This window comes from Paramisgurnus dabryanus, chromosome 8, assembly GCF_030506205.2.
Source record: "Paramisgurnus dabryanus chromosome 8, PD_genome_1.1, whole genome shotgun sequence".
Classification (NCBI taxonomy): Eukaryota; Metazoa; Chordata; class Actinopteri; order Cypriniformes; family Cobitidae; genus Paramisgurnus; species Paramisgurnus dabryanus.
Window position 1 is genome coordinate 13,693,833 of NC_133344.1, and position 55,277 is coordinate 13,749,109.

At 38.8% G+C, this 55,277-nt stretch overlaps 2 protein-coding genes and 1 pseudogene across 2 annotated transcripts; all 3 read right to left on the bottom strand.

Moving 5' to 3' along the window:
- Positions 1-23,961: 23,961 nt before the first annotated feature.
- On the bottom strand, positions 23,962-31,423 carry LOC135770777 (sialoadhesin-like). Its single transcript, XM_065280572.2, has 9 exons — positions 31,245-31,423; positions 29,972-30,358; positions 29,578-29,865; positions 29,186-29,482; positions 29,057-29,092; positions 28,429-28,549; positions 28,247-28,288; positions 24,669-24,687; positions 23,962-24,540 (listed from the first exon to the last, which is right to left on the bottom strand). The coding sequence occupies exons 1-9, from the start codon at positions 31,273-31,275 to the stop codon at positions 24,478-24,480; spliced, it is 1,284 nt and encodes a 427-aa protein (XP_065136644.1). The 5' UTR covers positions 31,276-31,423; the 3' UTR covers positions 23,962-24,477.
- Positions 31,424-47,992: 16,569 nt separating this feature from the next.
- On the bottom strand, positions 47,993-49,441 carry LOC135771896 (sialoadhesin-like). Its single transcript, XM_073815554.1, has 4 exons — positions 48,970-49,441; positions 48,577-48,864; positions 48,099-48,395; positions 47,993-48,036 (listed from the first exon to the last, which is right to left on the bottom strand). The coding sequence occupies exons 1-4, from the start codon at positions 49,439-49,441 to the stop codon at positions 47,993-47,995; spliced, it is 1,101 nt and encodes a 366-aa protein (XP_073671655.1).
- A 2,464-nt stretch (positions 49,442-51,905) lies between these two features.
- On the bottom strand, positions 51,906-54,139 carry LOC135771897 (uncharacterized; annotated as a pseudogene).
- Between the last annotated feature and the right edge of the window lie 1,138 nt (positions 54,140-55,277).

Consider the following 55,277-nt stretch of genomic DNA (forward strand, 5'->3'; position numbering starts at 1 on the left):
AGAAACGTGGCTTAAACCTCAGTTAAATTTTTTGATTAATGGATATGAGTCAATTAGGAAAGATAGGAATAAAGGAAATGGGGGTGGAGTAGCAACTTTTATTAAACAAGGTATAGGGTTTAGGAAAGTGGAAGAAAATAATGAGTATGAGGCTGTGGTAGTGGAGGTATGGGAAGGAAATCAGAGTATTAGGTTAATAAATTTTTATAATCCATGTGGTAAGCTAACTAAGGATATGATGGTTAATATTGGAGGAGTTGGGAATTTTAAAATGGTGTGGTGTGGTGATTTTAATGCACACAGTACTTTGTGGGGGAGTTCTAGTACTGATAATAATGGATTGATTATAGAAGATATGCTTGATTGGGGAGAGCTTGTATGCATTAATGATGGAAGCTACACAAGAGTAAATTTGTCTCTATGCAAATATTCTGTATTAGATTTGACATTAGTATCAGAAAATTTAGCTCGAAGATGTGATTGGAAGGTATTGAATGAAAGTACTATTGGTAGCGATCATTTTCCTGTGTGTAGTACAGTTGGAGTAGACTTAATAAAAACAGTAATGGAAAGAATCCCTAGATGGAATTTTAAATCCGAGAATTGGGAGTTGTATAGTGAGATATGCCAAAATAAAATGGCTGATATTAATGTGGATGTCTTGGAAGATATTGATGTTTTAAATACAAAAATCAGTGAGGTTCTTAGGAGCACAGCAGAAGAAGTGTTTGGCAGAAAGAAGGCTTGTAGTAGGAGGAAAATTGTTCCATGGTGGAATGAGGAATGTAGTGTGGCAATAAAAGTAAGAAACAAATCACTTAAAATAGTAAGAAGATCTTTTAGCTATGATGATTTTATTGTTTATAAAAAAGCTCAGGCAGTTGTAAGGAGGGTTATCAGGACAGCAAAGAGGAATTATTGGAGAGAGTTCTGCAATAATATTGGGGGAAATATTGAAATCAATGAGGTTTGGAATATGATCAGAAAGATGGGAGGAAAACAAAGGAAAAATTGTATTCCAACGATAATGCATAATAAGGAAGTAGTTGTGGCTGATAGTAGGAAGGCAGAGATACTAGCACAAACATTTGTGAAAGTACATAGTAATGAAAATTTATCAAATGATATGTTGAGGATAAGGGAACAGAGTGTGAGGAAAAACCTACATATATTGGAAGTTAAGGAATCAACTGGAGATCCATTGGATTATGAATTAACTTTGTTTGAGTTAAAAAGAGCAATTGCTGGCACCAAACAAACGTCTCCGGGTAGGGATGAGATATGTTATGAAATGATTAAGCATTTATCGGATCCCTCATTATTTGTCATTTTAAATATGTATAATAAGGTATGGAATTCAGGAAAGCTTCCAATGGAATGGAAACATGGAGTAATTATCCCAGTAGCAAAACCAGGAAAAGATCATACGCAACCCAGTAGTTATAGGCCTATAGCTCTAACTTCAAATTTATGCAAAATTATGGAACGTATGGTAATGAGCAGGCTGGTTTATGTTATTGAGAGGAGGGATATTTTCTCCCCTTTTCAAAGTGGGTTCAGAAAAGGGAGAAACACAATGGATTCTGTGCTGTGTTTGGAAGCTGACATAAGAAAGGCTCAGATTAATAAAGAAGTTGTGGTAGGTGTATTTCTGGATGTTGAAAAGGCATATGATATGTTGTGGAAGGAGGGACTTTTAATTAAGTTGGATATGATGGGAATAAATGGTAAAATGTATAACTGGATTATGAACTTTCTGTTAAATAGAACTATTCAAGTCAGAGTGGGAAGTGCATATTCCAATACTTACCAAATTGCAAATGGAACTCCTCAAGGGAGTGTCAGTAGTCCTATTTTGTTTAATTTGATGATAAATGACATTTTTTCTCAGATAGAACCAGGGATAGGAAAATCCTTATATGCAGATGATGCTGCAATTTGGAAAAGAGGTAGGAATGTTAAGTTTGTACAAGAAAAGGTTCAAAATGCTGTTAATCTGATAGAAAACTGGGCAAACAAATGGGGCTTTAGGCTCTCTATGGCAAAAACACAAGTCATTTGTTTTTCAAAAAAGAAAACTAACCCTACTATAAATATTAAAATGTATAATGAAATGTTGGAGCAGAAGTCAGTTGTTGTGTTTTTAGGAGTATGGATGGACTCAAAATTGAATTTTAGTGTACATATACAGAGAATAATTGATAAATGTAAAAAGGTGATAAATATAATGAGATGTTTAGCTGGAGCTGAATGGGGAGCATATCGGAAATCGCTCAAAAGTATTTATGTGGCACTTATTGGAGCAGCTATAGATTATGGTAGCATGGTCTATAGTTCTGCCTCAAAAACTCAACTGGATAAGATTGAGGCAATTCAGAATCAAGCGTTAAGGATATGTTGTGGAGCAATTAGATCATCACCAGTGTCAGCACTTAATGTTGAGATGGGGGTTATGCCACTAGGAATGAGAAGGATAAAATTGAGAATGAGATATTGGGCAAACATAAAAGGTCAGTTGGAGAACCATCCAGTTAAAAATGTTTTAAGGGAATGTTGGGAATATAGCCAGAAAAAACTAACTAGTTTTGGATGGTATATCAATGAGGAGGCTAGAGATATAGGGATTAGTGTTTTTAATATTGCTTCTAGTGTGGTGCTGCCAGCAATTCCCCCTTGGTTTTTTCCCATGCCCTCTATTGATATGCAGTTACACAAAGACAAACATAATGAGGAGAAAATCCTGGATAGCATAACAGTACAAGATTACATAGATCATGTATATTATAGTGCCATCCAGATATATACTGATGGATCAAAAGATCCAGATTCTGGTACAACATCTGCAGCAGTATTTATACCTCTATTTAAAGTCAACATTTTGAAAAGAACATCAGATTTCATCTCAGTATTTACAGCAGAATTAATAGCAATTATATTAGCATTACAGTGGGTTGAAGAAGTTCAACCAATCAGATCTGTTATATGCACAGACTCTTTATCTGCAATTGAAAGTATAGCAAGTGGTATTTCTATAGCTAGACAGGATTTAATTTATGAAATACTACAAAGTCTTTTCAGAATCAGACAATTGGGAATCAGTATTTCTTTCCTTTGGATACCAGCTCATATGGGGGTGACGGGAAATGAAGAGGTGGATAGTTTAGCTAAACAGGCCATACAATTTTCAGAAGTTGATATTAAAATTGCATTAAGTAAGACCGAGATAAAAAGTATAATTAGTAAGGAGATTAGGAATAAATGGCAGAAGGAGTGGGACAGTGGAAATAAGGGTAGACATTTATACAACATTCAAAGAACAGTAGGTTTGGAAAGAAGAAGCATTGGAAACAGGAAGAAGGATGTTTTAATTTCAAGAATGCGCATTGGCCATTGTTTATTAAATCAAAGTATGTTCAGAATTGGGAAACACCAGACTGGGTATTGTGGAAAATGTGGCTCGGAAAAAAAGGAAACAGTTGAACATGTATTATTAAAATGTGAGGCTTATGCAAGAGAAAGATGTAAGTTATTTCAAGCTTTAAGCGAGTTGGAAATGAACGTTGTGTCTATGCAAGCATTATTAGGTGATTGCCCAAAGCAGGTTAAAGTATATGAAGGAATAATTAATTTCTTAAAAGATACTTTTTTAATTAACAGGATTTAGGTCACTACTACCATAACGTTATCCACACTCCAATCCAGTAGGTGGCGGGAATGCACCATTTAAGTTTGGTTTGCCAACTGCCATTAAACTTGAGAAGAAGAAGAAGAAGAAGAAGAACCTGTAACCCGATTGGCCGTGCACAAACAATCATTCGTTGGGTTGCGCGCTGTGCGTAAATCCCAGTGGTGACTCGGGGCCGTGCGCTAATGCTGCTAATGCTGTGCTAGGAAAGCATTGAGCGTCTAAAAAGTTTTACAATGTCGAAAAGAGCAAGTAAAAGAAACTTTTCACTTGAAGAAGTTGTCGAGCAGTGTACCAGGCGTGAAAGTGATTTGTTGGAGGAAGACGTTTCAGACGAAGAGAGCGTTTCCGCCGTCGACTCGGTAGCAGGAAGAGATATTTTGGATGGGGGAGACTTCACTCTCGACAAGTAAGTGTTTTATTGTATTATAAAACATATTTTACTGTTGGTACTGAGGTTTGTGTTTGGGTGCGTGTTTGGGGATCTCATGCACGAGTGTGTTTGTTTGCGCTCATGCACAGGTATTTGTGCCCGTATTTGCGTGTGTGTCTGTGTGTGCTTTTGCGTTACTTTATGCAAGTAAAATAGAGCTTTGTTTGGGTGCGTGTTTTGTGATCTCATGCACGAGTGTGTTTGTATGCGCCCATGCACAGGTATTTGTGCCCGTATTTGCGTGTGTGTCTGTGTGTGCTTTTGCGTTACTTTATGCAAGTAAAATAGAGCTTTGTTTGGGTGCGTGTTTTGTGATCTCATGCACGAGTGTGTTTGTATGCGCCCATGCACAGGTATTTGTGCCCGTATTTGCGTGTGTGTCTGTGTGTGCTTTTGCGTTACTTTATGCAAGTAAAATAGAGCTATGTTTTGCTGCGTGTTGTGATATATTGTGCGTGTTTTGTGATCTCATGCACGAGTGTGTTTGTATGCGCCCATGCACAGGTATTTGTGCCCGTATTTGCGTGTGTGTCTGTGTGTGATTCTGCGTTACTTTATGCAAGTAAAATAGTAGCATATGCAAGTAAAATAGTAGAATATAGATTATAAATGAAAAAAATATGTGCCTCAATGTTGTCTTATCTGTCCATACAGGTGCATGGGTGGTGTGGACCTTTCCAATGCCCTAATCAGCTATTATAAAGTGATCCACAAAACCCAGAAGTGGTAAAGGCCTTTTTTATCATTTCTTAGACATTGCCATTGTGAATGCCTTCCTGATTTACAAGCATATACCTAAAGGTAAAGGGGAGGTGCCAATGCACCAGAAGGCATTTAGTGAGACACTAGTGAGTTGCTGGTAGCGGCTGCTGACATGCCCGCTCCATCGCCCACTTCACACAGAGCACATCACAAGCCTTGGCATATTAGTGGAGACAGCACCACAGGTCGTCTAAGGTGCAGGCACTGCCATGCAAAGACAACTGTAAAATGTTCTTCATGTGATGTGCCTTTGTGCTTTTTGAAAAGCCGTGAGTGTAATAACGAGTGGCATGTTGCCAATAACCTGTAATATTATTGTAAAATTTCTAAATAGTTTTTTATATACATTGATATATTTAGATTGTGTTTTTTCTAATATTAAAAGTATTTTATTACTATAGAACTTGTTTTGTATCTTTATTTTTACAAGTATAGTTTCAAGAATTTAGTTTTTTCAACACTATAAAGTGTTTATGCTTCATTTACTATGTGTCAGCAATTATTGACAGTAAATTTGGACATGGAATAGAGTAGCTCTAAGTGTAACCTTTCATTAGAGCCCAAAAATATGATTGTACATTGAAGCATTCAAGAAAAACAGCATTTTATGTCAATGGTTACAAAGGGCCATTTGGTGTCTCCAAGTGCCCTTTATAAAAGGCCGCCTAGACATAAACTTGGATAAACATGTGAAAAAGACACATTTTCTAACATATTGTAATCAAATTTGCTTGGTAAAGCTTTGTAAGGCTTCATGCTATGATCTGAATGTGTTTTCCAGCTAAAAGCTCCCCATTATTAGTCATCTGCAGGCAACTGTTTACAAAAAAAAAGTAGGCGGAATATTTTTTTCCCCTCTTTCAGTGTGTTTAAAATTCTATTACTTTATAACAGTAAGACTTAAAGTGAATCTGACTGTATAGGAACAAACTTCAGAGTCTTACCTTTCAAAAGACATCAAAATCATGCATATACTCCAAATACTTCAAGAACAGTATGCAATTTACTTTGGGTATGTTTTTTTTAGGCGTTTTTGCAAAATATAGCAGGATTGCAATGGGGTTAATTACAATTGTATTTTTTTTGTCACAAATTTTCTTTGGGGGGGGGGCATGACGAAATGTGCCGTACATAAGGGGGGTCACATGCTGAAAAAGTGTGAGAACCGTTTGTTTAACAAAAAAACCTCACCTATCACACCAATGTGTCTGTGCAACACTATCACTTGGAAAAGTAAAATACAGTGTACAAGCCACTTAAGCCAGGCATAGTAATTCCCAAGTTTGCACTTTTTGATAATCTTCTCTTGTGTTTTGCTGTGCTATAAGAAACTCTACTGTAGACAAAATCTTTTATTAATATTTTATTTCATATCCTCCAGAGGGCAGCACACTCTCAGAAAAAAAGGCACAAAAGCGGTCACTGGGGCAGTACCCTTATAAAAAGTACACTTTTGTACCTAAAGACGGCATATTAGCATTAAAAAAATACCAAGAGAGAAAAAAATTATCGGCAAACAAAATATTTGGTATCTCCACACAGTCCTGGACATCCTCTTAAAGATTTGATTTGAGACTTCTGCATGCATGCAAGGTCTCAGAAAAAAATCAAACACAAAAAAATTTGTCTACTAAAAGGGGAAGAAACTGACTTGCTATCGCTCAGGAGACTACAAAGGCATAAGTGCAAAATCTTCTCTTAAAATAAGATGAAAATGTAACATAAATGTATTATTTTCTTGTCCTCTGGTTTATTTGTACAGTATTTTTAATTCTCAGGTTTAACAGCATTAGAATTGTTTTACAATGATACATCATTTATATACTTATGCCAAGTTCAGACTGCACGATTTTTAGCCTTGATTTTGACAGGTTTTGAGAAATTGCAGACAAATGCCAGAAATCACAGGCAAATCGGTGCTTGTGCATGCGAGTGACAGCCGCACAGTGTGAATTAATAAACATGTGATCTGAGAGAATCACATATTAGTCACTGACACCCGTAAGATATCTGGACATGTCGGCTATTTAAAATCATGTTGTGTGAATGTGTTTTGACTAAAAAATAACATTGTCGATGACCTACAGCCAATGAGCGAGCAACATACAGGGCTGATGGAAGTTCAGGGAGGAGTTATAAGGTACAGACAGACCACAATATCAGCAAGCATGCCTTCGGTTCAGAAAAGGGCTTCTTATCTTTTTCTTTGTTTCACTGCAAATGAGCGCACATGCAATTGTTTATTTTGCTTGTTATTAGAAATAAACTGCTCTAAAAGGACTTGTTGTTAATAATTCTTAGCAGAGTTTACCGGAAGTTACGTGTGTTCCACAAAAGCCTTTGTTTATGATTGTTTATGAATTGGACGCGCGACGGTTTGGGCGGAAGTTTGATACCGTGGCTCTGCCTCTGGCTCCATGCAGGATTCCTTCGGCCAAACTGACGTTTTTACGTAACATGCCAGTGCCCAGGTACAGACAATTTTGGCTTCGATTCATTACAACTTAATTTTTTTTACAGTCTATGTGTGAAACCCACTGTCGATGACCCATCGTGCAGTGTCAACACACCAGCGACTGAACCCTATAGTCATGCAGTGTGAAAAGATCTGTGACTCGACTACTTTGAAAATCATGCAGTCTGAACTCAGCATTAATGATAACCTTGCTCATTAGACCTGAAAAGCCAAAGAAAGATCCAGATGCCACACAAATCAGACAAAGTTAAATTTAGTGTAATATGTATAAAAGCATGTGAATTAAAATATTTATGCAATTTTTCCATGACATATTCAAGACAAAGTTGTGTTTTTTTAATATCAACTAAAATATATGTTTGACTTTTGTCTTTTTCTGTTTTAAACACTGTGGGGCGATTTCCCGGCCAGGGATTAGACTAGTCCTAGACTTAAACAGTTTTAAGAGCTCTCCAAACTGAAAACAACTTACACTTACATATCTTAAAATACATCAGTGCCCTTTGTTTTACCTCAAAATGCACACAGGTAATATTTTTAGTAAGGCATGTTTGTTAAAACTAATTATATTTCCTAATTAAACTAAGGCCTAGTTCTGGATTAAGCTAATCCTGGTCCGGGAAACCGCCCCTGTATTAAGCACATTTTGGAGGTGATGCGCAGCATTTTCATTAGACGTTTACATAAATGTTGAAATCTTCCATGTTGCTGTTCTCAATCTTAAAGTAAAATTCAGAGACATAGAGGTAAAATTAGTCAATGACATTTCAGACACCATTTGAGCTCAGAAACTGTGTGTTAATTCACTAAATGGTGTAAAGTGATGGTAAAGATTATATACTGTACTTACAGGGCAGGATGTTCTCTGCCTAAATTGCACAGGAGACAACAAACAATTAAAAATGAAGTTAATAAATCATTTAGGTGCAGTTTCACAGACAGGGTTTAGATTAATCCAGGACTAGGCTTAGTATTTTTGGGACATTTGAGTCTTTTTATAAAACTTACAAAAAACAATACTGGTGTGCATCTTGCATTTAAGTCTCGTCTAATTTGACTCAATGCTCAGTACTCATTTATCTTCTATGCAGACCAATCGGCATGTGACGTCTTAGCAGCCCGAGATTAATTCAAGAGTAAATGACCCAGTATGCTTTTAAAACGATCTCGTGGCAGGGCCGGTGCCACTATCCCACCCCCTCAGATAACCATTAATGTTGAATGGGATTTTAATGATAAAATATGCTATTAAAAATACATTTGCTTGTATTGTCTTCCTAGAGTAAATAATAAGCTTAAATAGCAATATTTTAGTTAAGGATGGTCTGTGTGAGGCAAGGTTGATTGGCTACCCAACCCTAATAATATTAAGTCAAATTTCTTGCACTACGGAAAGCAAACATGAAGGCTAATTTTACCATGGACATTTGAAAATTGATTAAAAAGAAAGAAACTACAGCAACTACCACTACCTCTGGGTCTGAGCTCCAAAAAGCAGTGTTGTGCTAGGTATGCATTTTTGTTGTTGTTGTATATAGTAAGATTGGTCAGAGGTCTGTACGTTGTTCACTATAGGTGCAGTTTTTGTAGTTGTATTACCAAGATGTTTGTTTATAATGCATTAGAACTATATGTATTTTCTAGCTGGAAGAATTATATGCATTCATGTGATTTTAGACATCCCCTTATCAGCGATCGGCTGGCGTCAGCACTGTCTCGCGGTAGTGTGATGTCACACGCTAACAGGTCTGTGCTGCTCCGCATTAAGTCAGGTAAGATCACTCTCTCATTTTGAAGACTTGTTTACCATGTTAACCTCACTGTAGTGTTAATAGAAGAACATGTTTTGATTACAAGTTTATTAAAACTATGACATTTGTACTGTTTTTAATCTCACATTCATATAGCCAATTTCAATGTTAATCTATTAAGTTATAAATGTGTTTATAGTCCGGTTTTAATACGTTGTTATAATCTAAAGTAGAGCCCAACCAATAAGGGGTTTCTGAGGCCGATATCAATATTAGGGATTTGAAAGGCCAGATACCAATATTTGGGCAGATGTTCTCTATGTGTATATTTTTGTAAAGTACCAGTCAAAAGTTTTCCACACTTCCTATACAGTAAACTTGAACAGAATATATGTCTAATTAATTGAATTAATAAAAACAACAATTTATTAATTTTAAAAAATCATTAAAGAGATTCAAGCCATCACTGCCCTGCTAAAAAAAAACAATAGACACCATTACAGAAATTCTTTTGGTTTTATTGGGAATTGTATTGGTTTTAATGGAATATGGCCCAAAACACACTACAGTGAAGTGGTTTTAATGCTAAAAGCTAATGGTTCCTATTGGTATTTTAATGGAAACCATTATAATTTTCTGTAATGGTTTTATTGTTTTTTTCAGCAGGGTGCACTTCCGTCTATTGGACTGCAGAAATATATAAACTTTTCATCTGCTACGTTACTGACTTTGTTCTGACAAACTAACCTGACTTAGGAAATGTGATGTGAGGTCATTGTTTATTAACCCCCAGGGGTCCAAAAACGCGGGGACGCGTTTTGACGTGTTTTCTTCTTATCGTAGCAGAATCAACTTAAAATACTCCATCATTAATAATCAAACACTTACGTGTTTGACATCATTTGAAACTCTGAAGGGTCCTCTTTAATTAGTGTACATTCACAATAACAAGAGATCTTTGTGTTTTTGTCAAATAAAGAAAATAAACAGGGTGCGCATTCAGACATTTCTGTCTCCGCCAGCTGTCTCTCAAATCACGTTACAAAAATCAGTTGAACTCCGTGAATACTCGTCACACAAACATGATACACATATCCAAAGAAAGCCTGAAATGTCTACTTTAAAACAAGCTAATTATAAACAAAAACAAATATTTCCTGTTTATATAATCTGCATTGAAGTAAAGAGAGTACCGTTTTTCATGGCTGAGCTCATTATCTTTAATTTGGTCACACCCACAGGCTGTTGGCATGGTAATGAAGAGACCAGCAGTTCCAACAATAATAAATAAAGCGTAAAGTTTGATCAGATTTAAAGACTTTACCGCATGTTTGGATTATAAACTTTAAACACACACGTGAGGAATATCTTCATTTATGTCTAAACATTGAGGAAGAGAAGCGTTTATCTTTAACTTTACCTAAGAGGAACAACAATGGAAGACGCAATGGAGATCGGAGGATATATTCCTGAAGAAACTGTAAGTCATTTGTCTTCATTTATATTTGCTATCATGTAATATGTTATGGCCTATGCAGTTCAGCCTACATAAGCCTACATAAGATTGAAAAACTTTCGCATTGTTTACAAACGAGTACGCGAGTGATCACGTAATGGCGGATTTCATTGTTACATGCTGTACAGTTTTAGACACCGTTATTCACTTTCGTATCCTTCATGGCAACTTTGAGTAATGCTGCACTGCTGTATCTTTTAAGTGTGTGCTGTAATATGATTCCATGTTTACATGCTTATTTACAAACGAGTTCGCGCGATCACGTAATGGCGGATTTCATTGTTAGATGCTGTACAGTGTTAGACACAGTTATTCACTTTCGTATCCTTCATGGCAACTTTGAGTAATGCTGCACTGCGGGATCTGCTGTAATATGATATTGTTTACATGCAAAGCATTTCATACATTGCGCTTTACACGCGACACCATTTTATTATGAGCGCCACGTTTTTTCCACGGAGACGCGAGCTCGCGCACATGGACATATGCAATGTGTTTTTAAAGATCATACTCGCTTTCATAAACGCGTTTAAAACAGAAGCTAGACGATAAGGGGATGGGCATCTGAAAACAGTCATCTGAAAACAGCTTTTTATATAACTAATCATTGCAGATGTTTATCTGAGATACTAATTTAGTTTATGTGCATGATAGTTTATCTAAATGTAGTGCTATCATTTACCCATCAGTTATTTATGTAAGGGTATTTCTGTGGACAATTTATGCTAACAGCTGTTTATAACTCTCTTACAGGTCTGCATCCCTCTCATCAGTACAAAACTATGAAGTGGAAAAACATATTCACACTTTTTGGACAAAGTTATATGGTAACATGAGCCACATGAAGTTTACAGCTCTGTTGTTTATCAGTTTCTTATACAAGTTAAGTTCCCAAATAAAATGAAAATGTCCTACTGACCTTCATTTCTATTTTGATTATATTGTTAACTTCTTAATAAACCTCAAACAAACATACATTTGTCCTCACATTCTTTACTGTAGTTCCCTCCTGCCTCATTGCGCAGCTCATTATGCAAGGCTTCGTTTGCTAGCTGTCAATCAATCCTTCTCGCATACGGCCCCTCTAAACAAAAAGTGTCTTACAATTTCTAAATCAATATATTGGTTTATGTGAATGAGTAGGCAGGATGATTTTCATATCATTTTAAAGAAAAAACTCTAGACTACTAGATTCTGTTTAGGAAAGTCTTGTTAAAACATGTTTAGTATGGGTTTTGTGAACTTATATCAGTGACTTAAAATTTTTGCTTTTTTAAAAACCACGCATAAACATTTTTCCCTCAAAAATACAAACATGTACATACATGTAGCTCAGGAGTGGGGAACCCTGGGTCCTGGAGGGCCACTGTCCTGCAGAGTTTAGTTCCAACCCTAATCAAACACACCTGAATTTAATTTCCAAGTAATCCTGAAGGCTTTAATTAGATTTTTTTTTTGGTGTGTTTAATTAGGGTTGGAACTAAACTCTGTAGGACAATGGCCCTCCAGGACCAGGGTTCCCCACCCCTGATGTAGCTCATATAATATTTTAGCCCAGTTTGTGCTGAACACAGTGGTATGAGACATTATTATGTTTTAAAGCAACTGAAAAAATACCAAATGTAAGAGCATGTCAGAACCTCTGACAGTGTCCCAAAATGGTCGGACCCCAGAGGGTTAACTTAACAGTAAGTTGCTAACTAGTTATGTTTCTTACTTTAAAGAGAGCCATGGACTCTGTGTCCTGAAGACACCACTTGAATGCTTCTATGCAACAGGCTTATACTGCATCTGCCCATAAAATCGTTTTTTTTTTTTTCAGTGCAAAGAACCAAAAGATTCTTCAGATGTTAAAGCTCCTTTATGGAACCACACTGTACAGACACAAATGGTTCTTCTATGCCAATATGATGCACCTTTATTTTTAAGATTTAAGACAGATACTTTTATCTACTATAATACTGCACAAAAATATTTTAATATAAAAAATAAAACAAATAAATAAAACAAATGACAGTTTACAGATTTAGAGACTGACTGGGTTTAAATGCACAATACCTCTTTGGTGATGATATACAGTCTTTAGAGATAGTCTTCACTGCCACAACCGCATTTGACCTGTGAACAGATTAACATGTAGGTGAAGTGTAATATTGTTTTTATAAACAGACTTATGTATATTTACCTTTTCCATAGCTTGTTTCTTTTACACTTATACAGATGCATTTAGATCAGCACAGAATGTAAATACCAAAAACCATACGGTTTTAAAGAAATTAATATAAGAAATCAGTCACAGATGCAGGATGTCACTCTCTGACCTACACTTACATAATTAAATGGTACAAAAGCTGTCACTGGGATGGTAGCACTTTGAAAAGTACACATTTGTACCTAAAGAGTGCATATAAGTACCTCAAAGGTACATATTGGTATAAAATGCATACATATCTATACCTAAATTGTGCTGCATATAATGACATTTTACTTGCAATTCTTTCTGAAGGTTTTAGGCAGGAGCAGAGAGAGGAGGGTGACATACAACATAATTGCTTAAATTAACATGAACTAAGATTAATAAATACTGAACAAGTATTCTGCAAACTTCATGCTGCATTCACAGTTGCCTAAAGCACAAAGGGTTGCTTGCTTGCACAAAAGGTGTGAGATTGTCAGCCTGGACTTGTGTACGCTGTACTTCTCTGTATTTTAAAACTTCAAAGACACCAGGTGCAACACATTTTAGAAAATAACACCCACACACAAATATTTACTTACTTACATGAAGAGCTCAGATGCATACAAACAAGGCCGGTGGTTAACATCTACATATGGTTAAACATTACATTTTTAAAAAAAAATGCATATTGTACCTTCGTTCCAGCTGTGATTCTTGTGGATTAGCAGGTGAAGAACTAGAAATAATATTGACAGTGTTATATGACAGCATGAGAAGCTATACATGCTCAACAAAACTACAACATGTCAATATATGAATAATTCAGACTTTTAAAACAAAGTATGGAAAAGTATAAACCTGATATAACACATGTACCTGTTACACTTCTTGTATATGATGACTCCAGCAAATATGCAAATGAGAAGAAAGGCAAATGAAGGGGCTAGAATGTAAAGGCCAATTGTCTTCAAGTCAAAGGTCATCACATCGGGTTGATTCTGGGAAACAGCTAAAGGAAGTAAAAGGAGGCAGTCATTTATTGGTCATTATAATGTATATATCACGTAAACAGCTACAGGACAAATGTGAAACACATACATTTACTCTGGACTGGAGTCACTGGTTTTGCACGATCTGCAACAGAATATGAAAACAAAAATCTATAAATGAAAAGACAAAGAGGAATCTCACACATCATGTATGATGTCTTGAAATCACTCACGTTGTACATGTAAGTCGACAGATGCTGTGATTCTCTGTCCAGAAATATTTGTAGTGCAGATTAATTTCTGCCCATCGTCTTTCTTTGCCCCCAAAAAGGTTATGGTGGAAAAGGTGGCCAATTCAAATTTTGTAAGTTGTTTCTTTCCATCTTTGACCGGCATATTCTCATAGTTCCAGGAGAGGATCAGAGGATTCGTCTGGCAGGAATGATGGACGGTACAAGTGAAGGTCTTTTCAACACCCTCTGTGATATCTGCTGCCTTTTTAGGCTCAATGGTTATACTAGAATGGATACCTAAAATTAAAATGATAAGAAGTGACTGTAACACACAGATAAAACACAGGCAAGTATAGATGTTTGCTTTTGAATGCATGTAATTTTTTACTTACATTTCGCACTTTGTGATTTTGTAGCTCTTGTTGTTATGCGTCCATGATGTGTTACAGTACACTCAATATCTGAGCGTTCAGTCTTCACAACACCGGTGCGTGTCAGAGTGGTTTTCCATTGACCATTTTTGATATCAACATCATCTATTTTATCAGATCCTTCAATACCCTTCAGAGTGATGTTTGGTTTGCTGTATGGACAGGTGTGTAAGGTGTAACACGCTACTGTAATGCTGTCACCGGTCTTTAAACCTCCAGAAATATTTATGATGGGCTGCTGTGGATTTGCTACAGTAGAGAAAAATGTTACAGTTAGGCAACGATCATACAGCTGTAATGAAACTTTCAAAACAAAAATATTACATTAAAAAAACATGTGAAGTATTTACGCACTGTCAACAATAATGTTGGAGGTGACATCAAAAAACTTATAGCTGATCCATACAAAATTTTTTGGGTCAATCCATGCATATATTTTTTCTCCATTGTGGGAAGAATCCACGCTTTTTATCAGCAGACTACAATCCCGATCTGAGTTTGTATGCCTATATATATCAGTTTTTCCTCTGAACTTGTCAATGACACTGTCTGGATTCAAGGGATCACAAACTAAAGGGTAGCCACGAGAGACCCACTGATACCACACAACTCTACGTGGGTTAGTTGGTGGGTTTGAAGTGTAAGAGTAAGAGCACGGTATAACCAGACAGGAACCTTTGAGGCCATGAATTTCTGATGGCATTCTCACTTCCCATGCCAAAGTCTCATACAGCAGAACACCTGTGAAAGAAACAGGGAATAAGAGTGTTTATAAGAGTCTCAATTTTAGTTTTCAGTTCCTGTAGCTCAATTACTATTGGCATTCAGCAACATGATCAAGGGTTTGGTTTTCAGGGATGGGACAGTAGGCACTATAAAAAAGATGTCATATTCAGAACACATAAAGCGTTGGGAAATGTAATGTAACTTTTGCTTTCTGTTAGCATACTGCAACATATCAAATGTAAAAAAAAAACATAAGTCACATTAGTTTTATATACATTTTCTGTGACGGAACCTCTTGTCATATAAAATACACAAATAGAAGTAAAGTGACACGGTACCTTGAAACAGAAGATATATCAGTCCTTTCATCTCTGGATCACAATGCTTCCTCTTATATAGAATAGTCCCTGCAAACAAGCGCAAATGTTAAAAACATTTCAGAGTATCCCAAATACAATGTTGTTTGCAAAACTATGAAACAGTGCACATCTCATGACTTTCACCTGTTTACCACCTAAAGTGTTTTCACAATTTTTCTCATTATGGGTTTATTTTGTGAAGCCCTTTACCATTAGAAAACAAGAAGTAAAAGGCTACAATAATAAGTTTATTTAATACACTTAATGTAATATTAACTTTCAAGTTTCATCCTTACCTTCTCAGCTCCCGGCTTAAACAAGTGAACTGGATGAGAACCGACAAAATAAAAGTAATGTAATAAATGCCTCTCTCTTGTTCAACTGATTTGTTATTTCATATAAGGTTCAATATGTGTTGTGTGTCTGCGCCCCCAAGATCTAAAGGATTTCCTTTGTCGTCATGGTTTTGTGGTTTAACAAATATCTTAACCGGTGCTCGAATTGAATCGAGTCTTATAAGGATCCCCACCATGATAATGCCGCAAAAAAAACAAAAACAAATGGCAACACATTACTACCCTAAAGTCTCAATGTAGTCAAGAATTTTATTAGTTAAAACTCATATTTGAACATCATAATATCATATATATGTTAGTCACCTGTCACAGCAATTTTTTCATGCTTTAAAACAGCTTGAATGTAACTCTACACTTTTGCCCCATTTAGTGTACGTGGATCTATGAATAGGCTATGAATAAATATAGTCCCCGCCTCTACTCTTTCGCACCACCTCAGACCAAGGAAATAGATGCTACATTCGACTGTTTCAGACAAATAGCTGCTAATTTTAGCCTTCTCACAATGCATAAGTGAACTGTGTGTTTGAAACACGAATCTTTAAGTGTTGATGTTAACAGGTTACTGCACATACCCTGCATGTGTACAGCAGATGAAGCAGAGCTGAAGCAGCAGTGATCTGATTATTTTGGCAGCAAGTCTATGCGGCATCCAAACATAATGAGCCCTATTTTAAAGGGATAATTCACATTAAAATGAAAATTCTGTCATCATTTACATAAACACACAGCAGATAGTGACCATTGACTTCCATATTAGGAAAAAAATATTCTGGAAGTATTGTGATAAATGATGAAGAAAATATTTTGATAAATGATGGCAAGCACACTGTTGACAGTACCCATTAAATTCCATCATATTTTTTATTCCTACTATGGAAGTCAATAGTCACTATCTGCTGTGTGTTTAACATTATTTATCAAAATATCTTCTTTTGTGTTCATCAGAAAAAGAAACTCATGCAGGTTGAGAACAACATGAGGATGAGCAAATGATGACAGAATTTTAATTTTAAGGTGAACTATCCCTTTAACAATCTAAGTGCATTGTCTAAAACGCACAGTGCACAGTCTTAAAGGGTTGTTCCTATTCTCGTAATGAGTGGGTGTGTTTTGGTCATAACGTGCAATAAACCAATGAGTCTCATCTCTCATCCCATTTAAAAGCCTTTTTCCTATAAATGGTTGAATTTGTAAACTGAAAAACTAAGTGAAGGAAGAAGACCACCAGTTTAAGATTGAGGTTAAAAAATGGCTTTTTTATTTGTATATAAATTGTTATTTTTTTTTTATTAAAACCTTTGGTTCTCTTTAAAAGTCGTTTTCTTTCAGTCATGAAAGTAAAAGCATGCTTTTAATTTGCTGTTAATGTATGGATAGCCTAAATGATCAATGCAATCTCAAAGAATACAAATATGCAAGAAAATGTTTGTACTCTATAAATACTTTATTTGTAACAAACAAGAGAAAAAGAATTAACAAACGTGTTGGGAGCCAAAAGGTTTCAGCACTTGGAAAGCGCCTTGAGTTTTTTAAAAATAACATTACATAAAAAAAGTTCTCATGTCACCATATCCAGAGGTACAAAGTCATCATATAAAATAAATCCACGGGGAAGCATAAAAAAACATTTTAAAATAAAAGCAATCTTCCATGTGTTTAAAACAAATGGGTTCTCGTTCATGTCCAAGATACTCAATAACAATCTTTAATATTTGAATCCTTCAATTTTTATATTTAAAATGTTTGTGCTGTCCATGTGTGTAATAAGCAAACATGCTTATTATGCTCTTGTTGTTAAAGAAAACAGAATGTTAATAATACTGAAAAAAATTACAGAAAAGCGAGGCATAGTAATTTACAATTTTTCACTTTTTGCACAGCTTCTCTTGTCTTTGACTGTGCTACCAGAAGCTCTATAGTCTAGAGACCCTGCTAAAACTTAAAATGACAAAATGATGTAATAATTTTATTTTATTTCACATCCACTCTAGAGGGCAGCATACTTTCAGAGAAAAGGTACAAAAGCTGTCACTGGCCCGGTACCCTTTTAAAAAGTACACCTACTGGCACATTAGTACATCAAAGGTACATATCACAGTGACAGCTATTACACTTTACTTCCGACTCAGGTGCAGGACTCATGTTGTGTGCAAAAAGAAAGCCACTAGGCATTAGTATTTGCCATTTATGAAATATTTGATTTTAAAAAATCATCACCAAACTAAATTTTTGTTATCTCCGTACAGCCCAGGACATCCTGTTAAAGATTTATCAGGAATTTGGCTTACCTGCAGGGTCTCAGAACAATTATAAAAAAAAATGTCTACTAGCCTGTACTAGTAAAAAATAAAAACTAATTGCTGTCACCCAGGAGATTACAATATACAGGCATACATGCTAAATCTTCTCTCAAAATAAGATACAAATAGATGGAAAGTCACTGTTCAAACAAGTTCAAACACTGCAAAATAAAAGAAGTGATGGAGCATGAAACTTTAAGTGAAGAACGGAGGGGTTACTTGACTGTAACCTTGTTCCATGAAAAAGCGGAACGAGATGCTGCGCTGCTAAGCGCTATGGGGAAACGTCTTTATCGTTGACCAGCTGAATATAGTGTGCAAACACGTCAATGAAATTGACCCGGATGTATATAGCCTCGGTTGATGACGACATCACAGCGCACCCGATGCGAGGCTATAAAATAGATGAGCAACAGCTGTGTCATCAGATCTTTTGTTTGAAGACCAGTCCTGGGACATCTACTGTACGGCAAGACAGCGCAGCATCTCGTTCCGCTTTTTCAGGGAACAAGGTTACAGTCAAGTAACCCCTCCGTTCCCTATCAAAAGCTTTACTCGATGCTGCGCTGCTAAGCGCTATGGGGAACGACAATACCCACGCTGCCGTGCTTGGAGATGTCTGGACCCCTTACGGATGTGTAAGTGTGTGCACAAGGACCGCAAAGAAATCTCAGACATAAACAACCAAGCTAAAAATAGTGGATGTGTGCGGAAAGGATGCTCCTGCCGCCTCACAAACATCTATAAGAAGGCACCCCTTCCTAATAAATAGCAGTGGGGAATACCCCTTTATGGAAAAATGGTTTAGACAGCAGCTTGAGATGTTGACTCGAGGACATGAGACCCTGGAGTGACATGAGCATCCAAGCTATAAAATCTTATGAATGTATGCGGAGAGGACCAGCCCGCCGCATCACAAACGCTCTGTAAGGAGGCACCCCTTACTAAAAGTAGCAGTGGGGGATACCCCTTTTATGGACAAATGGCATAGACATCAGCTTGAGATGTTGACTCGAGGACAGGAGATCCTGGAGTGACATGAGCATCCAAGCTATAAAATCTTATGAATGTATGCGGAGAGGACCAGCCTGCCGCATCACAAACGCTCTGCAAGGAGGCCCCTTTTACTAAAGCAGTAGAAGAGGCTACTCCCCTGGTGGAGTGAGCTCTCAGACCTGCTGGCGAGACTTGACAGCGCGCCTCAAAGGCAAGAGCAATGGCATCCCTAACCCAATGTGATATGGACTGCCTGGTGGCCGCAGCACCTCTGTTGCGGCCCCCAAAACAGACAAACAACTGCTCTGACTTACGCCACTGGCTAGTGCGGTGGACATAAGTCTGAAGAGCACGGACTGGACACAATCTGTGGTATAACTCCTGCTCCGGCGTGGTGAACGGCGGAGGGCAGAAAGTCTCAAGAATGACCGGATGTGCAGTCGAAAAGGGAACCTTACGCAGGTAATCAAGATAAGGATGTAAAATCAACTTCACCATTCCTGGGGCAAAATCTAGACAGGATGGCGAGATCGCCAGAGCCTGCATATCCCCAATTCTTTTTAAAGAAGTTATCGCCATTAGAACAACCATCTTTAGCGTCAGAAGTCTATCAGACGCTGACTCTAGAGGTTCAAAAGGAGGTCTGAACCAGACCCTCAAGGACTATAGCTAGGTCCCACGAAGGAATCTTAGTTCTTGCTGTAGGCCTCAATTTTTGGATGCCTCCCGAGCGGCGCCCCGTCCACCAAAGCGTGGCAAGCCGAAAAAGCGGCCACATAAAACCTGAGAGTGGATGGGCATAAGCTGCTGACAGCTTTTCCTGCAGAAAACTCAGAACTGTAGCAAACTGGCAGTTAACAAGATCTGCATTATGTGTCATGCACCATGCTTCAAAGACACCCTATTTAAAGGCATAATTCTTTCTAGTGGAAGGAGCCCTAGCACTCAAAATAGTGTCAGTAACATCAGGCGACAAACCTGTGTCCCTCAGTTGGTACCCTTAGGAGCCAAACATGGAGATTCCACAGGTCGGGCCTGAGATGCATTATCATGAGACAGAACGCCCCTCCTATCCGGACTTGCCCATGGCGAGCCGTTGAGGAGAGATATTATCTCTAAAAAACCATACTCTGTTCAGCCAACGCGGTGCTATCAGAAAGAGGCAAGAGCCTTGCTGGCGAACTCTGGCTAGAACCTGCGGGAGCAGCGCCACTGGAGGAAACGCATAAAGGCGTTTGTCCGGCCATGTGTGCGCCATTGCGTCCAGACCCAGGGGGGCTGGGGAACTCAGAGAGAAGTAAAGGAGACATTGCGCTATCTGAAAAGAGGCCAAGAGGTCCACTTTCTTTCTGTAAAATCAGGTCCATATCTGAGACACTATGTCTGGGTGGGGTTTCCAATCCCCAGTCGATAATGTCTGCCTGGACAGTAAATCTGCTCCTACATATAGGTTTTCTGGGATGTACACTGTTCTGAGTGACAGGAACTTGTCCTGAGCCCAGAGAAAAATCTGCCTCGCTATCTTGTTCAGATTGCGCGAGCGCCGACCTCCCTGGTGACTTAAGTATGAGACTGTCGCTGTGTTGTCCACCCGCACTAGGACATGACAGCTTCTCATTTAGCGGAGAAAATATTTCAGGGCCAGAAATACAGCCGTCAGCTCTAGGCAATTGATGTGCCAACCGAGCTGATGACCCTCCCATTCCCCTTGAGCTGGACGACCATCTAAGGTCGCACCCCAGCCCGTCAGGGAGGCGTCTGTCATTAGCAGTTTGCGATGACAAGTCGCTCATAGCGTGGGACCCAAGGCAACAAACCGGGGTCTTATCCACATAGTTAGTGTATGAAGCCCGTGGCGCATCACTTTAATCAGCCTTTGAGGGTTGGCCCTTGGATGAAACCCTCCGGCTCTGAAACGGCGTCATATGCAACAGCCCCAAAGGAATCACCGTGGATGCTGATGCCATAAACCCTAATATCCTCTGATATTATTTCACAGTGAGATCCTGGCCTAGCCTGACTCTGCTCAGGGTATGCTGATTGGCCTCGATTCGTGCGGGAGACAAATGTGCCCGCATCGTAATCGAATCCCAGACTATCCCTAAATAAGTCATTCTCTGGGCATGAGAAAGAACGCTTTTCTTGGCGTTGAGTCTCAACCCTAGAAAAAGTAGATGTGCTAACACAATGTTTTTGTGTTGGAGCGCCACCTATCGCGATTTTGCTAGTATTAGCCAATCATCCATGTAATTTAAAATGCGGATGCCCCGGAGTCTCAATGGAGCCAGTGCTGCATCCATACATTTTGTGTGTGTGCGGGGTGATAAAGCTAGGCAGACTGTAAGAACCAGGAAGTATCTGCTGTAAAAGCCTGACCTTCTCTCTGGAAGGGGAACATGTTCTATGGCCCCTTTCATCAGTAGAGTTTGTATTTCTTGCAACAGTACGTGCGTTCCTTCCGGTCTCACGGAAGTGAATATCACGCCATTGAAGTGCGGAGGACGACGAATAAATTGGATTATGTATCCTAAGTGTACTGTGCTTATTACCCAAGCAGAAACGGCTGGCAGGAGTTTCCACGCTGCCAGACTCTCTGATAATGGTATTAATTTTATTATTTCCTCTTAGGGGAATGCTAAAAACCCTGCACGGGGGGCCCCCCGCAAGCCCAGAGGCGGCGGAGGTGGAGAGGCTTCGTAAAGGCAACGGGACGGAGCGATCTGATGTAACATGATATGCCCCGCCTGCCGGCGAGCCCTACTGTAAAGAGTGGAATATTCCCTCATGCTTTTAACTTCAGTGAATTTCGTGACAACGGAGTCAACCGTGTCACCAAATAAACCCAATGGGGAAACAGGGGCATTTAAAAGAAAAGTTTTATTCTTCTCATTTATGCCTGACAGATTTAGCCATAAATGCCTCTCTGTGTTTACCAGAGCAGACATAGTACGGCCGATAGCGCGAGCCGTTTATTTAATGACACGAAGAGACAGATCTGTAGTCATACGCAACTCGTCAAATGTCTCTTTGTCCATCGTCTCGCCTGCACTCAAATCCTTTAACAGATCAGCCTGGTATGCCTGTAATATTGCCATAGTATGCAGCGCAGCACCAGCCTGACCTGTGGCTTGATAAGCTTTGCCCACGAGAGCTGAAGTTATTTTACACTGTTTCGTGGGCAGGGTAGGCTTCTTTAATGAGGATGCCGAGCCAGGCGAGAGATAACTCGCGTGCGTCTCTTCCACCTGTGGCATTTCGGTATATCCGCGCGTCTTCGTACCCACGATAGTCGTAAATTGACGCCGTGGGCATGAATCACGCAATGAGTATGGTCTTTCCCATGATTTATTTAATTCACCATGGAGATCCTCAAAGAAAGAGAGAGGCTCATGTTTCGTCCTCTCCCTTTGTCACTATAGAAACCTATCCGCTAGTTTGCTTTGTTTGGGGTTCTCTGGCTTGCGAGGCCAATCAATTTGCAACCTGGCGCGTGTTACCACCTCGAGAAGCTCCTCGACCGACTTTCATCGCGCGAGAAACGCTCGGAGGCTGGTTTATGAAACTCCGCAGAACCGAGAGAGATATCATCAACGTCATTATTATATTACCCCCACATAACCCGAAGAAACACCGGAGTGCGCTTCGGAATCACGCGAAAAAATATAACTTAATTTAAGGTTGCGGTCAGAAATAATCACGGCGAGCACGAATCATTTATATTGTGAATGATTAACAATGCTCGCACTCATCAGACTGTACAAAGCCATGACCGCATGCTCCTCCCCCAAACACACAAAACAGTTAAGTGTGTGTGTCGTCCTTCGCCATAAAGCGAAAACAAACACGACTTAGACTGCTCGTGACTCTTCTTACTCATATTTTCCTTTTAACTTAAACTCCTTTAAAATCGGAAAGAGAGAAAGTCTGCACTCTATCTTGTTGGAATCTAACTCCTAACAAAGATCTCAAGTAAAGTTCAAAAGGTAAGAGAGAGATTTGCATTTCAGTGTAGCACACACTCATTCAGTAGTTGGTCTGAAAATAAAAAGACCTGATGACACAGCTGTTGCTCATCTATTTTATAGCCTCGCATCGGGTGCGCTGTGATGTCGTCATCAACCGAGGCTATATACATCCGGGTCAATTTCATTGACGTGTTTGCACACTATATTCAGCTGGTCAACGATAAAGACGTTTCCCCATAGCGCTTAGCAGCGCAGCATCGAGTAAAGCTTTTGATAGGGAACCTTTATTTCTCAGAATGCTTACTTTAATTTTTATGCCTACCAAAATGGAAAATATCACCCTTATATTGATGTTTAAGCTTTAAGTTTAATCCACAGTGTTTCGAAAGACATCTGTTTCTTCTATTGTAAAATCACCTAAATATGTTGGGTTTCAAAAGCATGCAAAGACACATTTGTATGTGTGACATTGTAAACGGGTTGATTTGTACAAAGCTCATAGTTCTGAATAAGCACGGTGTTATCCAGTTGGCCAGCTATCCAGTGTGTTGTGATTGGCTGTATACCTCAAGTGCGTAAACGGAAAAGTGCTCATTTCATTACCTTGTTTTGAAGATCAGCTCCCAATGCGAAACTGAGAGGAGAAAATATTGTCTTAACTTATCAATACAAGCTTGAATCTGTGTTGTTTTTTTAGGAAGGCATGGATGAGGCTTCATTAAAAAAAGATCTCTTTGGGTTTGAAACTTTATTAGTTGCAACTTTACAGATCTTCTATATGCACAAACAGATTTTAACACACTAAAGACAAAAGAAAACATGAAATCGAATCAAATGACTCCTTTAATAAATTATGATAATCATAAACTTGATGATACCCATTGACTGCCATACTGTAGTACAGTAGGAAAAATAAATACTGTGGACGTCAAAGGGTACAGCAACTGTGTGCTTACCATCATTTATCAAAATATTTTCTGTTGTGTTCAACAGAATAAAAAACCTCGTACAAGTTTGAAACGACATGAGAGTAAATGATGACAGAATTTTAGTTTTTGGGTGAATTGTCCCTTTAAGTGCAAAGTTGTTTGCTTAGCCAAATTGGACTGAAAAGACAGAAAAGGATCCAGATGCCACACAAATTAGACAAAGTTATAGGAAGTTTAATATAAAAGCAAGTGAATTAAAATATTGATGCTATTTTTCATGACATGAGCAAGTATTTTTTTAATATTAACTAACATATACGTTGACTTTTTTATTTTCTTTAAACACTGTATTGACCACATTTTTGCTCAAAAATGTGGAGCATTTTCCTTAGATATTTACATTAATGTTGAGATCTTCCATATTGGCATAATAATCTTCATAATCCTCAATCTTAAAGTATAAATTCAGAGATACAGAGGTGAGATCAGTCAATAACATTTCAGACACTATTTGAGGTAAAAAATGGTTAATTCACTAAAATTGTGTAAAGTAATAGTAAAGATCGATTATATACTTACAGTGCAGGATTTTCTCTGACTAAATTACACAGGAGACAACAATTAAAAAGGAAGTTAATAAATAATTTAATGAATTTAACAAAACAATTTAAATCTAAAGACATTTCTTTTTAACAAAGCACTCACATAATTTGGCAAGTAAATATTCTTATGCCGCAGTAGTTCTCTTGTCAGGGAAAAAAACATTCACATAATTTGTCTGGGTAATATACTTATGCCGCAATAGTTAGCATGTCTGGAACCCAGCCCCATTGACCGCTTCCTGATTATATATATACAGTTTTCAGTAATTATGTAAAATAAATGTTATCAAATTTTCTCCTATACGTTTTTTTTTTCAACTGCTGGGGAGTCAGATGACATTGGCTTAACTCTCTTCTTAACGTTACATCATTACCACGTTCGCTAGTACAGCTTAATCTTAGCAGCTTTACTCTGCTTCTTACGTTGTCCACCAATTTTCTCCTGCTTTTTTAAAGTAAAGCTGCTTTGAAACCATTGATTAACTACAGAAAAAGTGCAAGTTGCACTGTGCAACCATGTTTTTTGGCTACAAATACTATAGTTAATCATGGGGAATTTAGCAAAGGGATGTAGTGTATTGAGTTGTTATTGAACTCTGTTTGGCCATTGTAAAAATGATCACGGAGTTAGGGGGCGTGCACACCAAAGCTTTCACGCCCGCGGTCGGCACATGTTTTCAATTGTTTCCAATGGAAGCGCAGTGTTTTTCAATACAGCCAGCAGCTGCCGGATTTTTTCGCCGCTGAAAGCCAGCGCTCTGCGGTCAACAGTTGAAAGAGATTCAACTTTGGGTGAAAAGCTCGGCTCGTCAATGTCCGTTCTTACATGGCCGTCCAATCACAGTGGAGGAGGGGCGGGACAAGTATCACAACAACCAACCGGCTCACAGCTCAAGTATAACAGCTACCAAAATGCTCAGCTGAAGAAAGCTGGCGCTCAACTGAAAAAAAAAACAGCTGGCATTCAGTGTCTTCCAGGCGTTTTCAGCCGCATAGAAAAGCTTTGGTGTGTCCTGCTCCTTAGAGATTGGTTGGCCAGCTCATTATTTAAGAGAAACAAGTAACAGTTTTACAGAGTTTTACTTTTGCACAGTAAAATAAGGTAAATAAGGATTTAGATGTCATGTTTGCTGCACTCGGATAAAACAACTCAACACAGGAATGAATGCAGAGATCAGGTATTAAGTGTCCATGAACTGTGAGGTGCGAGCTATGCACTCTAAGAAAAGATGTGTTCATTTTAACACACTGTTCTGTGTTATCCTATTTAACACATTGGGCCCTATCTTGCAGCCAGCGCAATTGACTTTGTCAGTGACGCATGTATCATTCGTATTTTGCACCGGCGCACAGCGGGTTTTTCCCTCCACAAACGCACGTCGGCAAACTAGGGAATGAACTTGCGCTCCCTGGTCGGTTCAGCGCAAAAAAAAAGAGGCGTGTTCCGGCGCAAACCATCCCTGATGCTATTTTGCAGTTTCAAAAAACAATTGCGCCACTGACCAGAAAAAAAAAGTTTAAAGTCAGTGGCGCGTTGCGCGTTGTTCATTATGCTATTTTAAGGGCGCATGCTTGACCATAATGTATAGCGTGCACAACGCGCATACACTTTGCATCTAATCTACACAGATGCAACAGTTATTTTTGCAAATCATAAATTGTTACAATAAAAAATATTAACACACGAGATAAGGGAAATCATAGTGGTGAGCATTGTGGTGATAGTTTTTATTTATTGTGTGTGGCTGCATTAAAAAATTCTCATGCAAATAACGATTAAAATATTTTCATAAGTTTGTTGTGTGGCTGTATTACGTTTATTTTATGTAAATAATAATTAAAATGTTTTCATAAGAAACCTTAATGTATATGAACTTGATTTGTAAGAGTACTTTGGGGTTGGACCTTGATTGCGTTTCTTGGGTCCGATTTCAAAGCCCCCAAACCCTTTCAGCGGTGAGGGTGGACGCAGCGATGTCCTCTGCTGGCGTCAGGTGATGTGTGGAGGCAGATCCACCTCCCGTTACACGGTGTGCCCGATTTATGCTGGCAAGCTTGGGATTCCCCCGTCTCCTGACATCATTGTAGCGCTTGGCGCAACGATATGCCAGCTGATGAGACTGTGGCTATTTCCTCTCACGCCTGTTTAACCTACGCTGATTTGGGCGGGTTTCTCCTATCCCCATACAAAACAACTTCTCTGTCTTTGACTGCTCTTACAAGAACGTCGGTCTGCTCGGCTGTGAACCGCTCCTGGCGTACGCCTGGTAAATCCGTCATAATAATAGCAACCCGCCATGGAACTTGCGCCCTTGCGTTTAAAGGGAATGTTGGATGACATTCTGGTTTATTTGACGTTACGCCCAAACCACACCTATGAATAATGAACCTACTTCAGACCAACCCCTTATTGATTTGCGCCCGGCGCAAGAGTTATTTCTCACGCCGGGAAAATAGCAACAGCGCCCAAGATCCGCCCACAAACTCACTTGCGCATTGCGCTTCGCACTTGCGTTTCAGATTGTTAAAATAGGGCCCATTATGTGTCATTTCATGTTGATTTTGAGTTCAAATAAATAGAAGGGACAACACAAGATGTGTTAAAACAACACAAAGTGTGTTGTTCCAAAAATAACACAGAGATGTGTAAAGTTAAGGACAACACACTAGATGTGTTGTCCTTAACTAGACACAAGATGTGTTATTTTAACAAATTTGTTTTAAGAGTGTGCACATGGGTGGACCGCATCAGCTCTTTTACTTGTCAATTGTGGGGGTGTGGCGATCTCAGCTCATTTCAGATAATAAAGTAACAGGAGAAAGAGGGTACCTATCCTCCTAATGTTTATACAGTTTACACCACATACTAAAAAATTAGTCACAGATGCAGGATGTTACTCTTTGACCTATACTCACATAAATGAATGTACAAAAGCTGTCACCGGGCCGGCAGCCTTTCACAAAGTACACCTTTGAACCTTAAGAGTGCATATAAGTACCTCAAAGGTACATATTGGTATCAAATGCATACATACAGTATCTATACTTAAATTGTACTGCATATATTGACCTTTCACTTGCAATTCTTTCTGAAAGTTTTGGGCAGAAGCAGAGAGACAGAAGAGGGTGACATATAAGGGGTCATCCAACATTTATTTATGAGCATACGTATTGCACACATTTACTTTATTTTTAGAACAGCTGGTTTTTAAGCAAGCCGCAAATGCAGTTCATTTATGGTGCCACTGTTTTAGGTTGGTTTTATGGTTGCTAAGGGCGAGAGCGGTTTCTAGGCATGTTCTTAAATAGCTTTAATTCACACATACTGTATAAACATGGCTAACCAGAGCTGAAGTGATGCTGCCTCGCTCTCACACATAAGACATGTCCAGCCATTAGCACACTAAAATCTGATTATATTGTCACACAATTTCAAAATTGTTTTAAAAGTGATCATCGTGATTAAAATTATGTTACATTTAAATTTAAACACAAGTTGGTTAACATCTACATATGGTTCTACATTACATAAAAAAAAAAAAAATACTATTGTACCTTTGTTTAGGCTGTGATTCTTGTGGATTAGCAGGTGAAGACCTATAAATAATATTGACAGTGTTATATGACAGTATGAAAAGCTATACATGCTCAACAAAACTACATCATATCAATGTATGAATACTTCATTCAGACTTTTCCTAAGTATAACCCTGAAATAACACACCTGTTATACTTACACTTTGTATATGATGACTCCAGCAAATATGCAAATGAGAAGCAAGACAATTGAGGGGGCTAGAATGTAAAGTCCAATTGTCATCGTGTCAAAGGTCCTCACATTGGGGTTCTGGGAAACAACTAAAGGAAGTGAAAGAAGAAAGCCATTATTGGTAATTATGATGTATATACACTCACCAACCACTTTATTAGGTACACCTTACTAGTACCGGGTTGGACCCCCTTTTGCCTTCAGAACTGCCTTAATTCTTCGTGGCACAGATTCAACAAGGTACTGGAAAAATTCCTCAGAGATTTTGGTCCATATTGACATTATAGCATCACACAGTTGATGCAGATTTGTCGGCTGCACATCCAGGGCATAAATCCCAGTAGATCAGCAGTTTCTGATACTCAGACCAGCCCGTCTGGCACCAACAACCATGCCACTTTCAAAGTCACATCACCATTTAATTGGCTGATTAGAAATTTGCATTAACGCGCAGTTGGACAGGTGTACCTAATAAAGTGGCCGGTGAGTGTGTATATATATATATATATATATATATATATATATATATATATATATATATATATATATATATATATATGTATGTAAGTGCTACAGGACAAATGTGAAACACATACATTTATTTTGGACTGGGGTCGCTGGTTTTTGAGGCTCTGTAAAAGAATAAGAAGACAATAAATAAATCTATAAAAGATAAGACACAGAGGAATCACACACATTATGTATGATGTCTTGAAATCACTCACGTTGTACATGTAAGTCAACAGATGCTGTGATTTTCTGTCCAGAATAATTTGCAGTGCAGATCAATTTCTTCCCATCGTCATTCTTTGCCCCCAAAAAGGATATGGTGGAAAATGTGGCCAATTCAAACCCTGTAAGTTGTTTTGTATCATAACTGACCGACATGTTCTCATAGTTCCAGGAGAGGATCGGAGGATTCTTCTGGCAGGAATGGTGGACGGTACAAGTTAAGGTCTTTTCAACACCCTCTATTATATCTGCTGCCAGTTCAGGCTCAATGGTTATATTATAATAGACACCTGAAATTATAAGCAGTTGACACAAACATCAAACATGATATTAAAACTACATGTATAGATGTATGCCTTTGAATGCATACACATTTTTTACTTACATTTGGCACTTTGTGATTTTGTAGCTCTTGTTGTTATGCCTCCTTGATGTATTACAGTACACTCAATATCTGAGCGTTCAGCCTTCACAACACCGGTGCGTGTCCGAATGGTTTTCCATTGACCATTTTTTAAATCGACATCATCTATTTGATCAGATCCTTCAATACCCTTCAGAGTGATGTTTGGTTTGCTGTATGGACAGGTGTGGTAGGTGTAACACGCTACTGTAATGTTGGCACCGGTCTTTAAACCTCCAGAAATATTAATAATGGGCTGCTGTGGATTTGCTACAGTAGGAAAAAATGTTACAGTCAGGCAACCGATGATACAGCTGTAATGACACTTCCAAACCAAAAATATTACATTAAAAAAACATGTGAAGTATTTACGCACTGTCAACAATAATCTTAGAGGTGATGTCATAAAACTTATAGGTGCGCCATCCAACATTTTCTGGATCAATCCATGCATATATTTTTTCTCCATTGTAAGACGGATCCACGCTTTTGATCAGCAGACTACAATCCCGATCTGAGTTGGTATTCCTATATATATCAGTTTTTCCTTTGAACTTGTAAATAACTTTGCCTGGATTCCAGGGATCACAAACTAAAGGGTAGCCACGAGAGACATACTGATACCACACAACTCTATGTGGGTTAGTTGGTGGGTATGAAGTGTAAGAGTAAGAGCACGGTATAACCAGACAGGATCCTTTGAGGCCATGAATTTCTGATGGCATTCTCACTTCCCATGCCAAAGTCTCATACAGCAGAACACCTGTGAGAAAAACATTAGATAATATTAATGTATTAATGGCTGTCTATTAAACCTGACAATTTAACATTAAGTTCCTTTAGCTCAATCAGAAGAGAGTCACACTATCAGCAAGTTCATTGGATTGATTTTCAGTGAAGGCAAAACAAATGAAGGTTTTTAACAAAGTTTGAGATGAGCACGGTCATGTAATCACATCTGTCCCATAACAGTTTTTTGCAGCATCTCTTCCCTAACCCATAACCTCATTTTCTGGTGTTACTGTATCTATCACAGTTAAGGGGGGGGGGGGGGTTAGGGCTTAAATTCCGAGCTCTAAGCCATCTCCTCGAACAGCACACCAAATAAGGTTTATTATCATATTACCCTATCGATTACATGTTAATGCAAACTTGTGAATGTGAAATTTAATATAACTTTTTATTTTAATTAGTATACTGCAACATATCATATAAGTTATAAACATACGGTGTAAGGTTTAAGGTTGCGAGATTGCTTGGTTAAAATTATTGCTAGGGACAATTCAGTGATACTTGAATATTGGTGGGGACCCTACAGAAATCGATGCCCCTGTACTGTACATGTGACGACCGTTGCACACAAAACAGAAACCATCAAATAATCCTTGAGATTTTGCAGACATTGATCCTTGCATAGTTCATCAAAATGCATCTTAATATGCCTTGCACACTTGTGGGAAATTAAAAATGAATGCATAACTCCTTAAAAGTCATAATAAAAATACTTTTGTTTAATTGGAAAGCAGCACAAATCAATGGGGCGGGTCCCTACGCACTGCGAGGGCTGCAGCAGTGTCCTCTACGCCAGTGCCTTTGACAGAATCTCTTGCCCCATAAAATGCAAGAATAGAAGTAAAATGATACAGTACCTTGAAAAAGCAGATAAAGCAGTCCTTTCATCCCTGAATCACACTGCTTCTTCTTATATAGAAAAAGACCACTTATAAACTGCAAACAAGCTCAAATGTTAAAGAATATCCCAAACAAGAGGCCTGAATGAGAACCAACTGAAACAAAATAAAAAGAAGAAAGTAAAAAGAGAGTAATAAATGCTTCTCTTGCTCAGCAGAAGAAAGAATGATGTGTTTTTCATATGTTTCAATATGTGTAGTAGTCACATATTCACACCCACCTTCAAAAGGATTTCCTTTTTTTTGTGGTTTACGGGGGAGATTAAGATCTTCATTTTAGGGAGGCTCAGCCCCCCAATGAGGGTATAATAAAAATAATAAATAAATAAAAAATTTTTTGAAATACAGTATAAGTTTAGGCCTATATACAAACAGTTGCAGACTGGCCAAGGCTACTTTATAGGGTCCATATATAGTCCATGAAAGAAAACAATGTGCAACCTGTACCAAAAAAGCATGAATGAATCTCATGATTGCTGATTACTTCATATTACCTCACATATTCCTAAACGCTACTGCACTGACTGCATGCATTACTGGCACAGATGTTAACATGAAATGCTGAAATTTAAACATTTCTAATTTACTGTCTGTTAATGAAACAAAAGATCTCAAGAAGTTGTTCAGGAAATCTAAACTTCATGTAAACCTAAAACTTAACACTAAGGACTTTTAGCAAAAAAAGTAAATTAGCTATTTGACCGAGTCAATAGTTTAAAAGTTGCTGCTTGTTTATTAAGTAATCAACAATACAGAAAAGGGTTGCGCTATCAGCGCCACAGAGAGTATTTCTCGTATAGTCCAAGCACGTAGCAGCTAGCAGTCAGTCTCTCTTTCTCTGTTCACTCTTGGGCCTTTTATTCGGAATTTAAAAGGCTGTAAAGCTAGATACCAACGAGTGATCCGCGCATTGGTGTCTTTCATGCGATGGAGCCACCACAGAGGGTGGTGGTCCGTGCAGTTATTGAATTACCATCCCAAAAGATAATAGAGGAGGGGAAATCCCACCTGATGGCCAAGCATTCTTTCTCAATCTTCGAGAGCTCACGACTAATTTACAGCACCTGCTCACTCTTTTCACTCTCTATCTCATGGCACAGGACTGCATCTCTGTCAAACACGTCAGTCTGCAACAAGAAAGGGGGAGAAAAATCAGGACAGTATAAGAGTGGTCTGCCAGACCGAGCAGCCTTCACTTGGATAAAAACCTGCTGACACAGCTCCGTCCAATGCACCGGGTCTGGAGATTCCTTTTTAGTGAGATCAATCAAGGAGCTGGTAAGGTCCGAATAATTAGGCACAAACCCTCTATAATATCCTGCCAGCCCCCAAATCCTTGGTGTTAGGTCTCGGACTGCCGTCTTGTCAATTTGGGGACTCACCTGGCTGTCACCCAAGTGGAAACCCAGATACCAGACCTCCACATGCCCAACTGCACACTTCTTTGGGTTGGGCCGAAGAATATGGTCCAAGAGATGGTGAAAAGTGGCTGGTGCACCAAACAGCCCGAATGGAAGCGTGACGAATCGGTATAATCCTAATGGCGTCGTGAAGGCTGTTTTTCTTTAGACACTGGTGATAAAGGGATCTGTCAAATATGTTAAATTTGCTACAAGTTTATCAAATGACATTAATGAATTCTCTTCATAAAGGTCCTTCACTCTAACCAAGCCTTTATTCATCCAAAGTTTGAACCCCATATCCTTTTTAGCTGGGCTGAAATTATTATTTCCCCAAATGGGGGAGAAGCAGGATAGTACTGGAAGGTCTCCAAGATATTTATGGGCATCATACCAGATTGCAATAGAATTTAAAACAAATATGTTATTCGTCATTTTTTGTAGTTCTTTTAGGGGTGCAGAATATAATAAGCTGTCGAGTGCCAAACCTTTTGCAGACAATGTTTCAATATGTAACCAAGGCTCATAAGTCTTAGAGAACCAGAACAATATATGTACTGTAGATCACTTTTACTATTTATGTAAGCTGCTTATACTATTCATGTAAAGTGTTTTTATTTAAATCACATTGCAACTTTCAACAGGTCTAAGGAGTTTGTTGTTTTTATGTAGCCTTGTCAACTAGCCAGCCTGAAAAATATGCATATGAAATTAAACTTGTTGAACTCACCGGCTCAATGTCTTTTACAATCATTTAACCCGCCATGGGCAATGCTGAAGTCACTGTTACAAACTGTACAGTGTCAAGATTATCATTATTTTTAACTCTTATAAGATAGGGGTACACTTTCGCACTCTCCCTCTGTCATGGCGCTCCTGTTTCTTCTTTGGTTTGGGAGAAGAGATAAAAGCCCGCCCACACTGACAATTGATTGGTTGCTTTACCGGAACAGTCCAGTCCCACTAAATAGCCCTAGAATGTTTAACAAAAACCTCACTTATCACACCAATGTGTCTGTGAAACATATTTACGTTGAAAAGTAAAATACAGGGTACAAGCCAAGCCAGGCATAGTAATTACCAATTTTGCACTTTTTGATAATCTTCTCTTGTGTTTTGCTGTGCTATCAGAAACTCTACTGTAGACAAAATCTTTTAATAATATTTTATTTCATATCCTCTAGAGGGCAGCACACTCTCAAAAAAGGCACATATCAGTACCTAATGGTATTTATTAGGAAGGGTACAGTCCCAGTAACAGCTTTCATAGCTTGGAAAAAGTAAGACACTCAAGGCATTAGTATTTGCATTTTCTGAAACAATGACAGTATATTATAAACATACATTAATTAAAAAACATACAAATAGAGAGAAAAAAATGTCATAGCCAAACAAAATATTTGGTATCTCCCTACAGTCCTGGACATCCTCTTAAAGATTCATCAGGACTTCTGCATGCATGTAGGGTCTCAGAAAAAAAAAATCACAAAAAATGTGTTTACTACAAGGGAGGAAAACTGACTTGCTATCGCCCATGAGACTACAAATGCATAAGTGCAAAATCTTCTCTTAAAATAAGATGAAAATGTAACATAAATGTTTTATTTCTTTATATTTAATTCTCAGGTTAAACAGCACTAGAATTGTTTTTATATTTACAATGATACATCATTTGTATACAGTACTTAAAGAGAAAGTTAATCCACAAATAAAAAATCTATCATAATTTTCTCACCATCATTCTTTTCTAAACCTATATAAGTTTCGTCATACTGTTAAACACAACAGAAGATATTTTGATAAATGATGGTAACCACACACTTGACTGCCACAATAGGCAAAAAACTAAGAAATCAATGGGTACCGTGCTCACCATCATTTATAAAAATATCCTGAACAGAATAAAGACAGAAACAACAGAAGAGTGACTAAATGATTACAGAATTTTAGTTTTTGGGTGAACTATCCCTTTATGTGAAAGGTTGTTTGCTTATGCCAAGTTCAGACTGCACTTTAGCCTTGATTTTGACTCGCCAACAGGTTCTGAGAAATCGCAACAAATGCCTGAAACCACAGGCAACTCAGTGCTCGTGCATGCGATTGACATTCACACAGTGTGAATTTTCAAACATGTGATCTGAGAGAATTTCAGATATCTTGACCTGTATGCGATTCAAACTCATGCCGTGTGAAATGTGTTTTGAATGTAAATAACATCGGTGATGACCTACAGCCAATGAGAGAGCAACATACAAGGCAGTTGGAAGTTCAGGGAGGAGTTACAGACAGACCACAATATCAGCAAGCATTTGTATCAGAAAAAAGGGCTGCTTCACTTTTTCTTTTTCTGCAAATGAGCGCACATGCAATTTGTATGGCAAGCTTCTTGTGGGCTAGCCTGGTGCAACCAGACTCTCGTACATTCATTTCATTTGTACAGAGAGTCTGGCCACGCTCCATTGCAAAGCATTACTTCCGTTAAGGAGGGTCCTCTGTTGAAGTGTAAAACTATTGGATCCACCCAGAGTCACTCTGAATCTGCCATAACCAATTGCTAACGTTTGGTCGTGACGTAGGTCACTCAGTCTGGCGCAAGACCTCAACGTCTGCGTTCTTAGCCACTCCCCGCTGTTCGCTGATTGGACCTGCAGATTTTTGCCCGAGAAAACAAAACTCTACACAGCAGTCCCAGACGTTGTTCTGAAGCTAAATGAAAATTAAGCGAAAGAACGTAGGAGGGCGGAGCCAGGCTACTTGTGGGGGCTACCATTTTAGAAAAATAATCCCAGTTCCATGTGAGAACTCCGGTCTTGCATGCGTGATGTTGTGTTGTTTCCTCGTCCCTTATCACGTGCGTTTGGTTGTGAGACATTTCCTTTAAAGGTGCTCTAAGCAAATTGACGCATTTTAGACCATAAAACATTTTTTGTTACATACAGCAAACATCTCCTCACTATCTGCTTGCTGCCTGTCCGCTGATCAAACTGTAAAAAAACGCGATCTCTGTAGACAGCCCAGGCTTCACAAACGGCAATAAAAACACAGTGGCCAAACCTACAAACAGAAACCATAACAAAGTATTCCAGCCAATAAACGACAAGAAGGATTTGGGGGTTGGGCGCGTTCATGAAAGCACGGAAGGGAGGGGGAGGGGGAGGAGTTAGCTATGCTCCGTCTGTTTAAAAACAATTCAAACGTCAACAAAAACTAACGTCTCGCAGATTCGCTTAGAACGCCTTTAATAAAATCCTGAATTTTGGTGCATAACATTTATATTGGTGTGTCTTCTACAAACTACTACTACTCACACTAAAAGTATAATGTCCTTAATCCACCACGATGCAATGGAAACATTCACTAACGTTCGTAACTCCTTCTGTCCAAACAGTTACGAACATTGAACTATGAATCTAAAGGAAACAGAGATCTCATTTTTCAATAGCAAAACGATAAAAACATCTTGCGTGGGTTAAATTTTGATATGCGTTACTAAATGATAAATTGTTAATAAATTGGGATTAATCAGGGGCAGAGAGTTTCTGTCAAAACATCATAACGTTCAAACATTTTATTCTGACGCAAAATTTCCATCTCCCAATGTCTCAGCGGTTCTCAAGTCAGATATCAGATTGTCTAGGTCACCATTCTCTGCGTGGGAGAAAGAGTTGACTGGATTTTACGGATTTCGACAAATGTGTGTAAGTTTGTGGTTTCTGTCCAAAAGTTTACGAGTGTTATGAACGTGCTAAACTTTGGTTAAGTAAACATTAAATAGGATCATTGTGATGAGAAAGGATAAAAGACTAGGCGTATCAATGCTAGTGGTTTCGGACCGAAAGCGGCGTCGTGTTCATCTTGAAAAAGTATTCATGGTGGTTGTATACATTTTGACAGATTCTGCACATCAAAGCTTGATGTCAGCTAGAGCAGAGGTCCTCAACCACCGGATCGCGGCCCAGTACCAGGTCTTGGACAAGTTGCCAACGGGTTGCAAGAACGTCCTGAAAAAATGTGTGTAATAGCCACATAATGGCTTGCTCAGGTATTTCGTCAATTGAGAGCCAACTTCAAATAACATCGATCATTTCTACAGAGCCGCGGTCTCTCTTTTTCTTGGCCTCTCTCTCTCTACCAGCGCATTAGCGATCACATTGATGTCATTAGAGTTTGAGCATTCAGTAACACAATCCATCAAAGAATTGCAGAGGTATGACTTTATGAATCATTTGCAAATGTACCTTGCAAATAATGTAAATACCTGAAGACGTAGGTTTGAAAGAAACCTAAACGTTTAGCCATGTGTCAATCATCATTAAACTCATATGGTAAACGGGAGTCTCTGTGCCTCCGCTCCCAGTGTTACATTCATAAATCAACTCAACTTTGATCAAAGTTTACTAGTTTACCATTGCCAGATTTATTCTGCCTTTCACACAGCTGTATTCTAGGTTTTCTTAGGATGTTAACCTGAGAACAATGGCATTCTCCGTGAAGATTGATTTTTGCAGGCTCTGTAGTGAGCCCTAAACTGTTGAGTCGCCCTGATATATGTTCAATTGTTCATTTTTGTGATAAGTTTCATTTTAGCTAGTAATTTGATGCTATAGAAATGGGGCGTGTCCTTATGATTGGCATGGTTGAACTTGGGCGCACAAGCATTTGAGTGGAAATTTGATACCGCGGCTCTGCCTCTGGCTCAATGCACAATTCCTTCTGCGCATGCCCTGGCTCCAAACTGACATTTTAAATAACATTGCAGCCCACATTTTTGGCTTCAATTCATTACAATTGAATTTTTTTACAGTCTATGTGTGAAACCCACTGTCGACGACCCATTGTGCAGTGTCAACACACCAGCGACTGAACCCTACCCCAGATGCGGTGTGAAAAGATTTGTGACTCGACTACTTCATGCAGTCTGAACTTTGCATTAATGACAACCTTGCTTATTAGAGCTGAAAAGCAAAAAGAAGATGGAAAAAAAAGATGCAACACAAATCAGACAAAGTTACAGTAAGTATAATATGTATAAAAGCATGTGAATGAAAATATTGATGCTATTATTTCCTTGACATATCCAAGACAAAGTTGTATTTTATATATATTGCCTAAAATATAAGTTTGACTTAAAATGACATTTTCTGTTTTAAACAAGGTATTAAGCACATTTTGGAGGTGATTTGGAGCATTTTCATTAGACTTTTCTATTAATGTTGAGATCTTCCATGTTGGCATAAATCTCTTCATATTCCTCAATCTTAAAGTATAAATTCAGAGACAAAGAGGTTAAATCAGTCAATAACATTTCAGACACTATTTGAGGTCAGAAACTAAGTGTTAATTCACTAAAATGGTGTAAAGTAATGGTAAAGATCAATTATATACTTACAGGGCAGGATTTTCTCTGACTAAATTGCACAGGAGACAACAAACAATTAAAAATTAAGTTAATAAATCATTTAGGTGCAGATTCTCAGACAGGGTTTAGATTAATCCAGGACTAGGCATTAGTTTTAAAATGACATTTTAAAAAACAAAACTTACAAAAACATCTTGAGACAAAACACTGGCACTAATATACTGTTTTTTAAGATATGTCAGTGCAAGATGTTTTTAAACAACATGATCTCACGAAGTTCCGTGGGATAGTCACGGAATTTTTTGCTCATTTTTCCGTGGCATTCTCACGGATCTCCTCATATTTCCGTGGCCCTGACACGGACTTTCTTTTCCGTGGCATTCTCACGGATTGGTTACTCAACTGTTTTTTCCTATTTTCAAACCATTGTCGCTTCGGTTTAGGGTTAGATTTGGTGTTTGCGTTATTATTTCACTTTAAGTATTGGTTTATACTATTTTTTTTTGATGTATTCTTTTATATTTTCTAAACTTTAATCAATTGTCGCCTGGCGTTGGGGTTAGAGTTGGGTTTGGGTAGGGATGTCATTTTATGTAAATCTAACCCTAAACCGAAGCGACAATGGTAAGAAAATAGGACAAAACAGTTGAGTAACCAATCCGTGAGAATGCCACGGAAAAGAAAGTCCGTGGCAGGGCCACGGAAATATGAGGAGATCCGTGAGAATGCCACGGAAAAATGAGCAAAAAATTCCGTGACTATGCCACGGAAATTCGTGAGATCAGGTTGTTTTAAATGAAGGCAGCTCCAACATGCATTTTAGGGCCTAGGATAAACTCTGTCTGGGAAACTGCCCCTTGAATTCATTTTAAGGTTAATTTGTTTAAACATGTTACATCTGAAAAGCATTCAGTTTGAATATTTTTATTTGCCAAATGACAATGAAACGCCCACATTTTGGGGATTTACCTTATTCACAGTATCCCCCAGAGTTAGATAAGTCCATACTTTCTCATCTCTGTGCATGCTGTAACTCTGTCTGATGCAGCCCCTGCTAGCTTAGCTTAGCACAAAGACTGGAAGTGATTGGCTCCAGCTAGCAAACTGCTCCCAATAAGTGACAAAATAATGCGAAAACATGTACAAATAACAAGGTCATACTGTATGAGACACAGCCATCTTTTAACAGTATACATACTGGGAACTATATTCTCAGAAGGCGAAGCACTGCTACTTGGGCGGAGTGATTTGCACAGATCTTACCGAACTCTCTGCTCCTCACCAGGGGGCTCCTCGGGTGCTGCAAGCAAATCACTCCGCCCAAGTAGCAGTGCTTCGCCTTCTGAGAATATAGTTCCCAGTATGTATACCGTTAAAAGATGGCTGTGTCTCATATCACCTTGTTATTTGTACGTACAGTGTGACTATACAAATCACAACACATAAATAGGAAAATGTTCGCGTTATTTTGTCACTTATTGGGAGCAGTTTGTTAGCTAGAGCCATTCACTTCCAGTCTTTGTGCTAAGCTAAGCTAGCAGGGGCTGCATCAAACAGAATTACAACACGCACAGAGATAAGAAAGGTATGTATGCACTTATCTAACTCTGGGGGATACTGTGAATAAGCTTAATTCCCAAAATGTGGGCGTGTTCCTTTAATAAAAGTGCTATAAAGGTTAGAGCGATTACATAGAAGAACCATTACTGGATCCACAAAGAACCATTCAGACAAAGGTTCTTAAAAAAACCCAATTCTTATTCCTTGACTATGAACATGGCCACATACAGTGGGGAAAATAAGTATTTGACACATCAGCATTTTTATCAGTAAGGGGATTTCTAAGTGGGCTATTGACACAAAATTTTCACCAGATGTAGCCATCAAGCCAAAATAGTTAAATTATACAAAGAAATCAGAACATTTAAGTATACAAGTTGAGTCATAAAAAAAGTGAAATGACACAGGGAATAAGTATTGAACACACTAGAGACCAGTCATCTGCATTGCTCAGGAGTGATTCTGGCCCATTCTTCCACAAAAATGGTCTTTAAATCTTGAAGAGTCACCTGGTCAAATTAACGCCATAATCTGCTTGGCTGTGAATGGTCGTTTGGCGAGAGTGCTAATTAAAACGCATATATCTAGTATCGGTCTGAGGTTTCTTTGGGACGAGAAAATAATGGCTGTAAAACCCTGACTCTCTTTACGCTGCCGGGACGGTCTCTATCGCGCCTTTTTATAATAAAGAGTGCACCTTGTCTCTTAGGATCTGAATGCGATCGTCTGAGACCGTGGTGTAGATAATGCCGCAAAACCGTGGTGGTCTGCGAGCAAATTGTAGCGAGTAACCGCTTTGAATTGTGTTCAGAATCCAATCAGGTATGTTGGGATGGATTGCCAAAAGTGAAGATTGACGGCGATGTAATTATGGAGGGCGGCCGTGTGTGTATTGAGAAGTAAATTTGCTCTTTTTGTGAAAAGTTAAAAATGTTTGTCTCACTGTTACAGTAAGGTTGCGTTACAGTACCTTTACCATGCTTACTATGGTTTTTAAAGGTATACTTGTGAAAGTATATTTCAAAAGAAAGAAAGAAAGAAATATATGTGTGTGTGTGTGTGTGTGTGTGTGTGTGTCTGTGTGTGTGTGTGTGTTTATATATGAAGAGTTTGGTTCCAAAACGCAATAAACGCCATTTTTGAAAAAAAAATGAGTTACTGCCAGAACCAGTATTATATCAGGTCAGTATTAAAAAGTAAATTCTTAATTTTACGCAAAATCCAATATCCGCCGTGTCATTCTGTCATCTTTTCTCCCTTTTTTCCCAAAACGCAATAAATGCCGCTCCTCCTTTTTTACAGAATGCCATAAATCCACTCCACAGATTACAGCGCACCATTCACGCAATGTAAACAAACAATGGCGGCGCGCTGAGTACACGGAGTCCTAGTTTTCCTCATCTACTTTGTACTTCATGATCAACAAACAAACAAAAACAAAATAATACTTTAATAGCATTGATAAACCTGTGATGGAAACGTAAGTCATCAACATCTAAAAATTTACGCAAGAGGCACTTTGGGAGACGATCGCTTGTTTGCCCGGACCGACAGCATCAAGTTTCTGTCATGATAACACATTGACCCCAGGGGATCTTATGAAAAACTTTCCATAATTGTACTCAAAGTCAACGAAAATCGAGCCGGACCAAAACATTTTACAGCTGATCGCTGTGAAAAACGTTAAGCGAAGACGTCAAGTATAACCGCAGCAATGACAGTGTTCTTAATATCACAAAGTAAGTGTTTTGATTAATGACATTAATGTTTATTTTTTTAATCAGTGTGTACAACTGTTCAACTAAATGAATATAACATGGCGAAGATGAATGCACATTTATATAGGCGATTGATTCAATAGATTTATAGCATTTTGAATAAAAACTTGTCATGGATTTATTGCATTTTGTGGAAAAAATAATCCGTTTTTATAATAAATCTTTGAAAATCAAGTTACGGATTTGAATTTTTTATGTTTTTATAACCTAGAGATGCTATGTGAAAGTTTGTAACAGAAAATAGTGGTTTTCATCTTGACACTTTCTTGGTATAGAAAACACGTTTTTACCAAAATTTGTCAAACTGGATTTATTGCGTTTTGGAACCAAACTCTTCATATATATATATATATATTTCTATTGAAATATTTTCTATTAATGTCACAAGTATATAAATAATGTGTGTGTATTTAATTTTTTTTGAAAACTTTTGTTATAAATTCCCAAGTAAACCATATCATGGTTTTACTACAGAGAAAGTTACATTCCTGTTGAACATTCCTACAAGGCTCATTATGTGGCTCTTATGTAACTCTTTTGTTTCTCAACTGTCAATCACTGATTATTCAGGAGCTTTCCCGCCTCCACGCATACAGCCTTTCCCAAGCAAAAGTGTCTTAAAAATTGTAAATCAATATATTGTTTTATGTGAATGAGTAGGCCAAATGATTTTCACATCATTTTAAAGAAAAAACTCTAGACTACTAGATCCTGTTGTGAAAAGTTTTGGGAAAACATGTTTAGAATGAGTTTTGTGGACTTATATCAGTGATTTAAAAATTTTGCTTTTTCAAAAACCACCCATAAACATTTTTCTCTCAAAAATACAAACGTGTAGATACATGTTGATTATATAATAGTGTAGCCCAGTTTGTGATGAATGCAGTGTTATGAGACTTTTGCCATTAATATGTTTTAAAGCAACTGAAAAAAGCACAAATGTCAGTGCATGTCAAAATTTCCCCAGGGCCCTAAAAACCCCTTAGATCCCAGAGGGTTAACAGACGCCATTACACTGTTGCATGTTGTTTGTGAAAGCAGCAGAAAGGAATGCCTGGCAAGGCGTGTGATGAACTTGCTGTGCAGAGATAGACGCGAATAAACAAGGTTTTGGATGTGCTGTTTGCAATTGCATCATTTATATTATAAAAATTCCACAAAGCACTTCAAATTTGATGCGTTGTGCGTTTGTGTGTGCGTAGAGTCACACTGTCTGACATATCAATACCTTGTGTTTGTATAAAGACGCCAATACACTGCACGTTGTTTGTGAATGCAGCACAATGGAATGCCTGGCCAGGCCTGTGATCGTGCAGTAATAAACTTACTACACTCTAAAAATGTCTTGTTTATTTTTGACCCATAATAGGTAAATATTGGACAGAACACCCAAGTTAAAATTGACCCAATGCTGGGTTGTTTTAACCCAACTCTTGGGTTATTATACCCCATGGTTGCATAACAACAACCCAACATTTGGTCATTTTTAACCCAACATGTGTTCTTTCCTATATTTACCCATTATGGCCCAAAAATAACCCAGACATTTTTAGAGTGTGTGTAGAGATAGACATGAATAAGATGTGCTGTTTGCAATCGTGTCTTTTATAAGAACACCACAAAGCATGTCAAATATAATGCCTTGTGTCCGTCGTGTGTACTGTTTGACGGCAGCACAAAGAAATGTGACCAGTCACGGAAAGTAGGGACACAAGTCGGATCTGGGCATTTTGAGTTATTCACAGATTCTGAAAGTTTCTAAGCTTTCCAACGATGTGTAACACATGGAAATCTGATAAGATTTGGAGAAGTTGTGGCCATTTGAATAAAGGAACTCAGAAATACTCAAACCGAGAAAATCGAGACGAAAGGGACTCTTCTTTTCAGCTGGGGGAGACAATAGGGCTCATGTACATCTCATTTAGCTAAGCCATACCCCCTGTAAAACCCTTTTTGAGATGTTCTAGCATCATATGTAGTATTTTATGACCAAATGACAACCCGCAAAAATAAACATGACTCTTTTACCTTTGTGGGGATCACAAGTCGAATCCAGTCTGTTTCAGATTATCCAATGACCATATTTGTCCACAAATGCGTATAATCCGTGAAATATAGATTGTTTACATCAGATTTCGCATGAATGTCTGGTAGCTAATACAATATAATATATAATCTGAAGACTATTTAAATCGTAACATGTAAGGGTATATGAGCTTACACTCCGTTAAACACATGAACCCGCCTTCAAAGTTTGTATTTAAAATAGGGAAGTAGTATAATAGATCATCCAAACAGCGCCGTCGAAAACGTGACATCCTTTAGAGAGGTTACCAATGGCTCGCTCGTTCCTCCATCAGCCAATGACTTCATGGAAAATATTGATAGACAAAACATGTAGCCAATTATATGAAGAATACAACGATATCTGTGTAACTTCTGTGTGTTTGGACTCATGCTGCGCTGCAAGAACTGACATACAGATGACGTCAAAGTACCGCGAGAGCGAGTCGAAATTAAACTACTCCGTAAGATTTCTTGAAGAGCTCTCGCAGTACTTTGACGTCATCCGACTGCGGCGCCCCATAAAGTCAGTGACGCGGCTGACGTACGATGCGGCTGACTGTTATTTGTTCCGCCCCAGCTTCTTTCATTTTTCTTTTGTTTTGTGCGCCCGAGCTTTACAGTCTGGGGAGACGCAGGCTATAAGTTTGAAAAAAAAAAAAAACTTAGCAAACATGTCTGAGGAACAGGGCAGCGCGTCACTACAGTCACGTGACTTCACGCTCGAGCCGGAAGAGAAGACAATACTGAATAAAGTCGTAATTCTGCTATTTTTGGACCAAACTGTATTTTCGATGCATCAACACAATCTTACTGACCCACTGATGTCACATGGACTACTTTGATGATGTTTTTATTACCTTTCTGGACATGGAAACCATACATAGATTTTCAATGAAGGGGAAAGCTCTCGGACTAAATCTAACGATAAAACATCTTAAACTGTGTTCCGAAGATGAACGGAGGTCTTCCGAGTTTAGAACGACATAAGGGTGAGTCATTAATTACATTATTTTTATTTTTGGGCGAACTATCCTTATTTAGTAGTCACGCTGTTCCCTTTGGGGGCGGAGGCGAAAACACAAGCTTATACAGTATGTAAATATACACACAGACAATGACGCCCCCCGCTGCACGCTAGAATCTCCGGAAAAACAAGCCTATTTTAACCGCAAAATGTACGCTTTTAAATATATAAAAACTGCTATCTCAAACATGGAGAGGCTTCTTCGTGATCTCAACTAACAGATTCTGCAATAAAACGAAAATCACAAATTTCGAAAAAAAACTTTGTTTCTCATTTTCTCGAAACTTGTGCTGCCGACTTGAGTCCCTGGTTTCCGTGACGGGTCACAAATCAGTGAGGGATACACTTTATTTTGATAGTCCACTTTAGACATTCTACTAACTATAAATAACTTTGCAACTACATGTCAACTAACTTTAAATATTTTGCAACTATACGTCAACTAACTGTCATTAGAGTATTAGTAGACTGTAAGGGTTGGGGTTAGGGAAGAGGTTTGGGTTAGTGGAATAAGTTGACATGCACCTGCAAAGATACTTATAGACAGTTGATTGTCTGTTGAGATATCATCGCAATAAAGTGTTAGTAGATATTAAGCAAACATTCTACTAGTTCTCTAAAGATTGGTAGTTAATAAGTAGATGCAAAGTTACTTATAGTTAGTAAAATGTCTAAAGTGGACTATCGAAATAAAGTGTTACCTCAGTGAGGATACAGGCGTGAGTAAATAAGGATTAAAATGCAATGTTTGCTGCACTCAGATAAAACAACCCAACACAGGATTGAATGGAGAAACTGGATAAGGGATTGAGTGACGGATCGTCATGCATATGAATTGTCTCTGCTCTTTTACTTCATTGGTGCGGGGAAAGGCGATCTCATTTCAGGTAAAGAGGTAACAGGAGAAAGACGGTATGTCTCCCTCTTCTTATACAGTTATCACCGAATGACACCACTTGAGTGCTTCTATGCAACAGGCTTAGCTTATACTGTATCTGCCCATAAAATCGTTTTTTTATCCAGTGCAAAGAACCGAAAGATTCTTCAGATGTTAAAGGTTCTTTATGGAACCACACTGTACAGATGAAAATGGTTCTTCTATGCCAATATGATGCACCTTTATTTTTAAGAGTTAAGACAGTTTAATCTACTATACTGCACAAAAATATTTTATAAAATAAATTACAGTTTACAGTTTTAGAGACTGACTGGGTTTAAATGCACAATACCTCTTTTGTGATGGTATACGGCCTTTAGAGAAAGTCTTGCCTGCCGCAACCACATTTGACCTGTGAACAGAAAACACACAGGTGAAGTGTAATATTGTTATTATAATATTGTTAAAGTTTTATAAACAGACTTATGTATATTTACATTATCCATTAACTTGATTATTTACACTTATACAGATGCATTTAGATCAGCAGACAATGTAAATACAAAAAAAACATATGGTATTAAAGAAATTACTATAAGAAATTAGTCACAGCTGCAGGAAGTCACTCCCTGACCTACACTCACAGAATTGAATGGCACAAAAGCTGTCGCTGTCATCTAATCATTATACAGTAAAAATATATCTTCAAGAATTAAAGGGTGGCTTTGGATTTTGATAATAAACACGCTGAATAATGGGAAGTGAATTACTGGAGGGAGTGAAAGCAGTGCATTAAATTGGGACACTGTGGCTCAGCTGCAGTAATGTTTCTTGTCTTGTCACCTTGACAATCACTGCGATTTCATATTTCTCATCATTAAATTGCTGTATTATAGTCAGTGTTTGATTTCTTACATCTTTCTTGCACTTTTCTTTCCACTTACTGTGCATCTGACCTCTGTGTTGCACCTCTGTCTGACTGGTTTGATTTTATTGGTCATCTCGGTATCATTTTGACTTTATCTTACTTAATGGGGTGCAGCGCAGAGCTGTTGGCCTGTGACATCACACTACCGCAAGATCTATTTAAAAGCATACTGAGTCATTTACTGTTGAATCTGTCTCGCGGTGCTAAGACGTCACATGGCGATCGAAAAGTGTTCGAACCACCCGAACCCCCCTGCCTATGGGCTTGATATCTATATCTAAATTGTGCTGCATATAACAACTTTTCACTTGCAATTCTTTCTGAAAGTTTTAAGCAGAAGCAGAGAGAGAGGGTGATCATACAAGGGTCATCCAATATCTTTTTATAAGCATTCGTACCTGCACACATTTGCATTATTTTTAGGACAACTGGCTTCTTAGCTAGAGACAAATCTCAGTCAATTTATGGTGTGGCTGTTTTAGGTGCACTTTAAAAATGCTGGGTTATTTTCAAGTCAGTGAAGGGACTAAACAAACTGATAAGTTACCCAATGCTGGGTTGTTGTTACCCAACCATGAGTTATACTGTATTTAACCCAGCAGTTGGGTTGAAACAATCCAGTATTGGTTTGACACAACCCAACATTTTTTAAGAGTCTGATAAGGTTGCTAACGCCAAGAATGGTTTCTAGGCATGTTTTCATATATTAACTTAGCTATAATTCACACATTCGGTATAAACAATAGCTAACCAGAGCTGAAGTGATGCTGCCTCGCTCTCTCACATAAGACATGTTCAGTCATTAGCACAATATAATCTGATTATATTTTTATACATTTTCATAATTGTTTTTGAAAGTGATCATCATACAGCACATAAAATGCTTTCATTAAAAAATATTACATTTTGGATTTTTTTATTAGTAAATGCTCAAATTAACATGAACTAAGATTAATAAATGCTAAACAAGTATTGTTTATTTATAGTTCATGTTAGGTGATGCATAAACTAGTACAACTTTATTGTAAAGTGCTAAGAATATGTTTTGATATCTGCAAACTTCATGCTGCTATCACAGTTGCCTAAAGCGTAAAGGGTTGCTTGCACAAGAGGTGTGAGATTGTAGGCAAGAACTGGTAGACTTCTCTGTATTTTAAAAACTTCAAATACAACACACCCAACACATTTTAGAAATGAACACCCACACACACATATTTACTCACATGAAGAGCTCAGATGCATACAAAAAAGTTGGTTAACATTTACATATGTTTATACATTACATTTAAAAAAATATTCATACTGTACCTTCGTTCCGCGTGTGATTCTTGTGGATTATCAGGTGAAGACCTATAAATAATATTGACAGTGTTATATGACCGTATGAAAAGCTATACATGCTCAACAAAACTACATCATGTCAATATATGAATACTTAATTCAGACTTTTCCTAAGTTTAACCCTGATATAACACACATGTACCTGTTACACTTCCTGTATATGATGACTCCAGCAAATATGCAAATGAGAAGAAAGCCAAATGAGGGGGCTAGAAGGTAAAGCCCAATTGTCATCATGTCAAAGGTCATCACTTTGGTTTCATTCTGGGAAAAAGCTAAATGAAGTGGAAGAAGAAAGTCATTTATTGGTCATCATGGTGTATATCATGTAAACAAGACAAATGTGAAACATACATTTATTCTGGACTGTAGTCACTGGTTTTGGAGACTCTGTAAAATAGTCTGCAGACAAAAATCTATAAATGAGAAGACACAGAGGAATCACACACATCGCGTATGATGTCTTGAAATCACTCACGTTGTACATGTAAGTCGACAGATGCTGTGATCTTCTGTCCAGAAACATTTGCAGTGCAGATCAATATCTTCCCATCGTCTTTCTTTGCCCCCAAAAAGGTTATGGTGGAAAAGGTGGCCCATTCAAATCCTGTAAGTTGTTTCGTATCATTTTTGACTGAAATATTCTCATAGTTCCAGGAGAGGATTGGAGGATTCGTCTGGCAGGAATGATGGACGGTACAAGTGAAGTTCATATCAACACCCTCTGTGATATCTGCTGCCTGTTTAGGCTCAATGGTTATATTATAATAGACACCTAAAATTAAAATTGAAATTATAAGCAGTTGGCACATTGAGCATGATTTTAAGCTATTTTAATGAATTTAACTTTGACAAGTCGTTTAATGCTTAATGTCTTCAAATTCATTGTGAAACTGACTGTAACACACAGATAAAACAAAGGCAAGTATAGATGTATGCATATAATTTTTACTTACATTTTGCACTTTCTGATTTTGCAGCTCTTGTTGATATGCCTCCATGATGTGTTACAGTACAGTCAAAATCTAAGCGTTCAGCCTTCACAACACCGGTGCGTGTCAGAGTGGTTTTCCATTGACCATTTTCCATAAGGACATCATCTATTTGATCAGATCCTTCAATACCCTTCAGAGTGATGTTTGGTTTGCTGTATGGACAGGTGTGGTAGGTGTAACACGCTACTGTAATGTTGTCACCGATCTTTAAACCTCCAGAAATATTAATGATGGGCTGCTGTGGATTTGCTACAGTAGGGAAAAATGTTACAGTTAGGCAACCGATGATACAGCTGTAATGACACTTAAAACCAAAAATATTACATTAAAAAAACATGTAAAGTATTCACGTACTGTCAACAATAATCGTGGAGGTGACATCATAAAACTTGTAGGAGCTTTTTCCAATATTTTCTCGGTCAATCCATGTATATAATTTTTCTCCATTGTGGGACGGATCCACGCTTTTGATCAGCAGACTACAATCTTGATCTGAGTTGTTATGCCTATATATATCAGTTTTTCCTCTGAACTTGTCAATAACACTGTCTGGATTCAAGGGATCACAAACTAAGGGGTAGCCAATCGACACCCACTGATACCACACAACTCTACGTGGGTTAGTTGGTGGGTTTGAAGTGTAAGAGTAAGAGCACGTTATAACCAGACAGGAACCTTTAAGGCCATGAATTTCTGATGGCATTCTCACTTCCCATGCCAAAGTCTCATAGAGCAGAACACCTGTGAAAGAAACAGGGAATATAAGAGTGTCATTAAGAGTCTTGATTTTAGTGTTCAGTTCCTGTAGCTCAATTACTATCGGCATTCGGCCACAAGATCATGGGTTTGATTTTCAGGGATGGGACAGTAGGCCCTATGAAAAAAGGTGTCATATTCAGAAAAAATAAAGCAATGTGAAATTTAATGTAATGTACATATAAAATGTAAAAAACATTTGTCACATTAGTTTTATATAAATTTTCTGTGACAGAATCTCTTGCTCTACAAAATGCATAAATAGAAGTAAAGTGACACGGTACCTTGAAACAGAAAATATATCAGTCCTTTCATCTCTGGATCACAATGCTTCCTCTTATATAGAAAAATCCAACTTATGAACTGCAAACAAGCGCAAATGTCAAAAACATTTCAGAATATCAGAACATTTCAAAACACAACATGCTGAACTATGTAATAGTGCACATCTCATGCCAGTTTACCACCTAAAGTGTTTTCACAATTTTTCTCATTATGGGTTTATTGGGTTAAGGCCTTTACCATTAGAAAACAAGAAGTAAAAGGGTACAATAATAAGTTTATTTAATACACTTAATGTAATATTACCTTCTAAGTTTCATCCTTACCTGCTCAAACAAGTGGACTGGATCAGAACCGATAAAAAAGAAGAAAGTAAGAAAAGAGATGTAATAAATGCCTCTCCTGTTCAACTGAAGAAAGAATGATTTGTTATTTCACACAAGGCTCAATATGTGTTGTGCTCTGATGTCTGGGCCCCCCAATATCTAAAGCATTTCCTTTGTCGTCATGGTTTTGTGGTTTGACAAATTTTACCCGGTGCTTGAATTGAATCTAGTCTTATAAGGGTCCCCCTCATGACAATGCAGCAAAATCACCATATGGTAACACATTACTACCTTAAAGTCTCCCTGTAGTTAAGAATGTACTGTATTACTTAAAACTTATCTTTGTGCATCAAATAACACTTGTATTACTGTCTGAGCAAAAAGAAAATACTGTATTTTGGAAGTATGTCAATCCTTACTATATTAGCATGTTAGATACATGATTCATTTTAAAAATAACAAAATATAACATTTTCAAGAACTACAACTCAAACAAGAGTGATGTACAGGTAAGAAAAACATTCAACTCCTCCTGGTAAATGTTGCTGGTTGCTCAACCATAATCTCTAATAAGATTTTAGATCTGAAAAATATGAATGAGAGGTTACAGGTATAGCATGGAATTTAAATGTACCTTTAATAAGACATTTTGTTGTGAAACTTTGATACAATAATAATGGCAATAAATTAATATGCACATTAAAAATTATGCCATTTAATATCATAATGCACTTATGCTTGATGTCATCCCCATCTCCTCTGCTGTTATTCCAGCAGCTCTTTCTTCAGACATCCTAGAACTATAGGATAAAAAATGAATGAGAATGAGACTCAAGAAAAGATAAACACACATGATGTGTTATACATGTTTCGTATATAATGACTCCAGCATAAAGGATGTTTGATCAAGTATTTTAAACTATTACTTTATAACAGTGGTTCTCAACTCCAGTCCTCGTGACCCACTGCTCTGCATATTCTTCTTCTTCTTCTTCGTCGGTTTTATTGGCGGTTGGCAAACCAGCATAAAGGTGCATTACCGCCACCTACTGGACTGGAGTGTGAGCAGCAAAAAAAAAAAAAAAATAGTCGGTCAATTAATGCAGTAGTTCACGAGTTCACACTTACAAATAATTCTGAACAGGGTTATTAATATGCGTATTTGGCGTGCTGTCCGAGGAGAGGGCTCCGAGCTCGTTAATGGCCTGAGCCCGGAGCGCCTCCTGGCGGGGAGAGGGTTCCGGGCTCGGCCTTAGGCCCGAACCCAGAATAATCCCCCCTGTTCTGGTTAGTAAGGTGACTAGGCAAATCATGCGGAGAAGGGGAGGTGGAGGGATGCTGAAACTATCAAAGAATGAGGGTGAGTTGATTTTCAGTCTATATAGGTTTCTGTTGATGCCGATCAGGTGAAGACCTGAGTGCTGATTGTCGACAGCTGGTCATAGTTACAAGGTAATTAGGTTGATTATTTGAACGTGCTCCTCCCGAACTTTGTTAATAAAACATCATTTCACGAGTTCACACTTACAAATAATTCTGAACAGGGTTATTAATATGCGTATTTGGCGTGCTGTCCGAGGAGAGGGCTCCGAGCTCGTTAATGGCCTGAGCCCGGAGCGCCTCCTGGCGGGGAGAGGGTTCCGGGCTCGGCCTTAGGCCCGAACCCAGAATAATCCCCCAAAAGATCGCAATACTGGCATCGGACAGCAGCCGGGAACAGTGTAGGTGCCCCCCAAAAAAGCGGAATGTGAAATGGCGGTAAACAGGGCTCCTGCGGGAGCAGGGGGAACATCACTGCTGCGGCAGTGGCGAATTTGTGAAATTTGGGGCTCCTGCAGGAGCAGTACAGACATCACTGTTGAGAAATTGTGAAAATTAGAGCTCCTGCGGGAGCAGAGGAAACATCACTGCTGCGGCAGTGGAGAAATTTGGAAAATTAGGGCTCCTGCGGGAACAGAGGAAACATCACTGCTGCGGCAGTGGAGAGTTTGTGAAAGGTAGGGCTCCTGCGGGAGCAGTACAGACATCACTGCTGCGGCAGTGGAGAAATTGTGAAAAATAGGGCTCCTGCGGGAGCAGAGGAAACATCACTGCTGTGGCAGTGGAGAATTTGTGAAATGTAGGGCTCCTGCGGGAGCAGAGGAGACAGTACTGTGATGGCAGTAGAGATTAGTGGAAAGCAGGGCTCCTGCGGGAGCAGAGGAAATGGCACCGCTGTGAAAATAGGGTTCCTGCGAGGGCAGGGGAAACATCACTGCTGCGGCAGTGGAGGAAACTTGTGAAAAGCAGGGCTCCTGCGGGAGCAGAGGAAACATCACTGCTGTGGCAGTGGAGGTTAGTGAAAGCGGTGCTCCTGCGGAGCAGAGGAAACAACATTGCTGCGGCGGTGGAGAGACAGGCATCTGCAGGAGGCAGGGGAAACATCACTGCTGCGGCAGTGGAAAAGGGCTCCTGCGGGAGCAGAGGGAAACATCACTGCGTAGGCAGTGGAGGTTAGTGAAAGCAGGGCTCCAGTGGGAGCAGAGGAAACAACACCGCTGCGGCGGTGGGAAACAGGGCTCCTGCGGGAGCAGAGGAAACGTCACTGCTGCGGCAGTGGAGAGTAGGGCTTCTGTGGAAGCAGGGGAAACATCACTGCTATTGCAGTGGGGATTAGTAAAAGCAGGGCTCCTGCGGGAGCAGAGAAAATGACACCGCTGCAGCAATGGAGAACAGATCTCCTGCGGGAGATGGTAAAATCACCACTACTGCGGCAGTGGATTTTAGTAAAAAGCTGGCTCCTGCGGGAGCAGAGGGAAAATCAAAGCTGTGGCACTGGAGAGAGTCTTATAGTTTGTGTTGTCCTGGAGCTGGTGGGATTCGCTGATGAAGGTTTGTTGGGTTTTTCTGATGTGGGAGCGGTTTAATGTGATAGCAGAGGAAAACATCACTGCTGTGGCGGTGGAGAAATTGTGGAAGGGAGGGCTCCTGTGGGAGCAGAGGGAAACCACTTCCATAGCAGTGGAGGTTAGTAGAGTGCAGGGAAAAGGGGGGGGGCGCTCCTGCGGGAGCAGAGGAAACATCACTGCTGCGGCAGTGGATAAAGTCTGATAGTTTATGTGGTCCTGGAGCTGTTGGGATGGAGCTGGTGGGATCCACTGATGAAGGTTCGTTGAGCTTCTCTGATGTTGGAGCGATTCAATCGAATGTAGGTTTTGGAGAAGAGGTCTGCTGGGAAGCCAGATAGGAGTAGGACAGATTTAAAGTGTTTTGGAACCGGAAACATGTAACCCGGCGATTTGAGTCATCTGTGAAGAGTGGGTTTGATGTGGATCTAGCCTGGGAGTCGCTGGAATGTAGATGTGCTAGGAGAGTCTGGTATGGTTGAATTGGTGTTTGGAAGTTGAAGATGTAAATGGAATGGCTTTTTCTCATTTGGTCCGTCTTGCTTTGTTTGATGGAATAAGAAATGGTATCGTTGTCCAGAAGTGGTAGATCTGAAACTGTTGGGTGATTATTTGGATTGAAGTTGCAAGTGATGGGCCGAATGAACATTGCGTAGAGTATGAGGGTAGTGTTAGTGGAGTGGAAATCTCGACCAAGGGTGGAGATGCATACGGTGAGTATTTCTAAGGTTACTGGGTGTCTTGCCATAGGACGGGTGGGCTCTTTGGATTCCTAACGAGCGTGGATGTCTGGGTGCTAGCTATTACTGGAAAGGGTGAGCCAAAAAGAAGTTTGTGGAAAATTTTGGATTCCACTTAGGTATCCTTTAATGGAGCTGGCTTTGAGGATCTTGTGGTGATTGAGGTAGGATGAATGAGATGGTGAGTAGGGACAAAATCAGGAAAAACAGGTTGTAAGAAGAGTAGAAGGTCTTGAAGCTCTTTCAAGGGGTTGGGTAGGTTTGTAGGATTCTGGGGGATACAGCTTGGAGGATGGTATCTAAAGATGCATTTGAGGTGGGGGTTTCAAGAGAAGATGCACTGGTTCCAATTTCCTTGGCTAATTCAGAATTTCAGTTTTACTTTAATTGTGACATGCTGAAACATGCTTTGGCCGATTCCAATTTTATTTCTAAGAACTATGATTGATGGCAATAGGTTACAAACAAAATCTGCTTCTTTAATAGAACATTATTTATCAATAAATAATTTATTTAATATTGCACTTTCATCCATGTTGAATTAAATGACATGATCTTTTATTTAAAAAGATCTCAAATAAAGTGCTCTTAAGTTTAGTCAGGCTCAGTGACGTTATTTATCAGCCGCATTAAATGTCCAAATATCAGTTGGACGGCTGTGGTTAGAAGTATAGTTCCTAGTTAGTACAACATGTAGACTTGGGTAGATCATGCTTTTAAACAAATAAGAAAGCAGCATGCAGTGATTTATATATCCGTAATCTAAATATAAACAAAGTTTTAGGTTGTAACAGAATTGAAGCGCTGTTTTTGGAAAACTGCGCGGAACTACGAGCTGTAAGACCCTGGGGAATCCCTGGAATGAGTGACGTAGAAGGAAACTTGCGAATGAAAGACGAATCTTGGATTTAAACAACAGAGAACTAAAACGTGACGACAAACGCTTTAGATGTGATGTATGTAGTTTACAGCAATAAGAGGAAATTAAATCGATCTGAACAGATTAATTTGTCTTGACATCATTTACTTTATTGTTGAGCCAACATAGTTCAGCGACGGATGTGCGACAAAGTTGCTATGTTTTCGGGAAATAGTCATGACAAGCCAGCTGGCCTCTCCAACTATGCACGGTATGATGGTTTAGCAGCGCGTTATGCCGTTGGATGGGAAAAGCACCCCTGAGCAGGGTACGCACACGAGCCAGCGGAACAACATCTATGTGTGTCACCTGCAGATGCGGGGCAGGAATCAATATGGGCTCGGGTTGTGTTCCTTATGTAAAACGATCGCGTTTCCCAGAATGGAATTAAATTAATGTAGCTGTTGGATAACAGGAGCTGCTTCCACTGCCAATGTGCATGTGGCTTTGAAGTTATTTCTTGCGCAACTGGCGTTACGAATGAATGTTTGCTGTGTATGTATGTCATACCAGTTTGATTTATATTTATAAGAAAACAAGGGAGAAAAGGTAGGGGCGTCTGGGCATATGCTGCTAGCGGAGGCAGCCTCGTGCTCGAGCCCGATGGTGGAGACACAGGCAGGGGAAAGGGTTAGAAATTAGACAGAAAGGTCTGTGAAAGCAGGGCTATAACACCGCTGGCGGAAACATGCTTGAGCTGGATGGGAAACCTGTATCGCTGGGATGTGTTGCATCGTGCAGTGCATGACAGGCT

Excerpts from the sequence above, each read along its gene's own strand:
- LOC135770777 (XM_065280572.2), bottom strand. The coding sequence starts at position 31,275 with ATGAAAGGACTGCTTTATCTGCTTTTTCAAG. Across the intron at positions 29,483-29,577 it reads AAAATCACAAAGTGCCAAAT|GTGTCTATTATAATATAACC; the intron begins GTAAGTAAAAAA and ends TTATAATTTCAG. Across the intron at positions 28,289-28,428 it reads GGAGTCATCATATACAAAGT|GTCTTCACCTGCTAATCCAC; the intron begins GTAAGTATAACA and ends TATTATTTATAG.
- LOC135771896 (XM_073815554.1), bottom strand. The coding sequence starts at position 49,441 with ATGCCGATAGTAATTGAGCTACAGGAACTGAACACTAAAATCAAGACT. Across the intron at positions 48,396-48,576 it reads AAAATCAGAAAGTGCAAAAT|GTGTCTATTATAATATAACC; the intron begins GTAAGTAAAAAT and ends TTTTAATTTTAG. Across the intron at positions 48,037-48,098 it reads TGTCGACTTACATGTACAAC|ATTTTTGTCTGCAGACTATT; the intron begins GTGAGTGATTTC and ends TCTCATTTATAG.